The sequence below is a fragment of the Coregonus lavaretus genome (assembly GCF_964263955.1).
Source record: "Coregonus lavaretus genome assembly, chromosome: 32".
Classification (NCBI taxonomy): Eukaryota; Metazoa; Chordata; class Actinopteri; order Salmoniformes; family Salmonidae; genus Coregonus; species Coregonus lavaretus.
This window is the reverse complement of record NC_140019.1, coordinates 12599096-12658880: the sequence shown is the minus strand read 5'-3', so window position 1 is coordinate 12658880 and position 59785 is coordinate 12599096. Positions and strand designations below refer to the sequence as shown.

At 44.5% G+C, this 59785-nt stretch overlaps 3 protein-coding genes across 3 annotated transcripts; 1 reads left to right on the top strand and 2 right to left on the bottom strand.

Annotated features, from left to right (window-relative positions):
- Positions 1 to 16969: 16969 nt before the first annotated feature.
- LOC311107908 (tetraspanin-7-like) lies at positions 16970 to 25938 on the bottom strand. Its single transcript, XM_084150509.1, has 8 exons — positions 25740 to 25938; positions 21704 to 21892; positions 21522 to 21596; positions 21149 to 21244; positions 20607 to 20762; positions 20310 to 20393; positions 20038 to 20122; positions 16970 to 19424 (listed from the first exon to the last, which is right to left on the bottom strand). The coding sequence occupies exons 1-7, from the start codon at positions 25824 to 25826 to the stop codon at positions 20054 to 20056; spliced, it is 756 nt and encodes a 251-aa protein (XP_084006635.1). The 5' UTR covers positions 25827 to 25938; the 3' UTR covers positions 16970 to 19424; positions 20038 to 20053.
- Positions 25939 to 27758: 1820 nt separating this feature from the next.
- On the top strand, positions 27759 to 39684 carry LOC311107479 (sushi repeat-containing protein SRPX2-like; the record flags this gene model as incomplete). Its single annotated transcript, XM_084149974.1, has 10 exons — positions 27759 to 28102; positions 30644 to 30724; positions 30898 to 31089; positions 31311 to 31487; positions 32035 to 32158; positions 32248 to 32369; positions 38639 to 38818; positions 38977 to 39110; positions 39278 to 39399; positions 39504 to 39684. Exons 1-10 carry the CDS (start codon positions 28033 to 28035, stop codon positions 39682 to 39684), a joined length of 1383 nt encoding a protein of 460 aa, XP_084006100.1. The 5' UTR covers positions 27759 to 28032.
- Positions 39685 to 40118: 434 nt separating this feature from the next.
- On the bottom strand, positions 40119 to 48360 carry LOC311107478 (synaptotagmin-like protein 4; the record flags this gene model as incomplete). The annotated part of the gene is made up of 16 exons (XM_084149973.1): positions 40119 to 40953; positions 41608 to 41816; positions 42026 to 42152; positions 42248 to 42350; positions 42517 to 42678; positions 43112 to 43214; positions 45030 to 45208; positions 45613 to 45702; positions 45847 to 45944; positions 46085 to 46190; positions 46386 to 46491; positions 46594 to 46749; positions 46881 to 46992; positions 47292 to 47401; positions 47749 to 47964; positions 48242 to 48360. 16 exons carry the CDS (start codon positions 48358 to 48360, stop codon positions 40799 to 40801), a joined length of 2151 nt encoding a protein of 716 aa, XP_084006099.1. The 3' UTR covers positions 40119 to 40798.
- Positions 48361 to 59785: the final 11425 nt, after the last annotated feature.

The window sequence follows — 59785 nt, the reverse complement described above, 5'->3', positions numbered from 1 at the left end:
TAGCCGTGTGGTCTATCAGTCCCAATCCCTCTTGGTACACTTTTCTCTTAAAGCCTGTTTGAGTTAAGCAAGTAGACTACCACTCACTTTCACTGGTAGAGGCTTATCTATAAGTCCACAGGAAGCTTATCTTTAACCTAGATGTGCTGGGGAGGGAGCGGAATGGAAATGACCTCGGCTTCTCATGTGATTTGCATGTTTGGAGAATCAGACAAATGTATAGTGCTTTGCAAATTTTCCTGAAATATCAGGTCCAGAAACAACCCATCTGTCTGTTTAGCTGTGTGACTGTATCTTTAACACACTAGTTTCAGATGGCCACAGTTTGCATTATCAGAGTGCCTGCTAGAAGCTACTAATAACATATTCATACCATGAACCATACTGTCAACACTCCCTACTAACTCAACTTCAACTGATAGGCCATGAGTACCATGAATCTTGTCTATGTAAAAACCTCTACCTCGGGTTAAACCTTTTTTCTTTAGATATCATTTTAAAATATTTCCTTAAGGATGAACAAATATACCTCACGTTACTTTTAAGCACTCAGCATTGGCCGTCATCTCCATTTCAATTTCGGCCTATTCTAAAAACGTTTCATGATCGAGGCGGTCAACCCAGGTCATCAATCTCTCCAGAGGAATCACTTTAACATTAGGGCTACTGTCTACCACTATAGACAGCAACACATATATTTCGCAAGCCCCAGTGCTGCTCTTAAACTATATGAGTCACACACTCACTCAATGACTCATACGGTCACACATACAATTACACATACAGTGAGGGAAAAAAGTATTTGATCCCCTGCTGATTTTGTACGTTTTCCCACTGACAAAGACATGATGAGTCTATCATTTTAATGGTAGGTTTATTTGAACAGTGAGAGACAGAATAACAACAAAAAAATCCAGAAAAACGCATGTCAAAAATGTTATAAATTGATTTGCATTTTAATGAGGGAAATAAGTATTTGACCCCTCTGCAAAACATGACTTAGTACTTGGTGGCAAAACCCTTGTTGGCAATCACAGAGGTCAGACGTTTCTTGTAGTTGGCCACCAGGTTTGCACACATCTCAGGAGGGATTTTGTTCCACTCCTCTTTGCAGATCTTCTCCAAGTCATTAAGGTTTCGAGGCTGACGTTTGGCAACTCGAACCTTCAGCTCCCTCCACAGATTTTCTATGGGATTAAGGTCTGGAGACTGGCTAGGCCACTCCAGGACCTTAATGTGCCTCTTCTTGAGCCACTCCTTTGTTGCCTTGGCCGTGTGTTTTGGGTCATTGTCATGCTGGAATACCCATCCACGACCCATTTTCAATGCCCTGGTTGAGGGAAGGAGGTTCTCACCCAAGATTTGACGGTACATGGCCCTGTCCATCGTCCCTTTGATGCGGTGAAGTTGTCCTGTCCCCTTAGCAGAAAAACACCCCCAAAGCATAATGTTTCCACCTCCATGTTTGACGGTGGGGATGGTGTTCTTGGGGTCATAGGCAGCATTCCTCCTCCTCCAAACATGGCGAGTTGAGTTGATGCCAAAGAGATCGATTTTGGTCTCATCTGACCACAACACTTTCACCCAGTTCTCCTCTGAATCATTCAGATGTTCATTGGCAAACTTCAGACGGGCCTGTATATGTGCTTTCTTGAGCAGGGGGACCTTGCGGGCGCTGCAGGATTTCAGTCCTTCACGGCGTAGTGTGTTACCAATTGTTTTCTTGGTGACTATGGTCCCAGCTGCCTTGAGATCAGTTCTCATGATCATTGCAACTCCACGAGGTGAGATCTTGCATGGAGCCCCAGGCCGAGGGAGATTGACAGGTCTTTTGTGTTTCTTTTTGCGAATAATCGCACCAACTGTTGTCACCTTCTCACCAAGCTGCTTGGCGATGGTCTTATAGCCTATTCCAGCCTTGTATAGGTCTACAATCTTGTCCCTGACATCCTTGGAGAGCTCTTTGGTCTTGGCCATGGTGGAGAGTTTGGAATCTGATTGATTGATTGCTTCTGTGGACAGGTGTCTTTTATACAGGTAACAAACTGAGATTAGGAGCACTCCCTTTAAGAGTGTGCTCCTAATCTCAGCTCGTTACCTGTATAAAAGACACATGGGAGCCAGAAATCTTTCTGATTGAGAGGGTGTCAAATACTTATTTCCCTCATTAAAATGCAAATCAATTTATAACATTTTTGACATGTGTTTTTCTGGATTTCTTTGTTGTTATTATGTCTCTCACTGTTCAATTAAACCTACCATTAAAATTATAGACTGATCATTTCTTTGTCAGTGGGCAAACGTACAAAATCAGCAGGGGATCAAATACTTTTTTCCCTCACTGTAGCCGGCTCATGCATACCCTTTCTCTATCCTGCTTATATGAAATAAACAAAAGGTGTATCTATCATATGGAGTTTCATCAAAAGGTCCTTTACTCTCATCCAGTTCATAAAAACGAACCGAACAATCTGTCAGAAAGTGCTTCACCAGAGTCTGTCACCCCCACTCTGCTCATGAAATGAACAGAGCATTTTACTGTATTGAACTTCACCGAAGGTCCTTTGCTCCTGCTCAGTTCATAAAATGAAGAGAACTATCATATGGAGTTTCACTTAATGTCCTTCACCCCCGCTAATGTTTCAACTTGATCCTTCACCTCAACAACCTTGATGGAGTTTCCTCCTGCTATGGCTTCAATGTAATCCTTCCCCTCAACAACCGTGATTGTATTGCAATGCACTGCACCCAAATGGTGCCAAAAGGGCTCTCTTGTGCGCAACCCCAAAATACAGTTATCTTTTATCAATGTTTTTTCACATTTACACACCAGACAGTATCAATCAAATTAAAATGTAACCTATGTTATTCACTTAATTAGTAGTAGAGTCATACACAGAGACAAGCAACAGTACTCTTAACATTACTTGTGAGGTGGCGCTTTACATTAAATTCATATAATCTTTACAAAATAATATGAAAAGCCACTCACCTCTTGTTGCTCGTCCTGGTGATGTATCTACCCTGCAAAATACACAGGCAAAAAATCTACATTGGAGAAGGAAAAACAACAGGGACAACCAGCATGGAAGTCATGAGATAAAGACAATAATTTGTTCTATTCTTACCTGTTGCTCAGCACTCTCTGCTGCTGCAACAACCATACGCCCATGGTGTTGATCCACGGTGCACAAGTAACAGACAGGGATTGGTAAGAATTATAAAATACAATGACAAAATACCATAAAGATCAATGTATCAAAATAAACTACAAAATACTTGTATTTTGAAATGTATTTAAAATGTCTCCTAAATGAGCAAAATGTATATGTGAAAAAAAAACACATACCTAAATGAACTGGAAAGCACACTGTGTATAACTATTGGCCTTGTTTCTGGGTCGGAGCAGAGTAATACTCTGCATGCTTTACAATAGTTCATTTAGCAGACACTCTTGTCACACCATAGTGCCACCAGACTTCTGATACCAATGCAGGGTGAAAGGGAGCCACAAAATTGTGAACCAATATAAAAAAAATGGTATAGAAAAGTATTTTGAAAATGCAAATTACAGCTCTCAAAAGTATCTTGTTACAAAATACATAGGAGTCCCAGTGCAATACAAATGACTAAATACTCAGAAGTTATTAAAATATATATTTCAAATACACATAATAGAAATACTGCCCTTCTCTGGTAATATATGCTGTGGTGATCCCATTGACAGTACATTTCAAGTACTTTATTGTGATTAGGGCAGATTTTCATCTTCATTTGACCGGCGTCGACTAGGGTAGGCCTATCCTTCATCAAGGCGGGAACTGGGCGGCAGGTAGCTTAGTGGTTAAGAGCGTTGTGCCAGTAACCGAAAGGTCGCAGGTTCTAATCCCCGAGCCCACTAGGTGAAAAATCTGTCGATGTGCCCTTGAGCAAGGCACTTAACCCTAATTGCTCCTGTAAGTTGCTCTGGATAAGAGCGTCTGCTAAATGACCAATTATTATTATTTATTATTATTATCAAGGCGGGAACTTGATGTTGACCGGCGTCGACTAGGGTAGGCCTATCCTTCATCAAGGCGGGAACTTGATGTTGACCGGCGTCGACTTGGGTAGGCCTATCCTTCATCAAGGCGGGAACTTGATGTTGACCGGCGTCGACTAGGGTAGGCCTATCCTTCATCAAGGCGGGAAATTGATGGTGAGGCTTGAGATGAGTATCACAAAACGAGCACACAAAAGTTAGGCAGGACTTGACAGCTTTTTGTTTCTTATCGAAGCAGAAATCACATTCCTCGTCGCCAGGTCTAGCATAACAGTCGACTTGAGAAGTCAAGACCTGGAGAGCTGTCATTTAGTTTCTCCATAACCCCCACCATCATACACATTTTCTTCAGCACAGGCCTTGGGGTGAATGTCTCTGCACTGCGGGCAGCTGTAGATGTGACCGGTGTAGATTGCCTTTGCATTGTGTTTTCATCGGTTTACAACAGAGTTGGTGTTGATATTTTATTCTGATAAAGAAACCAACAATATTCATAAATGAAATGTTGTGCTGTCCTTATGCACCAACTCCTCTCTTCCACATGGATACAGTAGACTGGGTGCAAATAAGAATAACAATCGTCTCGTTTGATAATGATACAATATAATGCAATGTACAGTGTAGCCTATGGGCCTTGGCTAGCCAACGTTCATAAATGACAGCCAAGCGTTACTTACAGTTAGTCAGTCCCTCCAGGATTCCGCGATTCTGCGATCGCATAATTAATGCAAAATCAACCAATCAGCGCATATTATGCGAGAGCTCGCAATTTTGACCAATCCCCACACTTTTAGCGCATTAAAGGGTCCAATCAAAAGCGGGATCGTAATTTTGACCAATTACTGCACTGTTACCGTGGAAAATGTCCCAATCCAACCACACGTCAACAATGTTTTTTCCCACTGGCCTGTCAGCGTATTCACGTGCGAAGATAATGGCTGATTGTTGATGGCTGACAGGCAGGACAATGAACAGAAATCAATCTCATTTGCTAACTAAAATAACAGCTAAAGACTGTGCGAAACAATTTCCAAATGTTTTACATGAAAGTGGGGGAAAATTGTTTTGCACTCCATGCAACGTTGTGCTGGAACACGAGAAAGTCGACAATCAACAGTCACTTCGAATCAGCAAAGCATATGAGATTGTCAGAACAGTTCCCACAGCAGCGGCAGATCACCATGACTGAAGTGGTAGCCAGGTAGACTGGCAAGCGCTGGAAGAATCATGGTGAGTGGCGTTTTACTCAAACTTTTACTCCGCTAACCCTGGCTTTAGTAGGGTGGTCGGCACTCCGCTAACCTTGGCTTTAGTAGGGTGGTCGGCACTCCGCTAACCTTGGCTTTAGTAGGGTGGTCGGCACTCCGCTGACCTTGGCTTTAGTAGGGTGGTCGGCACTCCGCTGACCTTGGCTTTAGTAGGGTGGTCGGCACTCCGCTGACCTTGGCTTTAGTAGGGTGGTCGGCACTCCGCTGACCTTGGCTTTAGTAGGGTGGTCGGCACTCCGCTGACCTTGGCTTTAGTAGGGTGGTCGGCACTCCGCTGACCTTGGCTTTAGTAGGGTGGTCGGCACTCCGCTAACCTTGGCTTTAGTAGGGTGGTCGGCACTCCGCTAACCTTGGCTTTAGTAGGGTGGTCGGCACTCCGCTGACCTTGGCTTTAGTAGGGTGGTCGGCACTCCGCTGACCTTGGCTTTAGTAGGGTGGTCGGCACTCCGCTGACCTTGGCTTTAGTAGGGTGGTCGGCACTCCGCTGACCTTGGCTTTAGTAGGGTGGTCGGCACTCCGCTAACCCTGGCTTTAGTAGGGTGGTCGGCACTCCGCTAACCTTGGCTTTAGTAGGGTGGTCGGCACTCCGCTGACCTTGGCTTTAGTAGGGTGGTCGGCACTCCGCTGACCTTGGCTTTAGTAGGGTGGTCGGCACTCCGCTGACCTTGGCTTTAGTAGGGTGGTCGGCACTCCGCTGACCTTGGCTTTAGTAGGGTGGTCGGCACTCCGCTAACCTTGGCTTTAGTAGGGTGGTCGGCACTCCGCTGACCTTGGCTTTAGTAGGGTGGTCGGCACTCCGCTAACCTTGGCTTTAGTAGGGTGGTCGGCACTCCGCTGACCTTGGCTTTAGTAGGGTGGTCGGCACTCCGCTAACCTTGGCTTTAGTAGGGTGGTCGGCACTCCGCTGACCTTGGCTTTAGTAGGGTGGTCGGCACTCCGCTAACCTTGGCTTTAGTAGGGTGGTCGGCACTCCGCTGACCTTGGCTTTAGTAGGGTGGTCGGCACTCCGCTGACCTTGGCTTTAGTAGGGTGGTCGGCACTCCGCTAACCTTGGCTTTAGTAGGGTGGTCGGCACTCCGCTAACCTTGGCTTTAGTAGGGTGGTCGGCACTCCGCTAACCTTGGCTTTAGTAGGGTGGTCGGCACTCCGCTAACCTTGGCTTTAGTAGGGTGGTCGGCACTCCGCTGACCTTGGCTTTAGTAGGGTGGTCGGCACTCCGCTGACCTTGGCTTTAGTAGGGTGGTCGGCACTCCGCTAACCTTGGCTTTAGTAGGGTGGTCGGCACTCCGCTAACCTTGGCTTTAGTAGGGTGGTCGGCACTCCGCTAACCTTGGCTTTAGTAGGGTGGTCGGCACTCCGCTAACCTTGGCTTTAGTAGGGTGGTCGGCACTCCGCTAACCTTGGCTTTAGTAGGGTGGTCGGCACTCCGCTAACCTTGGCTTTAGTAGGGTGGTCGGCACTCCGCTAACCTTGGCTTTAGTAGGGTGGTCGGCACTCCGCTAACCTTGGCTTTAGTAGGGTGGTCGGCACTCCGCTGACCTTGGCTTTAGTAGGGTGGTCGGCACTCCGCTAACCTTGGCTTTAGTAGGGTGGTCGGCACTCCGCTAACCTTGGCTTTAGTAGGGTGGTCGGCACTCCGCTAACCTTGGCTTTAGTAGGGTGGTCGGCACTCCGCTGACCTTGGCTTTAGTAGGGTGGTCGGCACTCCGCTAACCTTGGCTTTAGTAGGGTGGTCGGCACTCCGCTGACCTTGGCTTTAGTAGGGTGGTCGGCACTCCGCTAACCTTGGCTTTAGTAGGGTGGTCGGCACTCCGCTGACCTTGGCTTTAGTAGGGTGGTCGGCACTCCGCTAACCTTGGCTTTAGTAGGGTGGTCGGCACTCCGCTAACCTTGGCTTTAGTAGGGTGGTCGGCACTCCGCTGACCTTGGCTTTAGTAGGGTGGTCGGCACTCCGCTAACCTTGGCTTTAGTAGGGTGGTCGGCACTCCGCTGACCTTGGCTTTAGTAGGGTGGTCGGCACTCCGCTAACCTTGGCTTTAGTAGGGTGGTCGGCACTCCGCTGACCTTGGCTTTAGTAGGGTGGTCGGCACTCCGCTGACCTTGGCTTTAGTAGGGTGGTCGGCACTCCGCTAACCTTGGCTTTAGTAGGGTGGTCGGCACTCCGCTAACCTTGGCTTTAGTAGGGTGGTCGGCACTCCGCTGACCTTGGCTTTAGTAGGGTGGTCGGCACTCCGCTAACCTTGGCTTTAGTAGGGTGGTCGGCACTCCGCTGACCTTGGCTTTAGTAGGGTGGTCGGCACTCCGCTAACCTTGGCTTTAGTAGGGTGGTCGGCACTCCGCTAACCTTGGCTTTAGTAGGGTGGTCGGCACTCCGCTGACCTTGGCTTTAGTAGGGTGGTCGGCACTCCGCTGACCTTGGCTTTAGTAGGGTGGTCGGCACTCCGCTGACCTTGGCTTTAGTAGGGTGGTCGGCACTCCGCTGACCTTGGCTTTAGTAGGGTGGTCGGCACTCCGCTAACCTTGGCTTTAGTAGGGTGGTCGGCACTCCGCTGACCTTGGCTTTAGTAGGGTGGTCGGCACTCCGCTAACCTTGGCTTTAGTAGGGTGGTCGGCACTCCGCTGACCTTGGCTTTAGTAGGGTGGTCGGCACTCCGCTGACCTTGGCTTTAGTAGGGTGGTCGGCACTCCGCTAACCTTGGCTTTAGTAGGGTGGTCGGCACTCCGCTAACCTTGGCTTTAGTAGGGTGGTCGGCACTCCGCTAACCTTGGCTTTAGTAGGGTGGTCGGCACTCCGCTAACCTTGGCTTTAGTAGGGTGGTCGGCACTCCGCTGACCTTGGCTTTAGTAGGGTGGTCGGCACTCCGCTGACCTTGGCTTTAGTAGGGTGGTCGGCACTCCGCTAACCTTGGCTTTAGTAGGGTGGTCGGCACTCCGCTAACCTTGGCTTTAGTAGGGTGGTCGGCACTCCGCTAACCTTGGCTTTAGTAGGGTGGTCGGCACTCCGCTAACCTTGGCTTTAGTAGGGTGGTCGGCACTCCGCTAACCTTGGCTTTAGTAGGGTGGTCGGCACTCTGCTCTCCCCAGCCTGTCTATGGAGAGCGCTGCTCAAAGCACTGAGTGCAATTTGTCAGCTTTGCCTTTTTAAACTCCCTGTAAAACTTAATACGGATCACGAAAGCACAATCTTTCTGGATTTTTGTTGTTGAAATGATAATACTGTTTTAAAAGTACATATCAACCACAATACTCGATTTTTACGTTTATCTCCCTTACGACCCTTTCAGAAAAAATCACAATCAAGTATTTTGAAGACAACTTATGCGAAAGAAATGTCGATCCTCAAACTGAAAGCTATTGATCAGCTTTGAATCTATTTTTTTTTTTTTTTGAGAGAGATAGTGGGAATGGGAGGTGCATCTCGTGTTGTCAGCAAGCCCCAAGCCTGATGGAGAGGTGTGTGTGTGAGTGGATTATGACACACAGATATATATTTTATCTAATTAATTGGCGCAATTGTTATTTTTCAGATTTGTGAAGATTGGGTACGCACTTGCACAGCAGTCAACATTCCCCTTTCTGAAGGAGAAAGTCATCAATGGAGGAAAAGTACTTGGGAGATGTCTACCTGAAGGTGAAGGAAGAACTCAAGCAACATCTTGCAGGGAAGCCAGTGGCAGTCATCTTTGATGAAACTCCAGATGTTGAAGGAAGATGTGTACTAAACATCCTCATCGCGCCACTTGAAAAGGATCCCTCGGGGAGAAATATTGCCTACCTCGCAGAGACAGTGTTTCTGGAGCAGTGCAACCATTCAACAGTTTCCATGGTGGTGGTGAAATGTCTACAAAACGATTAGTTACCGGAGTGTAACTCCAGTTCTATGAGTGGAGCAGAGCCCCATAGGGGAGCTCTGCTCCTATTGGTTTACCCTCTGCCCTAAGGCAGCAACAGCCTGAGACAAAATTATGCACACACCTGCAGCCAATAGGAGTACAGGTGTCCCTATAAGAGGGGACGCTTCCCCTCAATCAGCCTCCCGAGATATTTATCTTCAGCGAGACTAGAGAGGGTCGGCAGGGCCTTAAGTCCTATGGGGCTCCGCTCCACTCATAGAACTGGAGTTACACTCCGGTAACTATCGTTCTATATATCGTGGAGCTCCGCCCCATAGGGGAGCTCTGCTCCTATTGGTTTAAGGCAGAGCGTAACGCTCCAAAATGTACTCCCTGCCGAGCCCAACACTTCCCATCGACATGAAAAGGTCAGGACTAGCAATGGCTGCGACCAAGTCCCGCAGTACTGTAACCACTGTATACAATACATGAAGTCACAATATATCGGTCCAAATCCGCCCCACCTAGTCCAATGGCAACACCAATGTCTAGTGGGCAGATCACCAGAATACGGGCCATACTAATCTGTACTAGCAGATAGATGGTACCTCAATATCCTGTTACAATAATACCGACCACTAATGGAATGACACAAAGTGTCACTCTACATTGTGTATACGGTAGCCCGCCCCACTCAATCAGTGGAACCCCAAAGATTAGTGGGCAGATCCCAGAACATGATTCATACTAATCTGAACAAGCAGATAGATGACGTCACATTCCGTCAAAATTGTCATGACCGGTCTAATAGTACCGTAACCAAGGTTACTACTATTATCCCTCATCATTCCGCCTCAACCCAGTTATTCACTGGTGGGCAGATCAATACATGCCTTCTACTGTACTGAACATGTCAGTCAGGAGTCATGCTATAATATGTCCTTCTATCAGAAGCGGACCTGAAAGAGACCTGTCTCTTCTGTCCTGCATACCTCTCTCCTAGCTCAAGTCCTCCCCTCAGCCACGCTGAGTACAGACTGAGCCAAAGAGCTAGAAGACATATCCAAGAGATAGAACCGGATAAATGGAGACGGTGACGACCACGACGCCGCTGCACAGATATCCTCTACCCCTGTTCGTCTGAAAAGGGCAGTAGAAGCTGCTACTCCACGAGTGGATTGGGCTCTTATACCCTGAGGCAATTGTCGCCCCGCTGCCTCATAAGCTGTCTCAATGCCTTCACAAAGCCAATGAGACAGACGCTGTTTTGAAAGTGGTCTACCTAGTGCAGCCGCACCATGACACACAAACAGCTGAGGCGATGACCTAATCGCTGCTGTGCGCTTAACGTAACACGCCAAAGCGCGTACTGGGCACAGGCGATGGAGCCTTTCCTCACTCCTCTCCCTATGAGGAGGGGGAGAAAAAGCCTACAGCTCCACGGTCTGTGATCTATATGAACTCCTAATAACCTTCGGCACAAATGCCGGGTTAGGACGTAACACCGCTCTGCTCAGATCGGCATTAATGGCAAGGGAGTCGGGTCTCGTTGAAAGAGCACACAAATCACTAACACGCTTAGCAGTAGTCAAAGCGAGCAACAGTGCCATCTTCATAGACAGCATCTTGAGGGGTATTTGATTCAATGGCTCGAACGGCGACTCACAGAGCGCTTCGAGTACCAAAGCCAAATCCCACTGAGGAAGCGTGGCTCTAGGCATTGACCTAAGCCGCCGCGTTCCTAATAAGAAACGTTTCACTAGAGGGTGGCTGAAGACAGTGTCTCTGCCAAACCCCTCGTGACAAGCTGAAATCGCCGCTGCAAACACCTTAATGGTGGCGGGCGATCGCTGCTTATCAAACAGACCTTATCAACCTGACAGTTCATGGGGTCTACATTCTCTGTGACACACCATTGTGCCAAAACTTTCCATTTACTGGCATACACCCTGGAAGTGGAACTAGCACGTGAACCCTGTATGGTCCTGATTACAGAATCAGATAACCCACGGCGCTCTAGCCTGTCCCTCTCAGGAGCCAAGCCTTCAGTGGTTGGCCGATTATGGGCAATCGCCCTGTCGAGCCTCCCGCCTGAGACGATGCGTCCCGTCGATGTGGAATTGGCCAAGGTGGTGCAATCAACATCTGACTCATCTCCGCAAACCATGGAGCCCTTGGGCGATCGGGGGCTACCAATATTATTGACAGCCCGCTTGATCTCACCCTGGCTAACAGTGGGAGAATGCAGGACAGCGGAGGGAATGCATACAGAAGAACTCTCGGCCACGGATGGTGCGCGAACGCGTCCCTTCCCAGTGGCGGTTCGTCCTGTTCCCTCAGAGAGAACCATAGAAGACAATGCGCATTCACGCGTGACGCGAATAAGTCCACCTCGGCTCTCCCGAACTGTTCCCAAATCTGGAGAACAATGTCCGGGTGCAGACGCCACTCGTCGTCTCGAGGACCCCCTCGAGACATGAGGTCTGCTCCTACGTTCAAGTAGCCTGGAATGTGTGCTGCTCTCAACGAGCGAAGGTGCTCGTGAGCCCACAGCCACAATTCCTCCGCCGACCGGTGGAGTGCAGGAGACCTGACTCCTCCCTGGCGATTTATATGGGCTACTGTGGTCCGGTTGTCTGACCAGACCAGCACATCGCGACCCCGAAGGGTAGACGCGAAATGGGTCAGAACCAGTCAAACCGTTTCCAACTCCAAGAGGTTGATGTGGCGACTCGAAGGAGGCCACACCCCTCTTATCGCTTGGGTCTGACATGTCCCTCCCCATCCCGTCAGAGAGGCATCTGTAAACACTGGAATGTAGGAGGACACTTTGCCTATCGGGACTCCGTGCGTGAGAACGCGCGGATCTCTCCAATAGTTCAGATCTGCACTGAGTGAGAGGGGAACCACCACCAACCGATGATGTTGACGCACTGGGTCTAGTCTTAGTTGGGCGAACCATCGCTGCATCCTGCGCATGTGCAGGAGTCCCAGCGGGACCACGACGTGGGCTGACGACATGAGACCCAAGAGTGACATGACATACAGCGCCGTTACCGTGTGATTCGGACGAAACCTTCTCAGGGCTAGCAACAGGGCTACCCTTCGAGGGTCCGAAATTCGAGCCCTCATCATCACAGTGTCTAGCTGTATCCCCAGGTAGACCACCTGATGACTGGGCAAGGGCACGCTCTTTTTCCAATTCACAGCGAACCCCAGACGCGTGAGATGAATCACTGTCTGTGTCGTGTGAGTGAATGCCAGCTCTGCTGACGGGGCGAGAACCAGTAGGTCGTCTAGGTAGGCTAGTAGCCTTATTCCCTGACGACGCAGCGGTTTCAATGCAGCCTCCACACACTTGGAAAACGTGCGAGGTGCCAGGGCGTACCCAAATGGCATCCTCGTGTATTCGTACGCCACCCCTTGAAAGGCGAATCGCAGAGACTTTCTGTGACGCGGCTGCACCGGAACATGAAAGTACGCGTTCTTCAGGTCTATGCTTGTACAAAAGTCTCCTTTCTGGACACATTCCAGCAGACGTTTTGTCATGAGCATTCGGAAGGGCCGTTTGGTTACGCTCTCGTTGAGAATGCGTAAGTTCAATATCGGCCTCATTCCCCCCGTCTTTTTGGGCACCAGGAAGTAGGGCGAATATAGCCCTTTGCTCCTGGGGAACTACTGTGACCGCCGCCTTCGCTAAAGGTTCTGTGATCTCTGACACCAGAGCGGCCACTTTTTCTGGCGTTTTCATCACCGTCTCCACCACTCCCCTGAATGGGGGTGGGGTCCGATGGAATTGGATGGCATAACCCTTCTGCAGCGTCTGGTCTAGCCAGCGTGAGAGGGTACAGAAGCTGTGGTACGTTCAGTAGGAATTACCTGTATTCCTCGATGGCCCTTGCCGCCGCTGTTCCCTAGCACTGAGGTGGCGGAACAGCCCAAGGCGGGCCTCCCCTGAAAGGGAGAGGAAACATCAGCGCATTCTGAGAGAATCGGGGGCACCAATACGTTAGTTACACCCGTAACTCTAGTATTCCGGCCCTCCGTGAACGCAGCACGGGTCTGAACTGCACTGACTGAGGCGTTAGCCTGAGACAGAGCGCCCTCCCCGGATAGCGGTTGCGTCATCATGCCGTTATCTGGCTGAGACTGTTGCCTGCTATGTGAGACACTCACTACAGCACTCCTAGGAGTCTGTGACGTGAGGTCTCTATTAGGTACCACAAGGCGGTGCCTTGATAACTTTTTTACACTCGCCTCCTGTGTGTGCTCAGCTGCGCACCCCTGGTGGGCTGAGCTACACTCAGAGTGGTGAATATCAGCGCGTTCTGTGAGAAACGGGGGCGCCGATACGTTGGTTACATCCGTAACTGTAGTATTCCGGCCCTCCGTGAACACAGCACGGGTCTGAACTGCGCTGACCGAGGCGTTAGCCTGAGACAGGGCGTCATCCCCGAATAGCGGTTGCGTCATCATGCCATTGCCTGGCTGAGACTGCAGCCTGCTATGTGTGAGACCTTCACTACAGTACTCCTAAGAGTCTGTGGTGTGAGATCTTTATGAGGTAAGCTAAGGCTGCGCCTTGCTACCTTTCTCCTCCTCACCTCCTGTGTGCGCTCAGCTACGCACCTTAGGTGGGCTGAGCTACACTCAGAGTGGTGGGGGAGAGACATAGGGCGTGAAGTACTCTGAACGTTCTCAGACGTGTTATGGAAAAAGGGCTCTCTTGTGACAATGTCAATGGGAGCCAACTCTTTATTAAACACATCAAAACAAACAGTCTCCTCCATACCCTGAACAGAAGGGTGGGGGGGAATAGTGGGCTCAGTCGTACCACGCGCCGAGCCAGCTCCCATTCTCTCCCCCTCGTCCCGTCATTGACATCGCCTCGTATGCGCCCCCTTAGGGTGCTTCCAGGTCGACGTCGTGATCACCTCCCTTGCCGGTGGAATTGTCGTCGCCACGGTTGCTGTTGTGGGGGCGGGGCCCACTTGCCTGCTGCTCGCGGCTGACGTCTGACGCCTGGCACGCCGCCTCGCTGTAGATCCTACTCTACTGGGGGCGTTGGAGGTAGACGGCTTCTGTGGCGTGTGGCTAGACTTCCCTGCTCATGGCAGGTGTCTTGCCAGCTGTTTCTTTTCCACGTCCAACTTTGCAAAATGCTCCGTCGCCTCTTTGACGGCGACTCCGAGGAGACCGTCGTCAGAGAGGGGGGGCGTTGAGCAGTGACGCTTTGTCGGTCTCCTTCATGGCCGTCAAAGACAGCCAGAGGTGTCGCTCCGTGACCACCGAAGTGGCCATGGACCTCCCCGCACATACAGCCGACGCCTGAGTTTGGTGAAGAATAGTGCCAGATATTCTAGACGCCTCTTCCACCTCCTCACTCGTGAGCTCAGTTCTACCCGTTGTTAAACAGGACAGAGAGGCCGCGAGGAAGGCAATATTGTTAGCTGCTGCTATAGCTTGGGCTCCCAACGTGAAGGACTTCTCTGCCAGCTGCGCTGTGAGTCTGTCCTTTTGTGTTGGCAAAGTGGCTTTTTTGGAGGAGGGCCAGGGACTCGAACCCGGCACTAGATACGCCGCCATGGCGCTCTCGAGCCTGGGGATTCCCTTGGCAGCCATCTCCCTTCCTTCCACTCTAGTGAATGGGCAGTACGCTTTAGCTGACGAACGCGCCGCTAAAGGTGCCTCCCATGAGCCCTCAACGAATTTGCTGAGAGAGGGCATGGCTGGAACCAATGGCTCAGCCGCCCTTCTCGGCCGAGAATAGGGTCCGCCCTCCATCATATCCACTTCCGCAGCGGGGGGAATGGGGGGCAGCGCTATCTCTAGTCGTTTGGCAGCCCGCTCAATGAGCCCAGGAAAGTCTGAGCGCAGAGAGGCCGCTGCGAAGGACAGGGCTACTGATCTCTCAGAGCCTGTGTTGTCATCGCCCAGGGAGCTACAAGACCTCTCACTCTCCACTGGAAAGGGGGTCTTGAAAGTCTGGGTCAGAGGGACGGATTGTTCCAGTGGAATATCCATCTCTTCCCCATTCTCCCTGTCATCCTCAGTCGGCGCCCTCAGATGATGCCTCAGAGGCTGAGGCTAGCACTGAGAGCACATCCGCCAAGGGGATATCCTCCCTAAAAAACGCCCAGCGCCGCTTCCTCTCCTTTAAAGAAAGGAGGGCGCAGCTGGTGCAATTAGGGGGATTGCTGATGCCCTCCTTGGCGTGCTGTGAGCCCAAACACACTAAACATAAGTCGTGGGAGTCCACAGCCGTCATGGAGGAGCATTGGCATTGAGCTCTGAAAATAGCTTTTGGGGGTGGAAAATCTCCTGGTGTGCTCATTCTAGGACAGGGTTCTTCAATTCCGGTCCTGGAGGGCCGAAACACCTCTGTTTTTCATCCTCTCCTTCTAATCAGGGGCTAATTCAGACCTGGGACACCAGGTGAGTGCAATTAATGACCCAGGTAGAAATAAAAAACAGAAGTGTTTTGGCCCTCCAGGACCGGAATTGAAGAAACTGTCCTTGAACATGGCTACAGTGGATTTGTGTATTTTCGGTGCTGACTCCGCAGGTTATTATCATAGCAACTATGCCTGGCAACAAATGGAACGGATTGGCTGAAATGGAGTCTGGACCACACTCAGTCCTTTGCTCTGGTTGGCCAACAGAAGAAGTGGAGGCTTTCTGTCAGAGTATTTGAAGAAGAACTTAGAACAATGGATCAGTTAACTGAGTGCCCTGCGTGGTATTTCAGTGGACCCGTATATACGAACCTTCATACTTATCATACATACATTTTGCATATAATAAATTAAGCTTGGATTGAAGATCTCTTGATTCTTATTCCAATACAAGATTTGAATTACGCAATTTCTAACACAACAACAAAAGGAATGTACAGTAATATCAGGCATGGGAACTATTCAGATTTTGTGTAAATAGACGACATGAAATTCAACACATTACATAGACACTGTTTTGATTCTTCATTCCAGCAGTGTGTAACACAGCTCATGCAGTAACTGAGGTAGGCACTGGATCCCTCATGAGGTCCAAACCGATTGGACAGCTGAACTGGTCCTGTCCCACCGATATACTTGCCAATGCCTCCGCCATTTCCCCACCACACATACCACAGACTGAAGGGCGGTTCTTAAAGGGTAATTCCGCCACTTTTCAGATTCATTATCTCCAGCACCAAACCAGTGTCTACATGTGTGAAAACAGCGTGTTTCTATGATCGTTAAGGTTCTAAAAAATGCTTATCTGTGACATCAGAGGGAAGGATAGACATTTTTCAAAACCTGCAAAAAGTTTCTTTTAAACGTTATATTTTTTTCTACAAAACATAGAAATGCGCTGTTTTCACATATGTAAACACTGGTAATGTGCTAGAGATAATGAAAATCTGGTTAAAGTGGTGAAATTGCCATGTTAAGTTTTCAGGTGATGTGATTTCTGGGTGAGAATCTCGCCCCTCGTGGCCAAATAGACTCGCCTGCAGCTGCACACAACAGAACACTTTTTGCAATGCAAATTAGTTTTCTATTGGACAGTCAGGTAGGCCCTCTCCATTTAGTTCTGTTTGGTTCCTAGTGTAGTATTCATTACGCCGACTCTGTTGCAATACGTAAAACGGAACAAAACGGTGCGGGACCTACCTGAATTTGTCCAAAAGAAACTCTTGTTTTGCTGTTTGCTTCTGTTTGGTTGTTAAACGGTAAACGGTTTCGATAATGAATACACACCAGGTGAATGCAATTGTCATGCCTTTTCAGTCAATATATAAACAAGGTAGGCCTATAAAACAATCTCATTTGAGTGCGACCCAGTTGTTTTAAAAATGAAGTTAGGCATCTTTATTTTTGTCAAGTATTTTACATGCTTTTTCCACAAATGAACAACCATTAACACTGACAATTATTATATTTTGAGGATTATACACTACCTGTCAAATGTTTTAGAACACCTACTCAGTTTCTTTATTTTTACTATTTTATACATTTTAGAATAATAGGGAATACATCAAAACTATGAAATAACACATATGGAATCATGTAGTAACCAAAAAAGTCTTAAACAAATCAAAATATATTTGAGATTCTTCAAATAGTCACCCTTTGCCTTGATGACAGCTTTTCACACTCTTGGCATTCTCTCAACCAGCTTCATGAGGTAGTCACCTGGAATGCATTTCAATTAACAGGTGTGCCTTCTTAAAAGTTAATTTGTGGAATTTATTTCCTTCTTAATGCGTTTGAGCCAATCAGTTGTGTTGTGACAAGGTAGTGGGGGGGGGATACAGAAGATAGCCCTATTTGGTAAAAGACCAAGTCCATATTATGGCAAGAAAGAGCTCAAATAAGCAAAGAGAAACGACAGTCCCATCATTACTTTAAGACATGAAGGTCAGTCAATACGGAACATTTCAAGAACTTTGAACGTTTCTTCAAGTGCAGTCGCAAAAACCACCAAGCGCTATGATGAAACTTAACTGGCTCTCATGAGCCCCGCCACAGGAATGGAAGACCCAGAGTTACCTCTGCTGCAGAGGACACATTCATTAGAGTTACCAGCCTCAGAAATTGCAGCCCAAATAAATGCTTCACAGAGTTCAAGTAACAGACACATCTCAACATCAACTGTTCAGAGGAGACCGTGTGAATCAGGCCTTCATGGTCGAAATGCTGCAAAGAAACCACTACTAAAGGACACCAATAAGAAGAAGAGACTTGGTTGGGCCAAGAAACACGAGCAATGGACATTAGACCAGTGGATATTTGTCCTTTGGTCTGGAGTCCAAATTGGAGATTTTTGGTTCCAACCGCCGTGTCTTTATGAGACACGTGCGGGTGAACGGATGATCTCAGCATGTGTATTTCCCACCGTAAAGCATGGAGGTGGTGGTGTTATGGTGCTTTGCTGGTGACACTGATTTATTTAGAATTCAAGGCACACTAAACCAGCATGGCTACCACAGCATTTTGCAGTGAAACGCCATCCCATCTGGTTTGGGCTTAGTGGGCCTATCATTTGTTTTTCAATAGGACAATGACCCAACACACCTCCAGGCTGTGTAAGGGCTATTTCACCAAGAAGGAGAGGGATGGAGTGCTGCATCAGATGACCTGGCCTCCACAATCCCCCGACCTCAACCCAATTGAGATGGTTTGGGATGAGTCGGACCACAGAGTGAAGGAAAAGCAGCCAACAAGTGCTCAGCATATGTGGGAACTCCTTCAAGACTGTTGGAAAAGCAATCTAGGTGAAGCTGGTTGAGAGAATGCCAAGAGTGTGCAAAGCTGTCATCAAGGCAAGGATGGCTATTTGAAGAATCTCAAATATATTTTGTTTTGTTTAAGACTTTTTTGGTTACTACATGATTCCATGTGTTATTTCATTGTTTTGATGTCTTCACTATTATTCTACAATGTAGAAAATAGTAAAAATAAAGAAAACCCCTTTATAAAATGCCTTCACGGTCACACTAAATCATGGTGGTGTATAATTTGTATATTCTCTATTAACCAAGTGTCAACAGCATTCAATCCATTCCTCTACTCTCACAATGGCAACTTTGAGTACTTTTCTCCCAGTCTCCACAGAAGAGATGGATGGATTGCTGGAGGTTTTCCAGTGTAAATTACTGTGGTGTTCGAGATGGTCTAATGAGTCACCAGCTTATAATATTGTAATGCCAATCTTGAAAATAACAGGCTACAGAAAGATTACTTTAACACACAAGATGCGATGTGCCCTCAAGCAAGGCACTTAACCCTAATTGCTTCTGTAAGTTGCTCTGGATAAGAGCGTCTGCTAAATTACTAAAATGTAAATATAACAGCAATATGAGGGCTGCCGTTATGATGAAAAATTTCATGAATATGAGAACGTTTAACGTATACATTAATATTTGGTCGAAGCTCACCAAATCAATTTCAATATGTCATATATAATAGCATCAAACAGACATGAATCAAATGAGAAATATGCCATTGATAAAGTCTGTGAATCCCAAATTAACATTTAAGCACAATAAACTGTAATCCACTAGTCTTAGCAAGACAAAGCTTTATCCCATTGATGACAGAATTGCAGAAATAGATCCCTTATGGTGTCCAATAACTTTTTTCCTTCAGTCTGTTTGCCATTGAAAAGTGAAAGTCTGTTTTTTTGTTTTTATATCAGCAAGAGGTTATTCTAAAATGACATAGATAACCATTACACGTATACGAAGGATAAAAAATATGCAAGTTCCCTTTGCATCATGAGCTGCCCATCAGTGACCTGCAAAGAAAAAAGACAAATGACATGTTGTTAGATGGGTTGTAGTCATGAACATTTCCATGACTTTTATGGTGCATCAATAATCAATGTTACATCAGGTTGGGGATTTCAGCCACTGGTCTTACTCAACTGTTGAGCATAATATTGATACACTGTACTACATTTCCACATGATGTTTGAATTTACATGATCACCTTCCTAGGTAATGAATACCATTTCTGATGTGCCGAAGTGGGCATTTCCTTTCATGAAAATGCTCTCTTCAGTAGTGGCAGAATCAAGAAGTTGATACACAGAAACTTAAGTGACCAAACCAAGTACAGGGGTTCCAGTGTCATGTCCTGTATGACAATGTAATCATATACATTTTTACATTTGAATCATTTAGCAGATGCTCTTATCCAAACTTACAGTAGTGAGTGCATACATTTTAATACTTTTTTCATACTGGTTCCCCATGGGAATCGAACCCATAACCCTGGCGCTTGCCACGCTCTAACAACTGAGCTACACAGGAATCAACATTTTGAGCACTCCTAAGACATGACTTTCTATGCGAAAACAATGAGGCATGGGATGGGATCCCACACCACTAGTCCATATAGGGTACTACCTGTGGAAGGACACTGCTAGACCATCTCATACTGGTTGTTGGTGATGTATCGAGACAAGCAGCAGGACAAGAAAACCCCAATGAGCTAGGCAGAAAGTTAAACAGAGTTTCAATTAGGATGTGAACAAAAAAATTGACAAAAAGGTTACATCTAGCATTTTCTTGATGATTGCACAACATTTCAAGATCCATGTTACTGGTAATAACATTATTGTATCTTTTTTCCCCCATAGGGATTATGCCTACTGTAAGCAGCCTGTCAATTGATGTACCTGGAAGAATGCAATTCCAAAAGATATCCCTGCAATGATTCCCAGGTTAGACTCCATCAAAATGGTCACCAGTGAGAAGCAGCCCTAAAACATGTTAAGCAGAAGGAAAATAAACTTTTTAATATGGTTCCTTAAGGTTATAGCTGTTCATTACGCCTACTGATTGGCAAACACTTGATCTAAAATACTTACAAACTATGACTCAAAGCAGGGTCTGAACTTAGCTAACCAGAGACAGAAAGCTCTGACATAATTCTGTGTGATATAATTGATAATGATATGCGGCAGTGCTCTCACCGTGTCATACACCACGTCACGAGCCTTGTCAAGGTCCTTGAGGTTCTCGACAGAGCAGACCGAATTCTCTTTGCAACAGCTGACAGGGATGCCATTGTCTTTGAAGTACTTTGTCGTGTTCCAGTCCTTGTAACTATCCACTCCACAGCAGTGCAACTGCACAAAACACAAATTTACTAATTATCAAGAGGAAATAACAATGTTGACTTCTAATTCCTAATTCTATGGTTGACTTAGCCAAATGGGCAAATCAAATAATGTTAAAAGGTGGTTCTATTGTACATCAATAAGTTATTTAATAATGTAAAATAAAGACCATAACCTAATACAATCGTATACCAACAAGATCTATGCAACTCAACAACAAAAAAAGATGGCAGGTCGTGACCATCTGTACTGTAGAAGTTATTTATAGCAACACTTCTGCAGGGTCTCTGATAAAATGATGTTAAAAGCCACTTCTATAAACAGAATGTTTTGTGGTCTTTGCAAAGGAACCAGATAGAATGAGGCTACGCATTGAATAACATAATACCACTTACAGTCCTCTGGATGGTGTCAACTGCAGAGCTTTTGGAGTCTGTGGTATTGTAGTTTGTCACAGCGTCTTTATAGGCATCACCTAATACAGCCTTTATCTGCAATAAACAAAAGGAATTGGGTTTGATTTGTGGCCAACTGAATCCTATAGTAATGGCAAGTGTATTGCAAGTCACCTCATAAAGTACCCACACATTGATGTATACTCCCATATAGTTTATTGCAACATTTCGACCAGAAGGTCTTCGTAGTCCTTCTAGTCAGAAACATTGCAATAATCTATATGGGAGTATACCTCAGCGCACACAGGTTTTTGTATCCCAGCACCTGGTAAATTGTTGGATGTGGAAGCACTTCTCATTAAAAATATCTCACCTCATGTCTGAATAAGAAGCCAGAGATGCCAGCCACAAACTCGGCTAAGAACACCAGAATCAGGAACATGGCATACTGAGAGGGGAACAAAACAAACTCATCAATTTACATTCAAGCAAAGACTAGAAACATTTGAGGAAAATGTGCAAATACAAAATGTAACCCTTCACAGTGCAACTGACCAGTTTTAGCATCCATGGGCTACCGCGGCATGTAGCGAAGCAACCAAACAGGCCAAAAATTACGATGATGGCGCCAGTCCCGATGAGGACAAATGGCGCATTGGTGCTATTGTCAGAGGCCAGCTGGAAATAAGCTTCCAGGCTCACTTTCCCCCATACTCCAACAGCCAGAAGGATAACCCCTGTAAACTGAAAGAAAGCGCAGACATTCAGCTGGTCCTTTGTAGCTCAGTTGGTAGAGCATGGCTCTTATAACAAAATGGTAGTGGGTTCAATTCCTGGGACCACCCATATGTAAAATGTATGCACGCATGACTAAGTGGCTTTGGATAAAAGCATCTGCTAAATGGCATATATGATAGAGTGCACACACAATACCCCATAATGACAAAGCAAAAACAGGTTTAGAAATTTTTACAAACGTATTAAAATTGTACAACTGTAATATCACATTTACATAAGCATTCAGACCCTTTACTTTGTTGAAGCACCTTTGGCAGCGATTACAGCCTCAAGACTTCTTGGGTATGACGCTACAAGCTTGGCACACCTGTATTTGGGGAGTTTCTCCCATTCTTCTCTGCAGATCCTCTCAAGCTCTGTCAGGTTGGATGGGGAGCGTCGCTGCACAGCTATTTTCAGGTCTCTCCAGAGATGTTAGATCTGGTTCAAGTCTGGGCTCTGGCTGGGCCACTCAAGGACATTCGGAGACTTGTCTCGAAGCCACTCCTGCGTTGTCTTGGCTGTGTGCTTAGTGTCGTTGTCCTGTTGGAAGGTGAACCTGAGGTCTTGAGCACTCTGGAGCAGATTTTCATCAAGGATCTCTCTGTACTTTGCTCCGTTCATCTTTCCCTCGATCCTGACTAGTCTCAGAGTCCCTGCCGCTGAAAAACATCCCCACAGCATGATGCTGCCACCACCATGCTTCACCATAGTGATGGTGCCGGATGTCCTCCAGATGTGTCGCTTGGCATTCAGGCCAGAGTTCAATCTTGGTTTCATCAGACCCCAGAATCTTGTTTCTCATGGTCTGAGAGTCCTTTAGGTGCCTTTTAGCAAACTCCAAGCGGGCAGTCATGTGCCTTTTACTGAGGAGTGGCTTCTGTCTGGCCACTCTACCATAAATGTCTGATTGGTGGAGTGCTGCAGAGATGGTTGTCCTTCTAGAAGGTTCTCCCATCTCCACAAAGGAACTCTGGAGCTCTGTCAGAGTGACCATCGGGTTCTTGGTCACCTCCCTGACCAAGGCCCTTCTCCCCCGATTGCTCAGTTTGGCCAGGCGGCCAGCTCTAGGAAGAGTCTTGGTGGTTCCAAACTTCTTCCATTTAAGAATGATGGAGGCCATGGGCCTCCTGAGTGGTGCAGCGGTCTAAGGCGTCACTACAGACCCGGGGGGGCTTTACTTGGCTCATCGCGCTCTAGCGATTCCCTGTGGCGGGCCGGGCACCTGCAGGCTGACCTCAGTCGTCAGTTGAACGGTCTTTCCTCCGACACATTGGTGCGGCTGGCTTCCGGGTTAAGCGGGCGGGTGTTAAGAAGCATGGTATGGCGGGTCACGTTTCGGAGGACGCATGACTCGACCTTTGCCTCCCGAGCCCACTGGGGAGTTGCAGTGATGAAACAAGATCGAAATTACGGAGAAAAAGGGGGTAAGAAAAAAAATGGTGGAGGCCACTGTGTTCTTGGGGACCTTCAATGCTGCAGAAATGTTTTGGTACCCTTCCCCAGATCTGTGCCTCGACACAATCCTGTCTCGGAGCTCTACGGACAATTCCTTCGACCTCATGGCTTAGTTTTTGCTCTGACATGCCCCGTTAACTGTGGCACCGTATATAGACAGGTGTGTGCCTTTCCAAATCATGTCCAATCAATTGAATTTACCACAGGTGGACTCCAATCAAGTTGTAGAAACATCTCAAGAATGATCAATGGAAACAGGATGCACCTGAGCTCAATTTTGAGTCTCATAGCAAAGGGTCTGAATACTTATGTAAATAAGGTACTTCTGTTTTTGTAACTTTTAATACATTTGCTAAAAATTCTAAAAACCTGTTTTTGCTTTGTCATTATGGGGTATTGTGTGTGGCTTGATGAGGGGAAAAAATAATTTAATCAATTTTAGAATAAGGCTGTAACGTAACAAAATGTGGAAAAATGGAAGGGGTCTGAATACTTTCCGAATGCACTCTCAGGTCCCTAAGGGGATGTTTAAGAGGTTTGGCCTAGTTCTTTGACACAAACTCAAGACTTAAGGTGCAAAAACAGCCCTCCTAATTATACACCTTGAGCACCTAACAATTTTATTCAGCTCAGTGTGACTGTTGTCGGGAGTCTTTACAAAGCTGAAAAAGCTTTGAGGTTGGTATAAGTGGCCTACAACTGATTTTTCTCACATGGAAGGCAAAGTCAACATGGAACTTAAACATCTCCCCCACAACCAATTGCCCAACGTCTCACATCAGTGAGCTCAGCATCTTCCCTTGTAAATGTATTGCCCTTCTGTCTACCAGAGTCATTCGTCACAGAGTGCTGTCATCAGTCCATCGGGCCATGAATGATACACATCACCTTCTATATAGCAAGATAGATAAATGTGTTATCATGAACTTTGAACCCAGAAAAAAAGCCACGTTCGATTAATGGCGTAGACAGAATAATGGAAACTGAAGAAACAGCATTGAGAAATCAAATTTTCACTAGATTTATCAAGAAAGCTGTTAGAAAAATAAAAGCTGGCTAACGGTCTTTAATGTCAACTTGGCAAAAACAAAGAAAAAGATGTTCACCTAAAAGTACAGTTAAATAGATGTTTATGCTCATAATAATTATTTAGGAAGAATGCCTGAGGTTGTTTCTCAGTCAACAACCATTTCGAAAAGCTGTTTACAACATCTGCCAATTTGCCTAAGAATGTCAGCTCAAGCCCTAGCCCAAGATGTACTCTAAAGGAGCCTGCTGTTACTCCTTAAGGTCCAAGGCCCTTACATGTTATTTTCAGAGGTAGACTGGCTCTAGCAGCCAAAACAGCCAAATACTCCATCTGAACGTGAATCGATTCTCAATTGCGATAAGGTTCTAGAAACATAAAGCCCTTTACTTTCATATCACCTCAAAATAATTTCGCAAATGCAAAATATAAACGTAGTGTTGACAATTTTATCCGACTTCATCACAGTTGCTGCTGAGAGTATTTTTCAGGTGATGACACGTTTCTGGTGGCTTTCTTCCATTACACAGATGTTCGGCTCATGCTAGATACAGTAGCTAATTAGCACAGGTGGTCCCTCTGTCTTCTGTAAACGGGAGTTGTAACATGGAGATATGGCCATGTGGGAACACTAACCTTTAACCTATAAATGTGTGTTTCAATTTAACGTTTTTTTTTCTTGAAAATGATTTCTTGCGGATATGAAAGATAAGGTCTATATGCTTCCCAAACCGTACCGCAAGCGACACGTGTTAATGTTCAGACCGAGCGTCTGGGCTCTCAACAAAACTCCCCCGGACAGAAGACGCCTTCCTCCAACGTATGTGTAATGTAATGGAACTGAGAGTCATGATCAAGGGCTACACGAGCCCTAGCTGGGTGGAAAAACACAGTTACATGAGCCCCGCAATCAACGTCAACAATCCAAATGTAACCTCTGCTCGCGGGCTGCAATACTCAACAGAAAAATATCGCCTTGTTTGTCGCTCTCGGAGGAAAGCTTATTGCAACATAATAACTAACTGTGGTAGCGGCACAACTTTTACAGACAGCGTTTGCAAATTAATAATGTGAATTAGTTCGAGGCGTCGGTAATATAAAAAAATGTGATTATTTTATACCAGTGTTGTCGTGCTATATCACGGGGAAATTATTTTTGATGAGATGTTCTATTTTAAAATCATTAGAGTCCTTTCTGTCAGCCGTAGCCTAACGTTATTCCTTTGTAAATGCCAAATGGTTGGATATGTTGCCTGTTGGCATCGCCGCTAACTTAGCCCATTGTTACGGTAGCTTGCTTGCATCCGTTAGTTACATGTAAATACTTACCCAAAATATGAGACTGTAAGAAATAAGAAAGGTCTTGAGACATGTAATCACAGGCTTCGTTTGAAGCCTTCTTGATGGGGGAGACATGATGTCTATTTCGCAGAACTTGTCAGTCAAAAAGTATCGTTGTTGCAAAGAGAAAAAAAACTTCCAAAGCGCCCTGCTGGAAAACTTTTCTCGACAAAAACAGAATCCAAGGAGAAGGGAAGTGTCGTCACTGATCCAGATTCACTTGCCCGTGAGGAAAAATAAAATTGAAAAATATTTCACTTTTATTGATGATTTTCTACAATAGAATAGAATAACTTTATTATTCTCAGAGGAAACTTCAGTTAAATCGGATAAGGCGTATGACAGTAGGCCTAACACATGACTGATACAAATGCCATACAATATATTATTAGTCACAAAAATTACATTTTCATAAAACATTCCTACTGGTGCCGGTTGGCTAAAACACTACTAGTGTATCTAGTGGTTTCATGAGGTAAAGACCAGAGTTAGCGCCCTGATTGCAGTACTGAATATTGCTGTGTGTATATTCAATGTTTGATCATGTATAATTTATGTTCTGCTCTTGCGTGTGCTGTCAGCGTCATGATTGACCTAATTATCCGTTCTGGTATTCAATACAACAATTTCAAAATTGTACAGCTGAAAAAAAGGATGCTGCATTTTGATTAAATTTTGTAAACATGATTTATTTCAGTAGGTGGATTTGAACATCTCTCCTTGCTTTACTCAGGGGCGGTTTCGCGGACAGAGTTTAATTTAAATCAGGACTAGGTTAATTCTACTTAAATTACTCCAGATTTTTTTTTTAAATGGCTTTCTGAGACTTTGCTTAACTTCAGATTAATTAGTTATATACTAGGGAGTCCCAGACTAAAGTAAATAGGAACCAACCAGTTAATATTTGTGAAACTTGATTAGATTAACGATGTGCACTTGGTGCTGACCTGAGGACGCCTCAAAAGCCAGGGATGGGACTCCAATACCAAAAGCATTGTGTGGAATTGGAGCAAGTCACCGAAACCAAACTGACTTTGAAAAAACCCTCTTCAATCGAATTGTGTTAAACCACCCAATTATCGAAAACAAACAACATGATTCATCAACAGAAAACAAGAAAAATAATAACTTCAGGAAAGATACTGTATTTATTGCTGGCTGTTGATTTATGTACAACCATTTTTCAACAACCATTTTCCATCTAGCTAGTTGGTCATCTATATGTTGCTAGCTATACATTTAGTTATGTCTGTCATATTGAGGTATCTAGCTATAAATTGATTAATCCCTGATTAATCAAATGGGTAGGAGTAAGCATCACCACCTAAGGGTGGCCCATCAGGAAGTCCAGGATCCAGTTGCAGAGCGAGGTGTTTAGTCCCAGGGTCCTTAGTTTAGTGATGAGCTTGGAGGGCACTATGGTGTTGAACGCAGAGCTGTAGTCCATGAACAGCGTTCTCATGTAGGTGTTACTTTTGTCCAGGGTGGAAAGGGCAGTGTGGAGTGCAATAGAGATTGCGTAATCTGTGGATCTGTTGGGGCGGTATGCGAATTGGAGTGGGTCCAGGGTGTCTGGGATTGTGGTGTTGATGTGAGCCATGATTAGACTTTCAAAACATTTCATGGCTACAGATGTGAGTGCTACTGGGTGATAATCATTTAGACAGGTAACCTTGGCGTTCTTGGGCATAGGGACTATCAATGGTTTCCCCATTAATATAATTATTTAGGCTAGAACTGTTAAACAACTGATGGATCAGGGTTAGGGCTGTATGATAGCCCTTATAAAGTAGTCCAACAACGCCTCCTAGTGGTAACTTCTCGAACCGCATATGTGATAAACGAGGAGGAACTTGGTTGTCACTAGTTACCACAGCCAAAAGGTCATAAACCCCGCCTATTTCGAAAATGTATCTTCTTAAAATGTGATTTTAAACCTAACCTTAACAACACTGCTAACCATAACCTGTTGACTTTGTGGCTGTAGTAACTAGTGGAAACCGAGGAACTTCTGCAGTAAAAGTGACGCTGTCTGGTTTGACTGGAGCGTTGGTGGGTTCTTCTTTCCACAGAGAGATATAAGTAAAAAACGATTCGAATAATTTTGTCAGTAAAAAAATATATATTTAATGAATTGACTGTTTAGTCGTGCTTGGGGTCTGGACTGGAGCTCGCCTTAAATTTTTCAGCGCTGGACATTGGTCAATGGTCTCCACCTTGGTTACAGTTGATGCCTAGTACCACCTTTATCTGAATTATTGCGCCTAAAGACCGTGTTGGCATGTCACGATTCCATATCCTTTTACTATTCATGGTGACCTTTATCAGAGAGCTGCTGGGACACAATGAAGGTAAGACCACCCACTGGGCACACAAGGATTTAATCAACTTTGTTTCCACGTCATTTCAGTTGAACTATTTTTTTATTTAACCTTTTATTTAACGTAGAATAGACCTTAAATTGACGTCTGTAACCAGTGGGCAGATACTTTTCTCTTTCACTTTGACTATTATTCTGTTTCTTTACTCAAAGATTACACTTTGCAGTAGCCTTGATGTACAAAATGTATGCAAATGTTATTCTATTCCTCATGCTGAATAAGCAGTTATGATTATATTCGGACATACTTTGAAACTATACTTTTGTAAGCTACTATAAAATAATTATTGCCAGTACAGACACATGCTTTCCCTGTCAGTCATCAATGGCCCATAATAGGTTCCATGCAATGGGGGAGTGGGGACATACCTCCATCACCACAGTAATAAGGCAGTAAAGAGAAGCAGCTGTGGTGGGATCTTTAGAGGGACCTGAAGGAATACAGAGAGAGCAGGGAGTATTTCCTGAACAGAAACTCAACCACTCTTCTAACATTCTTTTTCAGTTAAAAAAGAGAGGGCAAATAAGCCCAAATATGCCATCTATGCATTTTTTCATTAAGAAAAAGTTTTGTAGGTAAATAGAAGTCATCACTGTAGTAAGCCTACAGACACCTGTGATTTATATCTATCCCTCCTCTGATGTTGAGCATGTCACTCATTCTCAGACCTGTGTAATTACAACTCCAATCACAGACAAATGACTGAGTGTGCACAGACCAGCTGTGCCAAGGCCCTCATTTGGCCCTTAAAAGACAGTGATTTGAGGCACCTCAGATCCACCCAAACTCATGCCTGCTGCCAGTTGATTACAAAGCAAAACCACAGAGCGAAAATGTAGTCGCTAATGGATTGACCATTGTCTCACCATTGCTATTAGTCACGTTCTCCTGTAATTTAACACTTTTCCAACTGAAATACAAAGGATGCTAATCTGGAATCAACTTTATAAACCTCAACATGAGAATATATCCATTGAAACGAGGACAGAATGACTGCTGTGAATAGTTGGCTTGTGAAATCCACCCTCTCCAGAATGACTGACTAATTTCTCCTAGTTGGATGTTCTCCCTGCAGTGGTAATTGCATGTCTTTCTGGTAAAGTAACCGCCTCGCTGAGAGCTGTGGGAAGTGTGCCTGGCTGGTCTCACTGTGATGCAGTCTGCTTTACAACCTCACTGTCATCAGGCGGCCACAGCAGCTGCCTGCATTAGTGTAATAATGTAAAAGAGATATTTGAATATTAATACTACTTACATGTCTACTATGAGACATGGTACAAAGGATTACAATTGCTGCTGAAATGTAAACTATCTTGAATACCAAAGAGTCTGTTTATAGACAATACTTTAAGGTTGATCCTCACTTGAATTTGCAAACATGAGGGATACTTGGGTGCTAGGAATCTGAGGGCATGTTTATGTGTTATTCAGTCAGACTAGAAACAAGGCATTTGATGAAAGGTGTTGTAACATCATTGTAATTTTTCCAGTGTATGTTTAGCAGCCTATTGCAAGTGCCCAAATGACCATGAATAGAAACGTTGAGTTTTGTCACCATGAATTGAATTTTCATTGGTCTAAATTACACATTGACTAGCCCCTGTAGACTGAGTAAGCTAGTATCTGGACCACTTTGTTGTTATAAGTATTCAGGGAGAATACTCAGCGCAGAGACTTGGAAAAAATCAAATCTGTCAGCCCTCTTTCTAAACAGTAGTGTCCCTTTTAAATATCCTTCAAGGGATTGGGTTTATGAAATAGTTGACAAGTGAGGGGAAAGAATGAGTGTGGTAAGGGAGACCTAATGTATGGAAAGTTAGATTCAGCTCCTTGGTTTAAAGCTACTGTGCAAATGATGAGGAGGCAAAAAGAGATGTTACCTACTAACTAGTTCCAGTATTACATTCAAAATGGAAGAGAGGACCTCTACTTGCCAACTTCATCTTCTTCATGTGTCATGATCTCAGTGCACATTCAGTGTAATCTGTGCCCAGTTAAGTCCTTTTCCTACTCTCTTTATTATCTTATTTTCCTTCCATGTGACGCTAAAACACTTTGACGTTGTGATTTAAATGGAACTTTAGCCAACCAGGAAGTCTGGCCTTTTTCAGAGATGTACTGTTATGACTGGACTTCAGTTTTGGATCCCAACCCCTGGAGAGTTTCCATGGTTTTTTCGACTTCCGTTATTGGAAATCCAGGTCTTTGTCAAATAGTAAGCTGGCTCAGGAATGGACCAGAAATCAGGTTGTGCGGAACTGAGATTGTGGGAAAACCATTAGCATGCCAAGAGGTTTTCTCTGCATCACCTTTATTAAACTCTTCATGTTCTACCTCAAAATCATTTCATATTTATCTCAAATAAGCTAATAAATACATGTAGGTTCATGTGTGAGAAAGAAAGTACATATCATCCATAAATACATTAGTAGCTGACAAATGGTTTTCATCTGTTTTATGCCTTGTTGCTATGACTGATTAGAGCTAATAATAGTCTGTCATTGTTTTCAGGCTCTGGAACCACACTGCACAGCAGCTACAATGAGGTTATGCCAGAGGAGGAGTACTATACTCCCCGACTGAACTACAGGCGTAAGTAAGGAGAACCACACACTCACAACACTAATATTATCAACAACACAGATTTGTAATCTACATACCTCACATCATCACAGTTCTGAAATCAGTATCTCTTGATATGTCTGTAGCACATTGGTCTTGCGCTGCGTTCCAGTGTGTGTTTAAACATGATTGTTTTGATGCAGATCCAAGATGGTGTCACTTTCTGAGCCTGGCCAATGGGGATGTGACCTGCCACTCCCCCCGAGGAGAGAACTACCGCAGCACCCTAGGCACCCGCTGCGAGATGACCTGTGACCGTGGCTACAAGCTGCTGGGCAGATCCTCGGTGCTGTGCATGCCCAACCGCCGCTGGTCTGGGACCAGTCACTGCCGCCGTGAGTACAGGCTGATTATAGACAGATACAGCTGATTGTCTATTGGGTCCATGTCATCTATTGTTAATAAAAAAAGGCCCTGAGTTTTCTTTAGAAAACACTTTCATAGGAGTAATATACACTGAGTATACAAAACATTAAGAATAAACTCAATATTAGGAAGGTGTTCCTGATGTTTGGTATACTCAGTGTCTAGCTTGTTGACTATGGTGACTCCACAGAGATTCGTTGCAACGTGCTGCACCTGATCTGGCACGGCACGTACCACTGCACCCAGGGTTATGTGGTGGACTCCAGGTGTGACTACATCTGTGAGCCGGGGTACCGGATCGAGGGGGACCACTCTCGTACCTGTCTGGATGGGGGGTCCTGGAGTGGGGCAGAGCCCATCTGTGCAGGTACAGCTCATATGTTTAGTCAGCACATCCAAGTATACTGACATGATTCATTAATGCTTTTCCACTGTGGGGTGAAACTCAGGTGGTGTTTGGTTTGATATGCCTGGAGGCAAGTGAATGGTCATAAAGTCAGTGGTAATTAAGTCAGCATATTATATATTTTTTTTTTCCATGAATTAATGAGATACATGCACCCTGTAAGCACAGCAAAACATTTGGAGTCCATCTTTCAAGCTAATTGTTTTTCCAGTTCCGTTTGTTTCTGACTTTTAGAAGCCCTGGCAGCTCCCATGGGCATGTCTCCCACCCACATAAACAAAACACAGATACTCATCTAGTACCTCTCGCTTTCCACGTTTCATTCCTTTTTCTGTCTTTGGCTCAAAACCAAGACCAATAGATATTTCTAATCTTCAAATTTCCCCTCCCTCAAAAGATGAATTGATTCAATTGACCCAGACCAACAGAGGATGTTAACATTTAACTCAGACATTTTTATATTCTCTATTATTTTTCTTCACTGGTTTACCAAACTGTGGTGTTTCAGATCATGATCCTCCAAAAATAAAGTGTCCCCTGTCCCGAGTGAAGGTCGCTGAGCCTGGGAAACTAACAGCCAGATTGTCCTGGGACCCCCCTGTTGCCACGGATACTGCTGATAAAACACTAGAGTATGTCAGTCCTTTTTTAACTGATTCCCTCCTACTTCTTCCCCTGTGCAGGAGGTGAATCATGTGTTGTTCTTTGTGTCTGTTTACAGTGTAACACTGATAGGCCAGGGGCCAGATACCAACTTTAAAGAGGGGATAAACATTATCCGGTACACAGCACATGACCAAGCCAGAAACAGGGCTGCCTGCAAGTTCATTGTTCGTGTGGAAGGTAAGGCACCACAGTCAATGTCAGACACAATGACCTGACATTTGGACTAGAGTAAAGCCCAGACTTACTGGACAAACCATTATACAGTGCATTCGGAAAGTATTCAGCCCCCATGGCTTTTTCCAGATTTTGTTACGTTACAGCCTTATTCTAAAAATGATTAAATTGGGGAGGGGGGGGGGGGGGGTTCTAATCAATCTACACACTATACCCTATAATGACAACGCAAAAACAGGTTTAGAAATCTTTGCAAATGTATAAATAAAAAAAATGGAAATATAACATTTACATAAGTATTCAGACCCTTTGCTCAGTACTTTGTTGAAGCACCTTTGGCAGCGATTACAGCCTCCAGTCTTCTTGGGTATGACGCTACAAGCTTGGCACACCTGTATTTGGGGAGCTTTTCCCATTCTTCTCTGCAGATCCTCTCAAGCTCTGTCAGGTTGGATGGGGAGCGTCGCTGTATGGCTATTTTCAGGTCTCCAGAGATGTTAGATCTGGTTCAAGTCCGGGCTCTGGCTGGGCCACTCAAGGACATTCAGAGACATGTCCCGAAGCCACTCCTGCGTTGTCTTGGCTGTGTACTTAGGGTCATTGTTCTGTTAGAAGTTGAACCTTCGCCCCAGTCTGAGGTCCTGAGCGCTCTGGAAAAGGTTTTCCTCAAAGATCTCTCTGTACTTTGCAATTGGGGGAGAAGGGCCTTAGTCAGGGAGGTGACCAAGAACCCGATGGTCACTCTGACAGAGCTCCAGAGTTCCTCTGTGAAGATGGGAGAACCTTCCAGAAGGACAACCATTTCTGCAGCATTCCACCAATCAACCCTTTAATGGTAGTGGCCAGACAGAAGCCACTCCTCAGTAAAAGGCATACGACAGCCTGCTGATGAAACCAAGATTGAACTCTTTGGGCTCAATGCCAAGCGTCACGTCTGGAGGAAATCTGGCACCACCCCTGCGGTGAAGCATGGTGGTGGCAGCATCATGCTGTGGGGATGTTTTTCAGCGGCAGGGACTGGGAGACTAGTCAGGATAGAGGGAAAGATGAATGGAGCAAAGTACAGAGAGATCTTCAAGGAAGAGTCTTGGTGGTTCCAAACTTCTTCCATTTAAGAATGATGGAGGCCACTGTGTTCTTGAAGACCTTCAATGCTGCTGACAATTTTTGGTACCCTTCCCTAGATCTGTGCCTCGACACAATCCTGTGTCCAAAATTCCTTCGACCTCATGGCTTGGTTTTTTTTCAACTTTGAATTGATGTATTTCATCATGGAAGTTAATACTGGATTAATTTCTTTTTTAATGTAATATTTTTTTTCATTTCACATTTCCTTCAGTGATAAACAACAATTATATTTCCTTCATCGAGAACTTCAAGAAACACTTTAGAGCAGGGTTAATCAACTAGATTCAGCTGTGGGCCGTTTTTATTTTTCTTGAGCGGATGGTCAGGGGGCCGGAACATTATTACCAACAGATGTAATATTTGACTAAAACATAATCATTTCAAACCTTGCTTACATTTGTATACGATCACATATATCTATTTTATACTTGGAGCTGATTTGCTGGTGTTTTTACAGTCTTATGTCCCCCCCCCAAAAAAAATTAAAACATTACATTATTTTGGTTCAGAAAATTTGGGGGGCCAAATAAAATCACCCGCGGGCTGCCAGTTGGGAACCCTACTTTAGAGGCATCCAAGAGTCGTCATATTCCATTACTCAGAGGGCTGATCCCATACAGCTCAGTGTGTACTGTTAAAAGGTGCCTGTTTTGGGTCCTATTCACAAAGGGGCCGATTCAGACTTAGGAAATGAATGCCTATCCTACACACTTCTCAGTATTTGGTATTTGGTATTCAGACTTACCTTATTCAGTCGCGTAACACACTTTGCGTGTGTGGCTACCTTGCGCGCTCTGAATACGTTTAATTTAACCACTGAAAACCCTCCCACTTGCTGCCCAACACATTTTCTTGTGGAGTTTATTCAATTCGTTTTTAGTACATTTACAGTTGAAGTCAGACGTTTACATACACCTTAGACAAATACATTTAAATTCAGTTTTTCACAATTTCTGACATTTAATCATCCTAAAAATTCCCTGTCTTAGGTCACTTTATTTTAAGAATGTGAAATGTCAGAATAATAGTAGAGAGAATGATTTATTTCAGCTTTTTTTTCTTTCATCACATTCCCAGTGGGTCAGAAGTTTACATACACTCAATTAGTATTTGGTAGCATTTTCTTTAAATTGTTTAACTTGGGTCAAACGTTTTGGGTAGCTTTCCACAATAAGGTGGGTGAATTTTGGCCCATTCCTCCTGACAGAGCTGGTGTAACTGAGTCAGGTTTGTAGGCCTCCTTGCTCGCACACGATTTTTCAGTTCTGCCCACAAATGTTCTATAGGATTGAGGTCAGGGATTTGTGATGGCCACTCTAATACTTTTACTTTGTTGTCCTTAAGCCATTTTGCCACAACTTTGGAAGTATGCTTGGGATCATTGACCATTTGGAAGACCCATTTGTGACCAATCTTTAACTTCCTGACTGATGTCTTGAGATGTTGCTTCAATATATCCACATAATTGTCCTTCCTCATGATGCCATCTATTTTGTGAAGTGCACCAGTCCCTCCTGCAGCAAAGCACCCCCACAGCATGATGCTGCCACCCCGTGCTTCACAGTTGGGATGGTGTTCTTTGGCTTGCAAGCCCCTTTTCCCTCCAAACATAATGATGTTCATTATGGCCAAACAGTTCTATTTTTGTTTCATCAGACCAGAGGACATTTCTCCAAAAAGTACGATCTTTGTCCCCATGTGCAGTTGCAAACCGTAGTCTGGCTTTTTTATGGCGGTTTTGGAGCAGTGGCTTCTTCCTTGCTGAGCGGCCTTTCAGGTTATGTCGATATAGGACTCGTTTTACTGTGGATATAGATCATTTTGTACCTGTTTCCTCCAGCATCTTCACAAGGTCCTTTGCTGTTGTTCTGGGATTGATTTTCACTTTTTGCACCAAAGTACGTTCATCTCTAGGAGACAGAAGGCGTCTCCTTCCTGAGCGGTATGATGGCTGCGTGGTCCCATGGTGTTTATACTTGCGTGCTATTGTTTGTACAGATGAACGTGGTACCTTCAGGCGTTTGGAAGTAGAGAGAATAGTGTACAATAGTAGGCTATACCCTTGTCTATTGCCTGCACTAACATTTACATTTTAGTCATTTAGCAGACGCTCTTATCCAGAGCGACTTACAGTTAGTGAATACATATATATCTTTTTTTTATACTGCCCTCCCGTGGGAATCAAACCCACAACCCTGGCATTGCAAACGCAATGCTCTATCAACTGAGCTACATCCCTGCCGGCCATTCCCTCCCCTACCCTGGACGACGCTGGGCCAATTGTGCGCCGCCCATGAGTCTCCCGGTCGCGGCCGGCGGCGACAGAGCCTGGATTCGAACCAGGATCTCTAGTGGCACAGTTAGCACTGCGATGCAGTGCCTTAGACCACTGCGCCACTCAGGAACTGTGACGCGGCCAAGTATTGCACCATGTGTCGGGTTCAAACTAATGGCAAAGAAGGTAAATGAAACAATGTAATTCAATTGAATGATAATGTAGACTATACCAACTGCAGGGAACTAACAGTAAATTGGCAGTTGAATATGTGTTGTTATTAGGCCTACTGACAGTCGATACTGATAGTGGCTAATATTTAACATGATAGACATAGGAAACAGAGACAGTCTGGGGAGGCTATAATTAAGACATTTGAGAATGCCCATTCCTTCAAGTTAAAAGCCCGTACAATTTAAATTCTGCATAATGGCACAGCATTTCATAAACTTTACTGTGGGAAAGTTGATATGTTGATATGCTTCAGTTTGCTGCCATATGACTGGTTTCACGTTTATGTCCAGTGATTATAAGGTAAAATAGATCAAAAACAAGTGTTTATTACAATTCCCTTATCCGAACGGATTACTCATTTACCTAGCTCTTATCAAGTTGTAAATTACAGTGCATGAAGAATGCTGTTATTTCTATTGGGAAAAAATAAAATGGATGCTTTTTCCACTTGGAACCGGTAGGTTCGCTAGACCTTATTCATGGTTTCCTCGCGCGTAATGGTGGTGGAATTACACTTAATATACAAAAGTATGTGGACACCTATTCAAATTAGTGGATTCGGCTATTTTAGGTGTATAAAATCGAGCACACAGCCATGCAATCTCCATAGTTCAACATTGGCAGTAGAATGGCCTTACTGAAGATCTGTGACTTTCAACATAGCACCGTCATAGGATGCCACCTTTCCAACAAGTCAGTTCATTACATTTCTGGCCTGCTAGAGCTGCCCCAGTCAACTGTAAGTGCTGTTATTGTGAAGTGGAAATGTCTAGGAGCAACAACAGCTCAGCCGCGAAGTGGTAGGCCACACAAGCTCACAGAACGGGACCACTGAAGCGCGTAGGGTGTAAAAATCGCCTGTCCTCGGTTGCAACACTCACTACCAAACTGCCTCTGGAAGCAAAGTCAGCACGAACTGTTCGTCGGGAGCTTCATGAAATGGGTTTCCATGGCCGAGGAGACTCACACAAGCCTAAGATCACCATGTGCAATGCCAAGCGTCGGCTAGAGTGGTGTAAAGCTCGCCGCCATTGGACTCTGGAGCAGTGGAAACGCGTTCTCTAGACTGATTAATCACTCTTCACCATCTGGCAGTCCGACGGACGAATCTGGGTTTGGCGGATGCCAGGAGAAAGCTACCTACCGGAATTCATAGTGCCAACTGTAAAGTTTGTTGGAGGAGGAATAATGGTCTGGGGCTGTTTTTCATGGTTCGGTCTAGGCCCCTTAGTTCCAGTGAAGGGAAATCTTAACGCTACAGCATACAATGACATTCTAGACGATTCTGTGCTTCCAACTTTGTGGCAACAGTTTGGGGAAGGCCCTTTCCTGTTTCAGCATGACAATGCCCCCATCCACAAAGCGAGCTCCGTACAGAAATGGTTTGTCAAGATCGGCGTGGAAGAACTTGACTGGCTTGCACAGAGCCTTGCCCTCAACGAACACTTTTGGGATGAATTAGAACGCCGACTGCAAACCAGGCCTAATCGCCCAACCTCACTAATGCTCTTGTGGCTGAATGGCAGCAAGTCCCCGCAGCAATGTTCCCAGAAGAGTGGAGGCTGTTATAGCAGCAAAGGTGGGACCAACTCCATATTAATAACCATGATTTTGGAATGAGATGTTCGACGAGCAGGTGTCCACATACTTATGGTCATGTAGTGTAGGTCAAGGTTAGAATATGGTTTATCTGTAGACACACCTCCGCCACACCTTCATTTATTTGATCTCCACCCGAAACGAAGAGTGGGTGAATAGCATGTTATTGTCATACTTAAGTTGGAGGTCATGGGCCTCCCGAGTGGCGCAGCGGTCTAAGGCCATGCATCGCAGTGCTTGAGGCGTCACTCCAGCCCCGGGTTCGATCCCAGATTGCGTTACAGCCTGCCGTGAACGGGAGACCCATGAGGCGGCGCACAATTGGTCCGGGTTAGGGGAGGATTTGGCTTGCCTTGATACCAATTGGATATCACGAAATTGGGGAGGAAAAAGGGGTAAAACAAATTCAAAACATTTCAATGTCATAATACTTGTAGATAGGAAAGTGCATAAAAAGGGAATTGCATTCCATTTACGCGCGCCTAACTCGAGTCGGAATTCCCCTATAGCGTCTCAGAGTAGGAGTGCTGATGCAAATAGTCCGGGTAACCATGATAGTTTGGTGATGTGGACACCAAGGAACTTGAAGCTCTGAACCTGTTCCACTACAGCCCTGTCAATGAGAATGGGGGCGTGCTCAGTCCTCTTTTTTTCCTGTAGTCCACAATCATCTCCTTTATCTTGATCACGTTGAGGGAGAAGTTGTTATCCTGGCACCACACGGCCAGGTCTCTGACCTCCTCCCTATAGGCTGTGTTATCGTTGTCTGTGATCAGGCACTGTTGTGTCGTCGGCAAACTTAATGATGGTGTTGGAGTCGTGCCTGGCCATGCAGTCATGGGTGAACAGGGAGTACAGGAGGGGACTGAGCACGCACCCCTGAGGGGCCTCCGTGTTGAGGATCAGCATGGCAGATGTGTTGTAACCTACCCTTACCACCTGGGGGCGGCCCGTCAGGAAGTCCAGGATCCAGATGCAGAGGGAGGTGTTTAGTCCCAGGGTCCTTAGCTTAGCCCTGCTCTCCGTCTCTCCCCAGTCAGGAGGTGTCCAGTCCTCAAGCCCCCTCTCCATGGTTACCTCACCTGTGACTCTGACGGGAACAACTACGGGGCGGTGTGCGAGTACCACTGTGTCGGGGGCCAGGAGAGGAGGGGGACCTCCAGCCGTGTCTGCCAGTACGACCACAGCTGGACTGAGGCCTCTGCCGAGTGTGTCAGTTAGTATTGAGAACCAATGACAGAGAATGACCTTCTGGTTTGTTGTCTTAAATTGAATCCATACATGTTTGTTGTGTCTTCAATTGAACCCGTACATGTGAAGTGATTATACCAACAACAATACTCTGTTTTGATTGTGTGTGCGTGTGTACTGTAGCAATGGAGTTTAAAACAGATGTGGATACAGCTTCTGGCCTCCTGGACCAGTTCTATGAGAAGAGGAGGCTTCTAATTGTGTCGGCACCTAACGTAGCCCATGGAGACTACAAGCTCCAGAACCTTATGGTCCAGGTGAGTCCGAGACACCTGGATGGTTTGGGCATTATCTGCTAGTCAGGGGATTTCTTTTCTCAACAACTCTAGTTACTACAGGACATAATAAAAAGCTGTTTAGTCAATGAAATATGAGCATCTTGTTTGTATGAATGTGACAACGCTTGGGGTGTTTTCATGCCTAGAAAGCAGATTGTGGTCTGAACTTACGACGAGTGACAGTGATTGAGCTGCTAGGGTCCCCTCCTCAGGAAGTGGGCCTCATCAAGGGACGTCACCTGGACACTGAGGTCATTGAGGGTCTGAGGTAAGGTGACTTCACATAATCATGTTGGCTGTACTGCATCTTCAGGCAATATAATACACCATCACTGACTTGACACTAAATGGTCATCTCGTACTGTGATACAGGCAGGCTTTCCGGATCTCCAGATCCTACTTCAACATGGTGCTGCTGGACAAGGATGGTTTGGACCACGAGAGATTCATCACACCCACCACATCCGATGAGCTCTTCTCATACATCGACAATAACCTGTTGGACGAAGAAGAACGAAGGCGGCTGGAGTTACACAGCGACCTCTGTGATTAAGACTTGAGTGCCCCCTGGTGGCTTGGGGAGGTCAGACACTTTTACAAAGATATCAGCTCAGAGGAAAAGGCTCTGCTATCTAGAGATACAATCATGGACACCAAGCTGGCCCAGAATAGAGAGATAAACATGAAAACAGAACAGCTCTGGTAGTGAGATGTTTCCACTGGCTGATAGATGAAGAGATCTTAGAGGTAGCCTGTTTTTCAGGTCTAAAAGTATAGAGATTGGTGTATTGTTAGAGGATTGTGGGTTCGATTCCCACGGGGGGCCAGTATAAAAAAATATAATGTATGCACTCACTAAATGTAAGTCGCTCTGGATAAGAGCGTCTGCTGAATGACTAAAATGTAAATGTAATGAAATGTAGGGACTTTTACTTCACCTTCTGTACTGCACAGACAGGTGTAACAAATGTGGATGATTACAGGTTTAGTCATTTCATATTTATTAGGTGAATAAAATATTTGATACAGTCATAGGACTCTTATAAATAAAAGAGCATAAAAGTTGAGAAATAAAATTGGTCTCCTTCACTTTGTGCTACTGGTAATATTTACATAAATATTTAAATCCCTATCACAGGCACAGTAGTTTTCATTCAATTACCATGAATCATAACACAAGAGGTGACATGGACCAAAATGAATTCAATGCCTTAAGAGTGGAACAGAGATTCTGCCTGAAACTGAAACACCAGCAACCCCCATCAAGCGCCATAGTTAATAATGAGTGGTTTGCTGAATATGGATAGAATTCAGCTTCAAGAAATGCATGATAAAATGTAAATTAAACATGAGTTGTTGAATTTGATCAAAACTCTTTGGTTAGTGCCGATTTTTATCTCAAAAAGCATTTGTATAGTTAGACAACCTTATATTTAAAAATATTAAATGATACCTCTATCAAAAACCTGAAGCTCTCAGGTGAATATACTCTGCTTTCAAATCACTTGTTTTAGGCCAATAGTGTCGTGATGGTGCCTACGGTTAGACACAGCTGTATATATGACAACAGTCTCTTTTTGTTACAGATAATGATGGTGATAAAAAGTTGAGGGATTGTCCTGTGTCCATAGCTCTTCTTTCAGGTTACGAGGTGGAGTGTGGCGTCTTCACTTGCTCTTGCTCTTGTTCTTGCCCATAGAGGAGCGTAATGGAAGAGTGCCCTCTGCGCACGAGTCAGGGTATTGCATCATCTTCTGCCACAGAGTCACCTCCTCCCCTGTTGAATCCGCCTCCACTTCCTCCTTCCCAACCTTCAGTGTGGCTGAAAAGTAGGACACCAGAAACACTGAACTAAAGTAGGTCTGTCCTGTCCCAACCTCGTCCCCAGGCTATTGCACACAGCACATATAAGCCTGGGATATCAATGCTTCAAAGTTGGCCTACGTTGGAATGACCATAGAATTCTATGGGAGTAACCTACTGAGTAAAGTATTTGTCATTTAATTTTAGCAAATCACACGACTGCGAGGGTTAGGGAGAAGGTGTTGTGGGATTGTTTGGTAGATTAAGCCAATGCTATTTGCCCTGGGGGTTTCTCCCGGTCTTTCTGTATTGGCAAACGAAAGCGAATGTTTGACACGTTAGTCCACCAGACCTTTCACACATTTGGACGGAAGTGTCTGGGAGTGAGATTAGTCCTACTTTTGAAGCAATTTTAACAATAGGCCTACTGCATCTTGGCCATTTGAACTCTGAGGTAGCTTCACTTTACTACCAACTTTAACATTGGCAAAATAGGTGACCTACAACTGAATAGTAAATATTGAATCAAACACATAAAACGGTAGAGCAATACTGCTGATGGATATAGGCTAATACTTCCCCACCATAAATCAACAAGGTGTTGTGTGTCATTAACTGTGGCTGTGCTGAGTCGAACCCCACCCAGGAAGATAACAAGGTGTTGTGTCATTACCTGCGCCTGTGCTGAGTCGAACCCCACCCAGGAAGTCATTACTGGACATGGCCTCCCTGTCCCACACGGTCAGCTCTAGCCACATCTCACTTAGCTGGTCTAGGGTCAGGTCTTTGAACACAAATGTGTGGTCGTAGTGAGGGTTCAGAGTTTTCTTCACCACCGGAGTCTTCCTCTTAGTGGACTTGGCCTTCGATGTCAACAAGTACCTAGGATTAAAAGCATGAGTGAGAAGGATTACATTTTGATGAAGGCTAGGTGGCTGAAACAAATGCTATATCCTTGTAATCAATAAAGTATGTTTTTCTTCAAATGAGCTGGAGTTGCACCATCTCTCGAGTGAGGATGATGAAACAAAAGAAATTCATCTCTGTTAGAGTGAACGTGAAGAAATAGTGACATCATGCCGTCAGCTAACCCTTTCACAAAGGAATCCGACGTGTCCCCTGCTTTCATTGCCGTCAGGTTCTTGGCCTCTTTGATCAAGACGTGCAACTCCCCTCCCTGCTCCGTCTTTGACTTCTTGCCTAGAGAGAGAGTCTTGCCTAGGGGAGATAGTGGTGTCAGACAGCCACTGGTAGGGATTGGTTTGACACAGATAGTGCTGGCTGAGCTGTTCTGTCGACACGGACACTCCTACCTTTAGTCTTTTCAGTGGGTGGTTTCTTGGTCGAGACGTACTTCAGGGAAATCAACAGTTCTCCTTTGTACTGAGAGAAGGCAGAGGACTGTAGTGGTGACGCCTATAGAGGACAATAGTCAGTAAAACCACTAGACCACAGGGTTGTACTGTATACTGTAGATTAGAAATACATTTAGTGATTGATGTGTAGGGCCTGCAATGTTTTCTGACCATGTGACCTGACCAGGAACAACTGAGCCCTAGTGATGGAGACTATTCAGGCTTACTTTTCCCATGAGCGCCACACACTCCTCGTGGCCGGCGTCGAGGTCCCTGCAGTCCAGAGGCACCTCCACCTCTCCAAGGAAGGCATTACGGCCCAAGCGGGCATGGTGCCAGACGGAGAGCTGGAGGGAACGAATGAGCACCTGGGAGCGACTGATGGAGAACTGGAGGAGGAGAAGAGAGGAAGTGTGAGGGAGTGACACCCTGCTCTCACTGATCCGTCAACTACATCTTAGTACATTTTTCCATCCACCCTGGCCTTTGCATCGGAGTTACCTGTTCACTATACTCTGAGTTAAAAAAGGGCAGCAACAAAATAAATATTTGTTTGTCAGTCACTAACGGCGATTAACTCTCCTTATCTTGAATGCCAATATCAATCTTACTTGAAAAAGAAGGAGAGCTGCACACTCTCAGATGCAATAATTTAATAACCTAATAACCAACGTTTCGACAGACAAGCTGTCTTCATCAGGGTATCAATCTTACTGCCTACTGAAGGTGGAGGCATTATCAACTTAACGACCAGCCATTGAGTAATAAGAGATGTGTCCACAGTTTGTTCAGTAATTCTTCTGCAGTTCCAGAGGCCATCACCTTTAGGGTCTCATTGTAAGTGGGGTCCACTGTGTTACGTTTGATGCTGGTTTTCTTCTTTCCCGTGCGAGACTTGTCAGGGAGAAGGTAGCATTTGACATACCTGCAGGACAAAAAAACATTAGGAATATTTTTCTACATGTTAAAGAGTTCAAATTAAGTCATTCCATCTGGTCCTGCAATACCAAGAAACTATACTGAACAGAAATATAAACGCAACATGTCAAGTGTTTGTCCCATGTTTCATGAGCTGAAATAAAAGATCCCATAAATTGTCCATATGCCCAAAAAACATATTTCTCACAAATTAGTTTACATCCCTGTTAGTGAACATTTCTCCTTTGCCAATATAATCCATTCACCTGACAGGTGTGGCATATCAAGAAGCTGATTAAACAGTGATCATTACACAGGTGCACCTTGTGCTGGGGACAATAAAAGGCCACTCAAACGTGCAGTTTTGTCACACAACGCCACAGACGTCTCAAGTTTGAAGGGAGCGTGCAATTGGCATGCTGACTGCAGGAATGTCCACCAGAGCTGTTGCCAGAGAATTTAATGTTCATTTCTCTACCATAAGCCGCATCCAACGTAGTTTTAGAGAATTTGGCAGTACGTCCAACCGGCCTCTCAACCGCAGATCACGTGTATGGCGTGTGGGCGAGAGGTTTGCTGATGTCAACGTTGTGAACAGAGTGCCCCATGGTGGCGGTGGGGTTATGGTATGGGCAGGCATAAGCTACGGACAACAAACACAATTGCATTTTATTGATGGTAATTCTAATGCACAGAAATACCGTGATGAGTACCTGAGGCCCCATTTCTTTTAAGGTATCTGTGACCAACAGATGCATATCTGTATTCCCAGTCATGTGAGATCCATAGATTAGGGCCTAATGAATTTATTTCAACTGACTGATTTCCTCATATGAACTTTAACTCAGTAAACTCTTTGAAATTGTTGCGTTTATATTTTTGTTCAGTATATGTTGACTACAAAACAATTAGTGCCTACATTTCCAAACTACAAATTCGTATTTTTCTTCCGTTAAATGTAACCTTCACAATTCTTCCTTTGGAACTCTGATAATGACCTCTGGGCACATCAAACATTTTGTAAACAGGACAGGGTCTTATCTAAGCTGATCTACATCAGGGATCATCAACTAGATTCATCTGCGGGACGATTTTCTCTTAAGCGGATGGTCGGGGGGCCGGTACATAATTACAAATAATTTGTAGATGGCAAATTGACCGCAAGAAGCCCAAACAGATAATGTTTGACTAAAACATAATAATTTCAAACCTTGCTTACATTTGTATATGATCACATATATCTCTATTATGCATGGGAATAATTGGGAACAGATTTCTTAAATTAAAATCACTTGGAGCTGATTTCCTGGTGTTTTTTTTTGTGTATTATGTCTAACAAAATAAGTAAATAAAAGTTGCTCAGAAAACTTGGGGGTCCAAATAAAACCACCCGCGGGCCAAATTTGGTCTGCGGGCCGCCAGTTAGGGAACCCTGATCTACGTTATGTCATACAGTAATAGCACTGAAGTGTGTGTCTAGAGTAAACAACAGGATTATTGGGAATCATTCTCTACAGCGCTTCTCATCTACTGTCATCATGAAAACATGACGAGACTAATTGAAACCTACAGTAGAATAGAGTGTTGGTCTCACTTGAAGGAGTGGGGGATACTATCACTGTTGGCAATGACATGATAGAATGCATCTGAATAGTGTAAAACAGCTTTGTTGAAAGAAAATTCCAGATCGGCATCCACCATGACTTTCATCCACCCTGTGTTTTCAGATGTGGGGATATGAAGGAGAGGAAACATTATTGAGATGCACCCATCATTTCCTACTGAGATAACTACTAGACCCTAGTCCTGAGGGGACACTCACGGGTTTGAGTGCTGGCGTCTGGCGTCCCCATGGGCCAGCGAGTGACACTCCTTGATAAGGACGGCCAGGCTCTGGGTGGTGTCATCGTAGCTGATAGAGAACACTATGTCCCCGCTCACCTCCACGCTGTCATAATCTCCTGCCTCACTGTAAATACTCATCAGACTGCCCAGTGTGCTCTGTGGTGGACACAGACAGACAGACATAATTATGTTAGTAGTTGGTTTGAATGCATTGATATTGACTACAATTCTAGAACCTGGAATTCAAAATGAGCAAAAATGTTGACGAGAAAGGTAAATGTAGAGTATCCAATCAAGTAACATGAACTTCCTGGAAAGCACACAAATGAGGAAGGTGACAATGAAGGTCAGACTCAGATTTGCATGCCCTGAAGCAAATCTGAGCGTGAGCTTTTGTTGCCATGGTAACTTAATTAGGCAGCAGTTCACAACACGAACCAGGATATACTGAATTGTCTCAAAGTTCTGGTTCGAGAAATATCTTGAGGAACTCTAAAAATAGCATCACACACTAACTAGAACCTTTGAAAATAGGATAAGTGAGAATCGCATGCATTTACCTTGGAGCCGCGAAGATTTGAGGTACTTGAGGCCACCTTTCTATGGATGCTCACCAAGTTATCAATATCTTCATCATCCTCCTCGTCATCCTGCAAGCACAGCAAACAATTTCAAATCATGAAAAATACAACGCAACTGCATTTCTCTTCAATACTAGCACTATAAGAAAGTATTTTATAGTATAGTGAAGCATTATGCTTTAGAGTCTGTAATGAGGAAGGGTTACTGCTCACCAGCACATTGAGCCCAGGCACAGACTTGCTCCTGTCACCCATAAAGCCCTCTGATGCTTCAGCCCCCTCCTCACGCAGGTCCAGCACAGACGTGAATTCTGAGTGAAACCCATGGAGACACATTAAATGGAGCATGTCTTCGTTAACTCAAGCAGGCCGGAAGCCCTTAAAAACAACAATATTTGAATAGAGTTTGGGAGTCAGGGCTACTGAGAGGACAGACACACAAGAGTCTCACCGGAGGGTTTCTGAACTCGTCTGATGCTCTTCTTGAACACGCCGCCATCTTCCAATGCGACAGACCCTGTGCAGGGACTAACACTACGACAATTCACTACGGAAGACTATGGAAAGAGACAAGGGTTACAGTCAGGTGTGACAGTATAATATGTATTGGCTGGAGACATGAGGACTAATACAGGGTTAGGGTCAATTCCATTATTTTTCATGTGTCCTTTTCACTTGCCGACTTGACTGACTGACTGCATTGAAATGGAATTGACCCCAACACCTGATTGATGGGTAAACGGTCTCCTCACCGTGTCTGCGTCTGAGGTGGAGCTGTGGCTACTGATGTGGTCTGCTTTGACTAGAACATTCATAATGGACCCTGTTGGACTGGACTGACCTGTGCTCTCCTCCTTCCTGGATCATAAACACCATTCATAATGAGCAAACATCCCAATAGCAGTTTTGTTAGCATGTAGCGCTAATGCTATAGGCCTATTTGTTTGGATGTAGACTTACCTTGGTAAGAGAGGAGTCCCAAGAGAGGACTCAGTCTCTGTCATGACACTGTTCAGGCTGGCTTTCTCTGCAAACTCAGTGTCCCTGCGCTGCTGTTGCTCCTGCTGCTCCTTGGTCTTAACTCCCACTGATTCTTCTGAGGCTTCGTCTAGCAGACTGAGATTGTCGAAATAACAGTGTCAAAATGTTATATGTTGACTTGAAACTCCATCCACATATTACAGTAACTGCATCACACTATTGATTGTAAAGCCTGTGTTGTCCCCCCAGATGGAAATAGGACTCACTCCTTGTTGGAGGCTGCTAGGTCCCTCAGTCTGGGTCGGGGAACAGGGGTGGGGGGCTGGCTGGGGTTCAACTCTGTACTCTTCAACAGGAGCTCTCCCATGTTCTCCCTCACTAAAACAGAATACCGAGCTTTAGCATGACAGGCAACTGGTAATATGCTGACAGTGGCTTCATTCATTCAGATAGGGAATATATTACTGGGAAGTGCAATTTAAAAAGTACATGAACAAAAGTTATGCAGTAATGGAGCTTCTTACATTCAATATTGAAATTGAGTAGAGAAAATAGGACAAATTCCTATGCTGACACAACACTGACAATGACATTCCATTCTGCACCAGCAGTGAGAGTTGATTATAGTTTCCAATTGAACAGAGCGTTGCCCACAACTTGGTGTTTCCTGGACTCACATGGGGGCCTCTTTTTGAGGGAATTTCTCACTATGTCGTGTCCAGTGATAGTGGAGAAGCGGTTGACTCGCTGGTCACAGAACCAGTCTCCAGTGCACTTCTTCAGATCACTGGAGAAAATAATACCACACATTACCACCACGTTAAAACATAATCAAATGTATGGACCACAACTCTAAGGGTGACATGCTGACAGTGCAAAAACGCTGCCCTATTTTTATTTTTTTACATGACTTTAGAATGCAACAGATATGCATAGCGTGCATCGCGGCTCACACACAATGTATACCTGCTGAAAATATTATCGTCTCCTCGTGGGCGTTGTACAGTGAGAGACTTAGAAACTAATAATAACACCACACTTTGCATATAGATACAGCAAACACAGGGATCATCGCTATGGAGATGCTATACGACAGGGTGGGGTGATGTACAGTACAGAAAAATTGACTCTTACGCCTCTTTAGCACACACACTGCACACCCAGGATCCATTGGGGCGCACTGAGCAGCAGTTGTGGCACACTTGGTATTTACATGCCCTACACTGGCTGGAGCCGGCAGACAGTGGACCCAGTGGTTCCTGGCAGCGGCCGCAGCTGTGCTCACTGTACCTCCCACTGCTACGCTTGGCCCCTTTCCTCTTTATGTCCAGCAGCTCCGTCTTCAGCTTCCTGAAACAATGGGGGAGGGGGAGACATTGGTTAGACCCTTGCCTGTTGGTGTCTGTGTTGACATCTTTGCCTAACTGGATGTCGAAAGTCTAGTGACTTCCTCCATCTGCACTTGTGAAATACTGAGCTGATGAGGTGAATGCTAAATTCCCACCAGCCATCCACTGTATTGTTTTCATCTGTCCTGTCTTTTCAGATCCGATTAAGGAAATGAGACAAGGGCAGGAGGAAGCCACTTTAGGAATATTGAGATGCAGCCGGGAAGGGGAGTTCTCACCGGACACGGTGCTCCTCAGCCTGCCTCAGCTCCTCGTCCCTCCGCAGCACCTCCAGGATCAGCTCCCGCTCCGAGTCGGTCAGGAAGGCCACATTGATCATGTCTGCAGCCTGTGGCATGGCACCTCCGTCCCAGGCAAACCCCTCAGGAATTGTCACCCTAGGCCAGACAGGCTCCTGCTAGCCAAAGAGCAGACCAGGGCTGAGTTTAGAAGGCACGAAATGGGAACATATTATTTTATCTATCTATCTATAAATTGTCCTTTGTGGTTTCTGCCTGAAAATGCTTTTCTCCTGCTTTACCAAGCACAGTAGCTACCATTTGGAATCACTCTCATGATATCACAGTGAAAACCAGTGTGAAAATCCCTTCTAATCCCAAACATCAGCAGCATAAATCAACAACATTTGTTGACATACAGATAGTGTTTTTATTTCAGCATGTCATCCTATAGTAAATTATAACAGGAAGACATGGGAAAATAGTCTCTACCTAATCTTACTTTGACAGACACTCTGCACACACATATACAGTAGATAGATGAGCTCGTGACAAATAATATCCAGGATCCATGTGGTTTTAAACCCCATAGGGAAACTCTCTGACAAGGTGAACGTTTGCTCGAGGGAATGGGAACAGGAAATGCAAAAACAACACGAGCTCAGCATATCGCAGGGTTCCCACCCTCTAAGGACACAGAGCAGCGGGTGGAGTGCACTGGTTAAACCATTTGTTTAATCCTGACATCAAGCCTGTCATCGGCCATGTTCCAGTTATGAGCTTCAAGCTCTAGTTGAATCCAGAACCTCAGAAGACATTGAATAGTCAGTCGGTGATCAACCTGTTCAGCTGGTTGACAGTTTTAAAAAGGCACATACATTTCTTGACAACTCTGAATTTTACTGTGAACATACTATATTTTTAAGAAGCAAAGGCAACGTTTTTATCTGCTCAGGAATTTAACAGTGTTGGTGTGAGCCAGCACATTCTTGAAATGGTGTACAAAAGTCTGGTAGAAAGTACTGTTTGCTTCATCATGACCATATGGTATGGAAACCTGAGTGCCAAGAATAGGACAAAACTGTCCAAAGCAGTAAATATGGGCAGCAAGATAGTTAGTAAACCTCAAAAAGCAGCTTAGTAACATGTACAGTGCCTTCAGAAAGTATTCATACTTCTTGACTTATTCCACATTTTAGAGTCTACACACAATACCCCATAATGACAAAGTGAAAATATGTTTAGACATTTTTGCTAATTTATTGAGAATTAAATACAGAAATATCTCATTTACATTAGTATTCACACTAGGGCTGACACCAATTATTCGACTGGTCGATAGGCTGTTGGTCGACCAATACTTTTTTTAGTCGAGCAGTAGAAAATATATATACAGTATATAAACTCAGCAAAAAAAGAAAACGTCCTCTCACTGTCAACTGCGTTTATTTTCAGCAAACTTAACATGTGTAAATATTTGTATGAACATAAGATTCAACAACTGAGACATAAACTGAACAAGTTCCACAGACATGTGACTAACAGAAATGGAATAATGTGTCCCTGAACAAAGGGGACAAAACTAACAGTCAGTATCTGGTGTGGCCACCAGCTGCATTAAGTACTGCAGTGCATCTCCTCCTCATGGACGGCACCAGATTTGCCAGTTCTTGCTGTGAGATGTTACCCCACTCTTCCACCAAGGCACCTGCAAGTTCCCGGACATTTCTGGGGGGAATGGCCCTAGCCCTCACCCTCCGATCCAACAGGTCCCAGACATGCTCAATGGGATTGAGATCCGGGCTCTTTGCTGGCCATGGCAGAACACTGACATTCCTGTCTTGCAGGAAATCACGCACAGAACGAGCAGTATGGCTGGTGGCATTGTCATGCTGGAGGGTCATGTCAGGATGAGCCTGCAGGAAGGATACCACATGAGGGAAAATTATGTCTTCTCTGTAACGCACAGCGTTGAGATTGCCTGCAATGACAACAAGCTCAGTCCAATGATGCTGTGACACAACAGGCCTACAAGCCCTCAGTCCAGCTTCTCTCAGCCTATTGCGAACAGTCTGAGCACTGATGGAGGGATTGTGCGTTCCTGGTGTAACTCGGTCAGTTATTGTTGCCATCCTGTACCTGTCCCACAGGTGTGATGTTCCGATGTACCGATCCTGTACAGGTGTTGTTACACGTGGTCTGCCACTGCGAGGATGATCAGCTGTCCGTCCTGTCTCCCTGTAGCGCTGTCTTAGGCGTCTCACAGTACGGACATTGCAATTTCTTGCCCTGGCCACATCTGCAGTCCTCATGCCTCCTTGCAGCATGCCTAAGGCACATTCACACAGATGAGCAGGGACCCTGGGCATATTTATTTTGGTGTTTTTCAGAGTCAGTAGAAAGGCCTCTTTAGTGTCCTAACTTTTCATAACTGTGACCTTAATTGCCTACCGTCTGTAAGCTGTTAGTGTCTTAACGACCGTTCCACAGGTGCATGTTCATTAATTGTTTATGGTTCAAATAGAATAAAATTGTATTTGTCACATTCACGTGTTTAGCAGATGTTATAGCGGGTGTAGCAAAATGCTTTTTAAAATTGTTTTTAATTAAATCATTGAACAAGCATGGGAAACCCTTTACAATGAAGATCTGTGAAGGTATTTGGAATTTTACAAATTCTTTGAAAGACAGGGTCCTGAAAAAGGGACGTTTCTTTTTTTGCTGAGTTTATATACAGTGCATTCAGAAATTATTCAGACCCCTTGACTTTTTTGACATTTTGTTACGTTACAGCCTTATTCTAAAATGGATTAAATAAATAAAAACCCTCAATCTATACACAATATCCCATAATGACAAAGCGAAAACAGGTTTTTAGAAAATGTTGCACATTTATTAAACATAAAAAGCAAATACCTTATATACATAAGTATTCAGACCCTTTGCCATTGATCATCCTTGAGATGTTTCTACAACTTGATTGGAGTCCACCTGTGGTAAATTCAATTGATTGGACATGATTTGGAAAGGCACACACCTGTCTATATAAGGTCCCACAGTTGACAGTGCATGTCAGAGCAAAAACTAAGCCATGAGGTCGATGGAATTGCCCATAGAGCGTCGAGGCTCAGATCTGGGGAAGGGTATCAAAACAAATTCTGCAGCATTGAAGGTCCCCAAAACACAGAGGCCTCCATCATTCTTAAATGGAAAAAGTTTGGAACCACCAAGACTCTTCCTAGAGCTGGCTGCCTGGCCAAACTGAGCAATCGGGGGAGAAGGGCCTTGGTCAGGGAGATGCCCAAGAACCTGATGGTCCCTCTGACAGAGCTCCAGAGTTCCTCTGTGGAGATGGGAGAACCTTCCAGAAGGACAACCATCTCTGCAGCACTCCACCAATCAGGCCTTTATGGTAGAGTGGCCAGACAGAAGCCCTCCTCAGTAAAAGGCACATGACAGCCCGCTTGGAGTTTGCCAAAAGGCACCTAAACAAGATTCTGTGGTCTGAGGAAACCAAGATTGAACTCTTTGGCCTGAATGCCAAACATCACATCTGGAGGAAACCAGGCACCGCTCATCACCTGGCCAATACCATCCCTACGGTGAAGCATTGTGTTAGCAGCATCATGCTGGGGGGATGTTTTTCAGCGGCAGGGACTTGGAGACTAGTCAGGATTGAGGGAAAGCTGAACGGAGCAAAGTACAGAGAGATCCTTGATGAAAACCTGCTCCTGAGCACTCAGGACCTCAGACTGGGGCGAAGGTTCACCTTCCAACAGGACAAGTACCCTAAGCACACAGCCAAGAAAACGCAGGAGTGGCTTCGGGACAAGTCTCTGAATGTCCTTGATTGGCCCAGCCAGAGCCCGGACTTGAACCCGATCGAACATCTCTGGAGAAGGTCAAGGAGGATGAAGGAGAATAATCTGCTTCTGGTTGGGGAGAAACTGTATTATATTAGGACTTTTAGTTGTCGTTGCACATGTATCTACCAGGGGCCAGACTGACTGTCATGTATTAGCCTTACCGTTTAAAGGCTAGCGGAGAGAAGAACTTGAGACAGAGGTTATTTCAGAATGACCAGCAGCTGATCTGTTATGATTAGGAATGAGACTTAATGATCGTGTAAATATCGTACTGTGTGGATTTGCGTTTAAGATGACCCTTTTTAGTATACTGTAACCTAAAGACCCAATGGATTGTATACAATATCAGCTTGTCAATGTTAATGTTAAAACATTTCATTTCTCCACTGGTTTAACAACATACCATTTTTAAAAGCTGTTTTGATGTATGCTGTTTCCCACAAGTCTTTGTCCATAACAATAAACTTCTGCTCTGGTGGATTAAATCCATTTTCTCAGTCAGTGGTATTTCCCTTCATTCCAGCTATAGTGTTTTCAGACCCCTTGACTTTTTCTACGTTTTGTTATGTTACAGCCTTATTCTAAAATTGATAAATTGTTTTTTTTCCCCTCATCAATCTACACACAATACCCCATAATGACAAAGCAAAAACAAGTTTATAGATATTTTCGCTAATTTATTACAAATAAAAAAACAGAAATACCTTATTTACATGAGTATTCAGATCAATGGAAACAGCCAAAGTAACGCTGGAATGGCTTCAGAACATGAAAGTCCTTGAGTGGCCCATCCATATCCCAGACATGAATCTCATTGAAAATCTGTGGAAAGACTTGAAGATTGCTGTTCACTGCCGCTCCCCATCTAGCTTAACAGAGCTTGAGAAAATCTGCAAGGAAGAATGGGAGAAAAACCCCAAATCCAGATGTGCAAAGTTGATACGGACATACCCAAGATGACTCAAAGCTGCAATTGGCGCCAAAGCTGCTTCTACAAAGTATTGATTCGGGTGCAAATTTAATTTTCTATAAATTCGCAAACATTTCTAAAAACATGTTTTCACTTTGTCATTATGCTGTATTTTGTGTAGCTGGGTGAGTGAAAAAAAAAACTATTTAATCCATTTTGAATTTATGCTGTAACACAGCAAAATGTGGAATCAGTCAAGGGGTATGAATACTTTCTGAAGACACTACAGGTGCTGAGCACTCAGAGCAAAGCACTGACTATAGCTAATGACCCCTCCCATCCACTATTCCCAGAGTTTGAAAAGCTCCCCTCGGGGAGGAGATTCAGGATGCCGAGGGCATCTAGGAATATCTATAAAAAGTAATTTGTCCCAAGTTCCATTAGCATATTGAATGCTTAATCGGAACTGACTTTTGTTTTTGTACTGCGATGACGAGGCGCTTACGTTGTTGATAATGGTCTCAGATCCTGATGTACGTACATATTAATTATTGAATCATGTAGATGACCGGGTGCCCTTCAGTCTTAATGATTATGTATTTTTTATTAGGAATTCTTGATGTTGATTATGGCTTTTAGACCAATGATGATGTAATGTATAGCCGTCTTATGGGAAACTGCACTTGCACTTTTGTAGTTTGTATAGTTTCTTTATTTCGAGGATGATGTGCTCCTGATGGCTTTTAATGTCTGTTTTTATGTTGTGACGCTAAAGACACATTTCCACATTGGCTGAACAATATGTTTTTCTAATTCTAATAATGTTGAGTGAGTTTAAGCAGAAAAAACACTTATTGATTTCAATTAATTAGCCCTCACTAGCACAGGGTTTGTGTGCTATGCTGTGTCACTCACGCTAAACTTAGGAGGAAAACCTTTTCCTCATTGTTTGAACGCTTGAGGTCACTTGACTCACACTTGAAAAGTGTACAATACCTTGTAGGGCAGCTCAGCTCAGAAGGCAGCTGTCTACCTCAAGGGAATTATTGTGTCAGAGATACAAAGATGACTGTGCCCTGGGATATTCCTAGAGTCATTAGACACTAAGAAGGATTTCAACAGAAAGAGTGAGGACAAATTGAATGAATGCCAACATTACTAGAAATTCTGTGAATACAGGAAAGAAAACTCCACTGAAAGCGCTTTTCCAGGGCATCTTAGGCTATGTTTACACAAGCAGCCCAATTCCAATCTTTTCGCCACTAATTGGTATTTTGACCGATCAGATCGTTTGCCAAAAGATCAGAATTGGGCTGCCTGTGTAAACGCAGCCTCGTTGTGGTTATAGGCTATAATAAAGGAATGTTAATTCCAATTGAACAATACATGAGAATAGCATAGTTTCATGTGCAATTTTCTTGACAGTAACTCAATAAGGAATGTTAGTCTAACAGCAAATGTAGGACTATTTCAAACTGTGAAATGTACCTAATTTGCCAAAAGGTTATTTGGCTCTGCTTGGATTTAACAAAAAAATGCATTAGGCTACATTTGATTGTTTTGTTGTAGCCTACTGTATTTTTTCTAACAGACAAAATGTATTAAAACAAATGTATTGTAGGCCTAAAGATAATGCATGATGTGGCTGGATTTAATATTTAGTGTTGGCAACACATCCAGTTAATTGGACATGATTGAAAAAGCATAGTTGTTTATCATCACACATGATCTGCTGAATAAGACAACCCGACATAAGAAATGCATCTGAATGAGTGAGTGCAAATATAGTTCATAGAATATTTGTCAGTCTAAAGAAATGTATTTTAGCACCTGTCCAGAGGGTGTTTCAATTCCATTGAGAAAATCGTAAACTTCACTTCGATTGTGAATCGAATCAATTCACCATACCACTTTCTATCCCAAATCTTGGTTTTGAAAAAAAATTGAATGGAATAATACCCATTTTAGAGCAGACTGGTAGCGGGCAAAACAAGTGCCTGGGATATAGTTTCTTCGCAATGTCGATGAATCGAGGACAGTAAAGCATTCCTAAGGGAGGTTTCCCATATAAGGAAAAAGTATTCAACAATTTACTGTTGTGTAAAACATTTTTGATTGCAACTGTAATTTAATAAAACAGTTTGACTGAATGTTATAGATCACAACAAACTCAACTTACCTCTCTACCCTTTGCTGCAATGTGTCAGCGTGACTCTGTCCCACAGTCTACCTTCTCGTCTCTTTCCTGCACTCTGAAACTGTTGACTTTCCGTGTTGGTTATAGTCATCACATCCCGGAAGATATGGAAACTTTTGTGACAGCGGTGGGGCGACGAAGAGCTACAGACGTTTTCCGCAACAGGTGCATTTCCTCTGATCTATTTCCCTACATACCTGAGAAAAAAGCAGAAGCTGTGCTAATTAATTCATTACCAATAGTTTCCACAAGTAAATAACCAAACCCTGTACAAATAATTTTGTAAATATTAAATAATAATGTTGAGTATTATTCGATTATGGAAATAATGCAAGAGGCAAAATACACCAATAATTAGCTATTAAACAAAAAATATTTCTTTTCTTTTTTTTGTGTGTGATTGTATTGTATAGCCCTTATTTGAGCAGATTTTCATCCTATTGTTACAATATTTATAAAGAAATGTGTAACATATGTGTCCCCAGACAGGCACCATGTGGCAAGTCAGTCATTGCATGTGATGACATTTGTCAAATCAATTGTAAAACAACTGGTAAACAACAGCTTAATTTTCACATTGAATAAACCTTTAAAATCCTGTTTTTCCTAAAATAGCAAAATTGTTATTACAGTGCATTCAGAAAGTATTCAGACCCCTTCACTTTTTCCACATTTTGGTATGTTACAACCTTATTCTAAAATGGATTAAATAAAAAATGTACCTCATCAATCTACACACAATACCCTAGATTGACAAAGAGAAAACAGGTTTTTAGAAATGTTTGCACATTTATTACAAATACAAAATGGAAATACCTTATTTACATAAGTATTCAGACCCTTTGCTATGAGACTCAAAATTGCTCTGAATAAGAGTGTCTGCTAAATGACTAAAATATCAACGTAAATGTAAACACAGTGGCCTCCATCGTTCTTAAATGGAAGAAGTTTGGAACCACCAAGATTCTTCCTAGAGCTGGCCGCCCGGTCAAACTGAGCAATCGGGGGAGAAGGGCCTTGGTCAGGGAGGTGACAAAGAACCCGATGGTCAATCTGACAGAGCTCCAGAGTTCCTCTGTGGAGATGGGAGAACCTTCCAGAAGGACAACCATCTCTGCAGCATTCCACAAATCAGGCCTTTATGGTAGAGTGGCCAGACGGAAGCCACTCCTCAGTAAAAGGCACATGACAGCCCGCTTGGAGTTTGCCAAAAGGCACCTAAAGGACTCTCAGACCATGAGAAACAAGATTCTCTGGTCTGATGAAACCAAGATTGAACTCTTTGGCCTGAATGCCAAGCGTCACGTCTGGAGGTAACCAGGCACCGCTCATTACCTGGCCAATACCATCCCTACGGTGAAGCATGGTGGTGGCAGCATCATGCTGTGGGGATGTTTTTCAGCGGCAGGGACTGGGAGACTAGTCAGGATTGAGGGAAAGATGAACGGAGCAAAGTACAGAGAGATCCTTGATGAAAACCTGCTCCAGAGTACTCAGACTGGGGTGACGGTTCACCTTCCAACAGGACAATGACCCTAAGCACACAGCCAAGACAATGCAGGAGTGGCTTCGGGACAAGTCTCTGAATGTCCTTGAGTGGCCCAGCCAGGGCCCGGACTTGAACCCGATCGAACATCTCTGGAGAGACCTGAAAATAACTGTGCAGCGACGCTCCCCATCCGACCTGACAGAGCTTGAGAGGATCTGCAGAGAAGAATGGGAGAAACTCCCCAAATACAGGTGTGCCAAGCTTGTAGCGTCATACCTAAGAAGACTCAAGGCTGTAATCACTGTCAAAGGTGCTTCAACAAAGTACTGAGTAAAGGGTCTGAATACCTATGTAAATGTGATATTTCCATTTTTGCTTTGTCAATATGGGGTGTTGGTGTAGATTGGAAAAAAACGATTTAATACATTTTAGAATAAGGCTGTAACGTAACAAAATGTGGAAAAAGTAAAAGGGGTCTGAATATTTTCAGAATGCACTGTATGTAGATGACTAACAGATGAACTGTCAGTATACTCAGTTGAACTGCTGGCAATAGTAGTTGCCCTCCAGTGGGTGGAGGACATACAACCTGTCAGAATTATAGTATGCTCAGATTCCCTGTATGTACTGAATAGTTTATCATCTGGCAAATCTAATAGGAGTGACCTACAGTCGTGGTCAAAAGCTTTGAGAATGATCTTGGTCTTCACAAAGTTTGCTGCTTCAGTGTTTTTAGATATTTTTGTCAGATGTTACTATGGTATACTGAAGTATCATTACAAGCATTCCATAAGTGTCAAAGGCTTTTATTGACAGTTACATTAAGTTTATGCAAAGAGTCAATACCCTTCTTTTTCAAGACCTCTGCAATCCGCCCTGGCATGCTGTCAATTAACTTCTGGGCCACATCCTGACTGATGGCAGCCCATTCTTGCATAATCAATGCTTGGAGTTTGTCAGAATTTGTGGGTTTTTGTTTGTCCACCCGCCTCTTGAGGATTGACCACAAGTTCTCAATGGGATTAAGGTCTGGGGAGTTTCCTGGCCATGGACCCAGAATTGAGATGTTTTGTTCCCCGAGCCACTTAGTTATCACTTTTGCCTTATGGCAACGTGCTCCATCATGCTGGAAAAGGCATTGTTCGTCACCAAACTGTTCTTGGATGGTTGGGAGAAGATGCTCTCGGAGGATGTGTTGGTACCATTCTTTATTCATGGCTGTGTTCTTAGGCAAAATTGTGAGTGAGCCCACTCCCTTGGCTGAGAAGCAACCCCACACATGAATGGTCTCAGGATGCTTTACTGTTGGCATGACACAGGACTGATGGTAGCGCTCACCTTGTCTTCTCCGGACAAGCTTTTTTCCGGATGCCCCAAACAATCGTAAAGGGGATTCATCAGAGAAAATGACTTTGCCCCAGTCCTCAGCAGTCCAATCCCTGTACCTTTTGCAGAATATCAGTCTGTCCCTGATGTTTTTCCTGGAGAGAAGTGGCTTCCTCGCTGCCCTTCTTGACACCAGGCCATCCTCCAAAAGTCTTTGCCTCACTGTGCGTGCAGATGCACTCACACCTGCCTGCTGCCATTCCTGAGCAAGCTCTGCACTGGTGGTGCCCCGATCCCGCAGCTAAATCAACTTTAGGAGACGGTCCTGGCGCTTGCTGGACTTTCTTGGGCGCCCTGAAGCCTTCTTCACAACAATTGAACCTCTCTCCTTGAAGTTCTTGATGATCCGATAAATGGTTGATTTAGGTGCAATCTTACTAGCAGCAATATCCTTGACTGTGAAGCCCTTTTTGTGCAAAGCAATGATGACGGCACGTGTTTCCTTGCAGGTAACCATGGTTAACAGAGGAAGAACAATGATTTCAAGCACCACCCTCCTTTTAAAGCTTCCAGTCTGTTATTCTAACTCAATCAGCATGACAGAGTGATCTCCAGCCTTGTCCTGGATGGGATTTTGGGAATGGGGGAGGGTCTATTAGAAGTTAGTAGGGCTCTTTTTTTATTAGGTAGGAGGATTTAGACATGTGAAGCTAATGTTGTAAACCGTCACTGACCACACACTCCAGCACAGTAGGTGGTGGCATGCACCTTTAATGTTTGTTTGAGGACCACCATATAAGTAGAACAGCTAGCACAGGCTTGCAATGTTAACTACCAAGTTCAGCCCCCCACATGTGGCTGTGCAGAGAATCTCTGGTTTTTTAACATAATTATTCTACTGTAGTTAGCAACAGAAAAACAAGCCATCCAGTCAAGACATGCAAATCAAAAGTAGGCTAACTAGTTCGCTTCCATAAATTGGGAATAGCTAGCTAGCGTACCTGCACTGTTGTGCATGACGTTGTAGCCCCCTCAGAGATGGTGTACCATCCATTTCTTCTTCTTCTTCTTCTTCTTCTTCTTCTTCTTCTTCCGGATCAGGGGTAGATCAGCTTAAATAGTGCAGATAGATTGTAGCTTCCATCAATGTAATTGTCTGCATCATTTCCAATCCCCCATATATTTTTTGTAAATAATAGTTATATATATATATATATACATATACACATCTCTTTTAAATATATTTTCCTTTATTATTTTCCCCTAACCCTACCAATCCTCCCCTAATTGGAGTAAACTAATGGACAACAACACTTAGGTTTCTACTTCCAGCTTATACATACTATATCAATTTTATGGACATAATGTATTTTACAATAGTTATCTTTTGTTTATTTTTAATCCCGTCCTTCAGCTCCCATCAACCCCTTCCATCTATCTCTGAATCCCATCAAGTTTGATTTCATCGGTATCATGTCTTTGCACATTTTGTTTGTGCATGCCGCCGCCTACTGTGCAGGAGTGTGTGGTCAATCACGTTCAATTTTGTGATCCAAAAATAAAAAGGAAGGGGAAAAGGGAGAAAGAAATTGCACCACCAACTAACCCTACACCTACATACCACTAGTTCATGAAAATAAAAAAATACAACCCCATTCCACTACCTTGACCATAACTTATCTCTGGCCTCTCCATGCTCCTACCATCCATTTTCCCGCAGAGATATCACAAAACCTGAAAAGATTGGAAAATAACG

Excerpts from the sequence above, each read along its gene's own strand:
- LOC311107908 (XM_084150509.1), bottom strand. The coding sequence starts at position 25,826 with ATGTCTCCCCCATCAAGAAGGCTTCAAACGAAGCCTGTGATTACATGT. Across the intron at positions 20,763-21,148 it reads TTGACACCATCCAGAGGACT|TTGCACTGCTGTGGAGTGGA; the intron begins GTAAGTGGTATT and ends TGTTTTGTGCAG. Across the intron at positions 20,394-20,606 it reads GTGACGTGGTGTATGACACG|GGCTGCTTCTCACTGGTGAC; the intron begins GTGAGAGCACTG and ends AACATGTTTTAG.